Raw genomic sequence first — 68740 nt, forward strand, 5'->3', positions numbered from 1 at the left:
GAACAGTCGGAAGATGAACTAATGAACTAATCTCTACGCTTCAGACGAAATTAGGGCTTAGACGAAACTGGGCTTGAATTGGGCTAGTCTCGAGCAAACAAAAATGACGTGACAGATTGAAGCTATATGATTGGTTGATTTAATTGGGTGACGTGGACAGGCTAACCTTTGAGGATATTTAGCTTTTAGTATTGTATTGATGATACTAGGGGTTAACCCGGGCTACGCCCGGGACAATTTTAATTTTTCAACTATTTCATATACAATTATTTCGTTAGATGTTGTCTTCCGAACTATATATTTTGTGAATTTATGAATATTTTATATTTATAGAATGCATAATAAAGAGTTTTAATATTTTTGAGTTTGAAATTATTTTATTTTACATTGACGTAAACATTTTTGTGATAGTTGAATTTTGTTGTTTGTATTTTTTTGTGATAGTTTAACCTTTGATAGTTTTGTATAATTGAACTCTTATTTCTAATTTTTTATGGGATCTAATATTTATTTTCCTACGGAACTTTATATTATATAATCAGAACATTTGATATTATATATTTTTTTTCTTTTGACTAATTTTTTTTTTCTTCCTATCATTTTGTTTTTGTTTCTGAAAATTGGCTTCCAAATCAAATGTCAATTAAAAATCAAAAACATAAACCGGATCTCAATCTCATATCCACATTAACCTAACCAAATCAAGTGTCAATAACCAAAAAAATAATCCGAATCCTAATCTCATATCCACTTTGACGGAAACAAATCTTGACCGTAAATTAATTTTATATTTTTATCACGTCAAAAGTTTTTCTATTATTTTACAAATTAAACTATAAATCAAAAATATAATTATGTTTTTAAAGCTTTTTCTAATTTAGTTCTAACAATAAGTCATTCGATTATTTTTAACAAAGAAACATCTAACTGATAGTTTTGTATCCTTAATATAAATATAATTTAGTTTTTCAAATTTGTTTTTCACTTTATACACAGTCACATACAAAAAGTAAAATAATACTACCATAAACTAAGCTTGCCATGATTTGCCTTGGTCATGGAAAGTCAACCTCCGTCGATGACTTTGAAAAACCGGTTTTTATAACAAATCATTTTCTCTTCTCTTATGTGTTTACTTCTTGAAATTTTCAAAGAAAAAATCACTAATTTCATACAATCAAATTTTGAATTGTGATCTGTGTCAAAAAGAGTCTCTCTGATTGGATTAGTGACTTAAGGGTAAAGAAATATTGGTGTAGAGAAGCGGTTTCAGCGCATAGTTTGCTCTTCTCCTTCACCCTTCTTCTCGCTCTCAAGCTTGTTCATGTTCTTTCTCAATCATGGTGATCAGTTTCTTTCTTTTTCGTAATTGTTGCCTTGACTTCTCTTTTGTATATCTAAAATTGAGATAATTATATGAATCAGTTGATGGGTTTCTGTGATATTGAGTTTTGACTAAGTTTAGCTTGGGTACAACTATAAAAGTTGGATCCTTGTGTGTTTAACGATGTCTAAAGTAGAAACTTTTATCATCCTTTGGCTTTGTTTTTTGCATATTTATATTTATACCCTTATAGCAGTTTCTTGCCGTGATTTTTCGTAGTAGATTCTATTGTGTGCTCCATCTATGACATATTTTGTTATTATCACCTTTGATCTTTGTTAGCATTATGTTATTTTGTAACTTTTAAAGTTCTGGTTTGTGGCAGTGGGGTCTTTTTTATTAACTTTTGGCAACGCCACTATTTGTTGCTTTCAAATCCTGCTCAGTGTACATTTTGAAGATCAATATGGTATACTCTTTAACTTGTAATATTAATTGCGGCTGTGTTTAGGGATGGTGTGTTTGTTTATGATAGATAGTTGTGTTCCTCACTCTTTGTGTTGCAATTGTTTATGACGAAAGATTTGGTTGTGTCTTACCATTGTTTTGTGTGTTTATGGCTGGTGTGTTTTCTTATGATAGATCTGGACTTAGTTTCTTAGTTATTGTTCAATACTACTTACCATCATTCCAGAAAGTTGTAATTCATTATGTTTTCTTTTCTTTTTTTTCTTAGGAAAGAATAATTCTTACTCATTTGTGTGATGAGCTGAAAGGAGAAGACTGAAAACAGTCATATGCATGGTAAACGAGACTGATGATGCAGCAGACCTGATGAGAAAGAACAAACTGTTGATGGAAGCAATGGCCGCTCAGTTGAAACAAACCATGTTGGAAAGCATGACTGAGATGATGAATGAAAACATGAAAGAGATCAGAAATGAAATCAGACAAGCTACTGGTCAAGGTCACAGTAATGAGTCCAGAAGGAACCGTCGAACTCACACTCCACAAGAGCATGCTGGTTCACAGGAGACTGATAACTACTATGAGCGCCACAGAAGTGAGAGAAGTGGTTCTTCCTCAGCATCACGAGGTAGTAGAAGAAGAACTCGTCGTGATCATAATGATAGAAGACCTTACCGTGATGAACTTGCTGGTTTGAAGCTTAAGATCCCTCCCTTCCATGGCAAAGTTGATCTTGATGCTTATCTTGAGTGGGAGAAGAAGATTGAGATTGTATTCAACTGCCGACACTACACCAATGCTCAGAGGATTCAATTTGCTGCAACTGAGTTCTATGATTATGCTTTGAGCTGGTGGGATCAACTGGTGACTACTAGGAGGATGAATCAAGAGTATCCGGTTGATACTTGGCAAGAGATGAAGTCTCTTATGCGCAAGAGGTTTGTGCCTAACCACTACCACCGGGATCTTCATCAAAGATTGAGGAGACTTACACAAGGATCCAAGACTGTGGAAGAGTACTACCAAGAGATGGAGTTGCTGATATTAAGGGCTGGTATATCTGAGGACAGAGAAGCTACTATGGCAAGGTTTCTTGGAGGGCTTAACCGCGAGATACAAGACAGTGTGGAGATGCAGCACTATATAGAGATAGAAGAGATGTTGCACAAAGCTATTCTGGTGGAGCAACAGATTAAGAGAAAGCATCACTCGCGAGGCAACTATGGGTCCAGCAAGTATCAGTACACTAAAGAAGAGAAACCATCTTATCTGAAGGATTGCAAGCCTCAGCAGAAAGAAGATACTAAACCAAACAGCACATTCAGCAAAGACAAAGGCAAAGCTGAAGCTACAAGCTCTAGAACTAGAGATGTTAAGTGTTTCAAGTGTCAAGGAAGATGACATTATGCCAATAAGTGCACCAACAAGAAGGTTATGATTCTACTTGAGAATGGAGAGTATGAATCAGAAGAAGAGCACTCCGGTTCTGATCTGAAAATTTCTGGTGAAGAGAGTGAAGTAGAACCGGTTAAAGGAAGGTTGTTGGTGACAAGAAGACTCTTGAACTTGCAAACTAAGACTGAAGAAACTGAGCAGCGTGAGAATCTCTTCTACACTAGGTGTTTGGTTCAGGGAAAGGTGTGCAGCCTTATTATTGATGGTGGAAGCTGTGTCAATGTAGCTAGTGAGACTATGGTGAAGAAATTGGGTCTGAAAGTTCAGAAGCATCCTAGACCTTACCGGTTGCAGTGGCTCAATGAGGAAGGTGAGATGAGAGTCTCCAATCAAGTGCTGATACCTATAGCCATTGGTAGATATGAAGATGAGATCTTGTGTGATGTATTACCAATGGAAGCTAGCCATATTCTTCTTGGTAAACCATGGTAGTTTGATAGGCGAGTGGTTCATGATGGTTTCACCAATAAGCACTCTTTTGAGTTTAATGGAAAGAAGACAGTGCTGGTACCTTTGTCACCTAAGGAAGTTCATGGGGATCAGCTCCAACTTCAGAAAAAGAAAGAGATAGACCTCAAGCCTGATCAGAAACATCACAGCCTCTATACCAAACAGGGAGATATCAAAAGAATTCTATACTCTCAACCCTCTATTGTTTTACTTATGTTTAAAGAGACTTTGCTAACAGTCACTGATCTTCCACAGGATCATCCGAGTGAACTAGTCTCTCTTTTACAGGAATATGCAGATGTGTTTCCAGAAGATAGCCCCATTGGATTGCCTCCAGTTCGTGGGATTGAGCACCAGATTGATTTTGTTCCTGGCTCCACTCTTCCTAACCGACCAGCATACAGAACCAATCCTGTTGAGACTAAGGAGTTGCAGAGACAAGTGGAGGAACTGATGGAGAAAGGTCATATCCGAGAGAGTATGAGTCCATGTGCTGTTCCAGTACTCCTTGTGCCTAAGAAAGATGGTAGCTGGCGCATGTGTGTTGATTGCAGAGCCATCAACAACATAACAGTGAAGTATCGCCACCCTATTCCTAGATTAGATGATATGCTTGATGAATTGCATGGCTCTAGCATCTTTTCTAAGATAGATCTGAAAAGTGGGTATCATCAAATTAGGATGAAAGAAGGAGATGAGTGGAAAACTGCTTTCAAGACTAAGCATGGTTTGTATGAGTGGTTGGTGATGCCTTTTGGCTTAACTAATGCTCCTAGTACCTTTATGAGATTGATGAATCATGTGCTTAGATCTTTTATAGGAGTGTTTGTGGTAGTTTACTTTGATGATATCCTAGTTTACTCCAAGAGCTTAGAAGAGCATATAGTTCATGTTAGGACTGTTCTTGATGTTTTGAGAAAAGAAAAGCTCTTTGCTAATCTTAAGAAGTGTACTTTCTGTACGGATAACTTGGTCTTTCTAGGCTTTGTTGTGAGTGCAGATGGAGTAAAGGTGGATCAAGAGAAGGTGAAAGCCATACAAGAGTGGCCGATTCCTAAAACCATAAATGAAGTAAGGAGTTTCCATGGGCTAGCAGGCTTCTATAGGCGATTTGTGAAGAACTTCAGCACTCTAGCAGCTCCACTGACTGAGATTATCAAGAAAGATGTAGGATTCAAGTGGGGAGAAGCACAAGAAACCTCATTTCAAATCCTCAAAGAGAAGCTTACTAACTCTCCTCTCCTTATACTTCCTGATTTCTCTAAAACATTTGAAATTGAATGTGATGCCTCAGGAATTGGTATTGGTGCTGTGTTGATGCAGGATAGAAGGCCCATAGAATACTTCAGTGAGAAACTAAGTGGAGCTACTCTCAACTATGCCACTTATGACAAAGAACTATATGCCTTGGTGAGAGCTCTACAGACTTGGCAGCATTATCTATGGCCAAAGGAGTTTGTCATTCACACAGACCATGAGTCTCTCAAGTACCTCAAGGGACAAAGCAAGCTCAGCAAGAGACACGCCAGATGGGTAGAATTCATTGAAACCTTTCCTTATGTGATCAAATACAAACAAGGTAAGGAAAATGTAGTTGCTGATGCACTATCAAGAAGGTATACTCTCTTGAATACTCTTGATGCTAAGTTGCTAGGATTTGAACAACTTAAGGATATGTATGCAACTGATTCTGACTTTCACGAAGCTTATCAGTCGTGTGAGAAATATGCTGCAGGACATTACTTTAGGCAGGATGGATTCTTATTCTATGATAATAGATTGTGTGTGCCTAACTGTTCTTTAAGAGATTTATTTGTCAGGGAATCCCATGGAGGAAGTTTAATGGGACACTTTGGTATTGCCAAGACTCTTAAGGTTTTGCAGGATCACTTCTTTTGGCCACACATGAAACGAGATGTTGAGAGAATCTGTGGAAGGTGTGAAACTTGCAAAGCAGCTAAGTCAAAGATCCAACCCCACGGTTTGTACACTCCTTTGCCTATTCCTACTCACCCCTGAAATGATATATCTATGGATTTTATTGTGGGTTTGCCAAGGACCAAGACAGGTAAGGATTCTATCTTTGTAGTTGTGGACATATTTTCTAAAATGGCACATTTCATTGCTTGCCATAAGACTGATGATGCATTGCATGTTGCTAACCTGTTCTTTAGAGAGATTGTGCGCATTCATGGCATGCCTAGGACTATAGTTTCTGATAGAGATACTAAGTTTCTTAGTTATTTTTGGAAGACTCTTTGGTCTAAGCTAGGTACTAAGCTGTTATTCTCTACTACATGTCATCCACAAACTGATGGGCAGACTGAGGTAGTTAATAGAACTCTTGGAACTCTCTTGCGTGCATTCATTAAAAAGAATCTGAAATCATGGGAAGAATATTTGCCTCACTGTGAATTTGCTTATAATCATGCTCAGCATTCTGCTTCTAAGTTTTCCCCTTTTGAAATTGTTTATGGGTTCAATCCCATCTCACCTTTGGATCTAATGCCTTTACCTGAGTGTGAAAGGGTCAGTATGGATGGGAAAAAGAAAGCAGAGATGGTACAGCAAATCCATGAGCAGGCAAGAAGAAACATTGTTGAGAAGACCAAGCAGTACACCAAAAGAGCAAACAAAGGCAGGCGTGAGATGATCTTTGATGTAGGTGATAAAGTGTGGGTTCACTTGCGCAAGGAGAGGTTTCCTAAAGAAAGAAAGTCCAAGCTGATGCCGAGAATAGATGGTCCTTTTGAGATCATCCAGAAAATCAATAACAATGCCTACAAGCTTGATCTTCAAGGTAAGTACGATATAAGCAACAGTTTCAGATGAGCCAGTTTTGAGGACAAATCCTTTTCAAGAGGGAGGGGATGATATGATCATGGACAAGTCAAGCAAAGAAGACAAGGAGACCATGGAGGAACCAGCTGATGAAGATGCTCTCACCATGCCTAAGGGTCCCATGACTCGAGCCAGAAGCAAGCAACTCAAAGAAGCCATTGGAGGACTACTTAAGACATCCATGAAGCAAGAAGTAAGTCTTGGAAGAAGCTTGATCAACCAAGACACACTTACCACAATTCAAGCTATTTCTTTTTCTAGATAGTCATCAAATGAGCAAGTAACATATGTGTGTTCTTTTTCCCTATCTTTGGTTTTGTCCCACTGGGTTTTCCAAAGATAGGTTTTTAACGAGGCCATATGTTGCTTTCCTATCACTCATTTGATGTACTTAGGATTTTCAGACTTTCATATTTTATCTTATGTTTTATTTTAGACTATTGTTTATTATGTCACATTTAGAGAACAAGGAGCCTGTTCCTTGCCTTCTCTATAAATATGTACTCGGATGCCCTAGTTTCATTTTATCCAATCTTTTATTTTCAGACTCTTGTCTCTCTCACTGTCGACTGCAAGCTTCCTTGTAGTTCTGAGATTTCTTGAGTCTTTGTTAGTGTGTCATATCTAACAAAACCACAAGAGTAATACTTCCTGGTGTGTCATATCCGAGACTGATTACTTAGGAATATCAAGGAGTCCCTTCCATAACTCTTTGTGTCACCATTCAATCCACAAGCTAGCCTTGAAGAAGATTGAGTCTCTGATTCTCTACTTGCAAGGATCTATCCCCTTATCATCCAGAGAAGCATCCTAGGAGTGTATTAATGGAGTTTTCAAACGAGCGGGACAAGGTGTTGGCTTATGTGTTGGCTCAGCTTTGGATAGCGAATTACAAGGAATTCTTATGGCAATACAGCAATGTTGGAGTAGAGGCTACACAAAAGTAATTATTGAAGGTGATTGCAAACAAGCTATGGACCTCCTCAATCGCAAAACTATTTATTTTGCTGGTTATAATTGGATTCGTGAAACACTCTGGTGGAAAGAGAAGTTTGAAGATCTACAATTCACTTGGGTACGAAGAGAAGATAACAGAGTAGCAGATACTCTAGCAAGGAATAATATACCTTTTCATTGTTCTTATTGGTTTCATAATTATGTACCGAGATCAATAACATCTGATCTTCACTCTGATTATGTTTCATCTATGTAATCAATAAAGTAGACGTTATAAAAAAATGTTATAAAACAATTTTATGAAATATTGATTTGTAAAAGATGTAAAAAATTAACTAAATACTACATAAATACTATTTAAATTTTTATAAAATATTAACAAATAAAAATATGTTTAAAATTAGCTACCAAAAATTCACTTTTGGTTTTAAAATATTAAAATATATTATCGTATGTCGAAAACACAAAACATTATATTATATCAAAATTTGTACCCGCAAATTTGCGGACAACCAATAATCAAATATTTGTCAATAATATTTTTTCGTTTTTAAAAAAAAAATTATTTGACCTTTTTCCGTCTATTTTATGTGGACGGTTGATGATAAAATTTGTATTTATGTAGTGATAATAAAAAGAGAAAAATGTCGTATTAGTGGCTCTTTACTGGTGGCGACTCAAATTACAAATTTTATAAAAAGGAAGTACATTTACTACAGCCACAACTAAGGTTCAATTTCCGGTTTGCCAGATTTGTTTTTATATTATGGAAAAATACATTTATTATTCGTAGCTTATAATTCACGTATAATTAAATTCAAAGAAGAAGAAGAGGGTGGCGAAGCACAACAACAACACATACGCCGATAAAATGGCTAACGACAATTGTTAACAGCTTTTGGAAAACAACCAGAGACAAAGACAACTGGTCGATTAGGAAGGTACACACCCTAATCCCAATCAAATTCATTCTAGGGTTCCGATCTGATTTCATTGTGTGCGCATCGGATTTGCATCTTTGATTTGATTTTTGCAACAGAATTGGGTTTTACTCAGATTCGTGCAATTGGTTAGTTTTCTGAATCAATAGGTATTTCCTTTTTTTTTAAATCTCAGATCGATAGGTATGATGAGTAGTCAGGCGACGGGTGGTTCTTCAACATCAGGGAGCCTCCACCACTGTGCGGCGAGCCTCAAAGAAATCAGAGAACGGAAGCGTGGTCAATGGTGGGAACACCTCAAAACCAAACTCACCTCCTTCTCAACCTCTCTCTAGCGTTGAGAGAACAGTTAAGAAGCTTCGGTTATCCAAAGCTCTCACTATCCCTGAAGGAACCACTGTCTTTGACGCTTGTCGGAGAATGGCTGCTCGGCGTGTTGACGCTGTTCTCTTGACTGATTCAAGTGCGCTTCTCTCCGGGATTTGTACCGACAAAGATGTTGCTACTAGGGTGATTGCTGAAGGGTTGAGACCCGAACAGACTTTGGTCTCCAAAGTCATGACAAGGAACCCTATCTTCGTCACCTCTGATTCGTTGGCTATTGAAGCTCTTCAGAAGATGGTTCAAGGCAAGTTTAGGCACTTGCCTGTTGTGGAGAATGGCGAAGTCATTGCTTTGTTGGATATCACCAAGTGTCTGTACGATGCTATCTCCAGGATGGAGAAAGCTGCTGAGCAAGGGAGTGCTTTAGCTGCTGCTGTTGAAGGTGTTGAGAAGCAATGGGGAGCTGGATACTCTGCGCCTTATGCTTTCATCGAGACGCTGCGGGAGAGAATGTTTAAGCCCGCCTTGTCAACCATTATCACTGACAATTCCAAAGTTGCGCTTGTGGCACCATCAGATCCTGTCTCCGTTGCTGCCAAAAGGATGCGGGACTTGCGTGTTAACTCTGTCATCATCTCCGTGGGGAGCAAGATCCAGGGGATACTGACTTCAAAGGACATTCTTATGCGTGTCGTGGCCCAGAACTTATCTCCTGAGCTTACTCTTGTGGAGAAGGTGATGACACCTAATCCTGAATGTGCCTCGCTGGAGACGACCATTCTTGATGCGTTGCATATAATGCATGATGGGAAGTTCTTACATCTTCCGATCATAGACAAAGACGGTTCCGCTGCTGCTTGTGTAGATGTGTTGCAGATTACTCACGCCGCTATCTCAATGGTTGAGAATAGTTCTGGAGCTGTGAACGATATGGCTAATACCATGATGCAGAAGTTCTGGGACTCAGCTCTTGCGTTAGACCCTCCTGATGATTCAGACACTCAAAGCGAAATGTCGGCGATGATGCATCATTCAGACATTGGGAAGCTCACTTCTTACCCTTCTCTAGGGCTTGGGAACTCGTTTTCTTTCAAGCTCGAAGATCTAAAGGGCCGTGTGCATCGTTTTACTTCTTCTGCTGAGAACCTGGAAGAGCTGATGGGTATTGTGATGCAAAGAATCGGTAGTGACATCAACGATGTGGAACAACGGCCTCAGATTATATATGAGGATGATGAAGGTGATAAGGTTTTGATTACATCGGATAGTGATTTGGTTGGTGCTGTTACTCTTGCTAGGTCTGCAGGACAAAAGGTATTGAGGCTGCATCTGGACTTTACAGAGACAGGAGGAACAAGGAGCTTGAGCTTGGAAACGGGTCAACTCAAGAAAGCGAATACTACTACAGAGAGAGAAAGAGGTGGATGGGTTACATGGCGTGGTGGTGCGGTGGTTACAGGAGCTGTTGTGCTAACGAGCATAGCTGTTGTTGTTTACTTGAAACGCTCAAAGATGTGATCAAAACTCTCTGGAAGGCATAAGTCTTTTCTACTTTCTGTTTTTGGTAAGTTTCATACATGTTGCCTCTTTTGTCATACGAAAAGAGAAACTTTATTTCACTAAAGATATTTATTAAATTATTGGGGGGGGGGGGGCACCCCTATTCAGATGAGAATATTAGATTTGACAGAGTTAATGTAAAACCTCTGAAACCGAGAAAATAAAAGCAGAGGATGTTGTTGCACTGCAATTTCTGGTATTTGTTTTTGCTCTTTTTGGATATACTTTTTTTATTTTTTAGTTCTTTTATTAACCAATTTTGTGTCATACTCTTGTTACATACACAAAGACAATTGTGTGGATATGAGTAAGAAAGCCGAACTTCGATGTATATTGTATATTTGAACCAACAGAAAACACAAACATGCTTTCATCATATCAACAAAGAAGTTTTGTTCTGAGTCTTCTGACATCAAAACACAACTGAAAAGCCTATTTGATCCAATCAAGATGAAACGTTTCTTGTGGTAAACTCTCTAGATGTGAGGCAACGACATGGGTACTCATACGAGATGTCCTAGACGTGGTGGTTCAATAGAGTCGATTAACCTCTAATCATTTTTTTTAGTGTCCCCTCTGTCTTATCTGTCTTTTTCGGTTTGCTTCCTGAATATATATATAGGGACAATGAGTTAAATACCTCAAATAAAAGCTAAAATTAGATGTTTGTCTATGACATAAAAAATTGACCAGCACAATACATTTTGGTATTAAATTGTCGAAAATACCCTTTTCTGACAGGACCTGCTGCAACAGTACTGACACAAAAGTTCAAGCAGGTTTGGTAGGTCTCACGCGCGATTCACTTTTGCTTCTTTTTACAGCTTCTTTTCTTCTTTTTTCTTTTTAAATTTTTTTTTTAATATTTTTAAATGTAGTCATATTTTTCTCTTACCATCTGTTATATAATAATAATTTTAATTAATATGTTTAAATGACATATTATGCCAATTGTTATCTATCGGTAACATGATTTTTTGGCTGAAAATTTTCAATCAGTTAACATTATAAATTAAATTTTGTGTATTAGCATATCTATTCTTTTATTTATGAAGTGATTTTGCTGATTTGTCATATTCTCCATGATTTTAGCTAACTCTACTTATTTGTTATATTCTTATTAGTTTTGAGAGATTATCATTAATTTATTAATTTAGATAATTAATTTAGTTTGAACTTTCTAATTAATTTATTAATTTAAATAATAATATAAATATTTCAAAATTTCTAATTGGAATTATGATTATAATTATTTTAACTTCATAAGATTCTTATTATTTTTTAGCTTAAATCATTAATCTATATTATTATCTATGAAGTGATTTGTTGATTTATCACATTCTTCATGATTCTAGCTAATTTTGCTTATTTATCATATTTTTATTACTTTTAGATTAAATCATCAATTTATTAATTTAGATAATATAAATATTTTTGAACTTCCTAATTAATTTTTAAAATAGTTTAAATATTTCAAATTTTCTAATTGGATATTTATATACTTGTGATATTTGTTTTTTTTTAGCTGGAGTTCTATGTTTTTTTTTTCTTTGAACTTGAAAGACTATGAGCAAATCGGTTTCGTTACAAAAATATTTCAAATTATGAATTAGGTATTCAAGTGTTATTTCACGTGTTTGTTTTTTTATTTTAACAATTTCACGTGTATGTTTTATTACCGTTTAATCTATAACAAAAAAATAATTTGATATTAAGTTAGAGAGTTGTATATATCATGTTATGAACACTAGGGGTTGGCCCGGGCTACGCCCTGGGTTTTTATTTAATTTTAATTATATCTTTCTATGTATATTTTAGCATATAAATATTTTAAGTTATTATTAAAAAATAACTTTCCATAAAATTTTGAAGTTATTTTAAATTATTTTTTTATTTTTGTTCTACAAAATTGATCTTTTAATATTTTTCTTATTAAAAAATTATATAAGGTGATGAGAAAAATGAACAGAAAATTAGTTAAATTGTAGTCGGATTGGTTGAATTAACATTCCTATTATTTTGTGTTCATATTTTATTATTTTCTTTCAACCAACGGTTTAAAAGTTATAATATTTTTCTACAGCTAATAAACATACAACTATATGGATAAAGCAATTAAATTCTTACAAAAATTTTGCATTATAACCCAACTAATCAGACCCACGATCTAAGTATTCTTTTATCTTAGTTCTATAAGTTTTTTGTTGTAAAATATTGTTAAATGTACAAACATTTTCTTTTTACTTTTAGAACCATTGAATTCATAACTTTCACGGGTTATAAAAAATTTGTCTTATGATTTTTTTGTTCGACTTCGTCCTACATCTGTTGATCAAAACAGTTATTTGTGAGACTTTGGCAGAGGGAAATAAGATTATGCATGTTGGCTTTATTGAAATGTTTGGGTGGTGTCAATTGTAACTTGTAGGTCACATCTGTTTAACAGATTTGTCTTCAAATAATGGTGGCAGTTTTTTATTAAAAAGTGGCCTTCAAGGTAGTAAGGTTTCATGTGTGTGCCAAGCTTGGTCTGCTGTGGTTCTTATTTATTAAGCCGTTGGGTCTTTCCATCGAATGTAGTTTCGAATTACTGGTCAGTGACATGTAGTTTGTTAATGTTGTTTAGAGTAAATTGAGTGATATTTCGTTGATTTATTTTTTCTACCATGCCGTTTGCTCAAGCTTCTTTAATCTAAACAGCGTAATTATGTGGATGTAGTTTATTTCTTGTAACGTAAAACTGAAACAAAGCAAAGCAAGGCAAAAAAAACCATGAAAAACGAAAAGTGTTTAGACTACAATGGTATGTGTGTTGGGGGAAATCGGTCAATTTATACCTCAACAGAGGACCGCGGTCCCGATCAGTACATAAATTCATACTCTGTGGTAAAACATACATCAACACGTAAAATTTTCAAATTTCATACATCAACTAACAAAATTTGGCTTTTACATACATTAACCGTTTATCCGTTAGTCAAACGGAGTCTAAACTGTACGTTAACGTGGATTTTTTTATATTTTAAATAATTAATAATTAATAAAAATTTCTAAAAAAAGGGAAGAGAAGGGGATTTGAACCTGGGTCTAGACAATACATTAACTGGTCTTTTAAACACTGTGACAAACAAGATTTTATTGATTGTATTCTCCATAGTTTTTATTTATACCTAATATATATTTCATGCATATATGACAATTCTATCAAATAATTATTTAAATAAACAATGAAAAATAAAATTTATTCTCTCAAATAATTTTTGTCGAAATATATAATTTTTTAATTCAATTTTTTTATTAAAAAAAGATTTCCAGCTTTTTTTCCAATGTTTTGAAAAATTTTAAAGGTAATTCTCCTAAATAGATTATTTTCAAATTTTTGTCACAAAAAATACTAGGGATGAAAATGACCATTTTTTTTCATTTAATAGGTAAGAAGATCGTTATATCCAAAATTATTTTTTATAGTTTCAGATTATATGTTTTCTTTTTTTTTATTTATTTTTAGTTATTTCTATTCATATATCTAGGATATAAGGATCTTTTTACCTATTAAAATATATTTATTTTATAGTTTCAGATTACATGGTTTTTATTTTTTATTTTTTATTTTTATTTTTTTTTTTTTTTATTTTATTTTATTTTTTTTTTTTTATTTTTTTTTTTTTATTTTTTTTTATTTTTTTTTTTATTTTTTTTTATTTTTATTTTTTATTTTTTATTTTTTATTTTTTATTTTTTATTTTTTATTTTTTTTTTTTATTTTTTTATATCAAAATAGTCTATTTAGGAGAATTGCCTTTTAAATTTTTCAAAACATTGAAAAACAAAATGGAAATATTTATTTTTATAAAAGTTTTGAATTTAAAAATATATATATTTCGATAACAATTACTTGAGAGAATAATTTTTTATTTTCATTTTTTATTTAAGTAATTATTCGAGAGAATTGACATATGTGAATGAAATATGTATTCGGTAGAAATAGAATCTATGGAGAAAACAATCAACAAATCTTGTCTTTCAAAGTGGTCAAAAGACCAGTGCATGTGTTGTCTAGACGCAGGTTCGAATCCCCTTCCTTCCCTTTTTTTAGAATTTTTTATTAATTATTAATTATTTAAAATATTAAAAATCCACGTAATCAATATTTAACGGATAGTTTAGACTCTGTTATTTTTTACTAACGGATAAACGGTCAATGTATGTAAAAGCCGAATTTTGTTAGTTAACGTATGAAACTTGAAATTTTTACGTGTTGATGTATGTTTTAGCACATGGTATGAGTTTATGTACTGATCGGGACCACGGTATTTTTACTAACGGATAAACGGTCAATGTATGTAAAAGCCGAATTTTGTTAGTTGATGTATGAAACTTGAAATTTTTACGTGTTGATATATGTTTTAGCACATGGTATGAGTTTATGTACTGATCGGGACCGCGGTCCTCTGTTGAGGTATGAATTGGCCGATTTCCCTGTGTGTTGGTGGTGATTTTGTTTGTTTAAATGATGTGCATGAATTTCTCAAACTTCTTTAATAGACCAGAAAGTAGCTGCTCTATAATTTTTATAAGGTTTTGTGTATTTTTTAAAAAATTAATGAATTTATAATTTATAAATCAGAAGATTACAAATAGATAGGCTGCTTTTTTAAGGTACATATTGTTGTTTATATAAAATATGTTTTTATTAGTTTCTCAGTGGATTAATGTGACTTATCTTAGGTAAAGTAATAGTAATGTTTTATGCCTAATGTTGAGGTGAATAATATTTTTTGTATTGTTTAAAAAATCAGTTAGCAGAAATCAAACATGATAATGGAAATTATTTTCCATTCACCTTTATATATGTTTGGATTAGTGAATGTTATTAAAATAAATTATTTTCACTCTTATATGCTTTGAAATCATCTAAAAATTATTGTTTGGCCATTTCAAATGAAGAAATGTACAAAAGTTATATGTGAGATATTTTAGGAATAAAACATTTTTTGTAATTTTTTTTTTTGTGTACCTCTTGAAAAGCAAGCCTTTAACCAATTTTTGTATTTAGTTCTTTTTGTGGTAAATTTTTTCTATGATGTGTATTTTCCAATAACATTTACATGGACTAAAATAATAAAAAAATATTTTGAAATTTAAATAAGTAAACAAAAATTTATTTATAAAATTATCTAATAGGAATGTGTTTGTAAGTGGGTAGACATAACATTTATCGTAAGTTTGGTCATAACATGTATGAATGTATTTTGTGTATATTTTATTAATCGAATTACCGTGGTTTTCTTGGGTGATTTGGATGATATGTGAATACAATGTTAGAATGTATTCTTTACCATTTGTAGAAAAATACTATAATATGCATGGTATATCAAAGATCCTTAATATATGATTTTAACTATATATATATATATTATTTTTATAATATATCTATAGTATATGATTATTTATTGATGTTTAATTTTTAGTTTTAGATATTTGTAAAATTATAATTAATAATTTATTTGAAAATTTGATAGATTTATTGTTTATTAATTGGTTCAAAATTTGTTGGTAGCAACATAAACAGAGTCAACTTGGTTCAAACTTATTTTTTTATTTTTTTGTCATCGACTTTACAGACTCAAGAGGACTCTGTAAACCAAGCTGGTAACTCTGCGTCCATATGCACGACAAAGGTCGGTTGCTGCCTAGCAGATTTTGCGAGACTATCGGCCTTCTGATTCTTCGTGCGAGGGACGTAAATAATATCTGAGCTGTGAAAACTCCCTTTCAAAGTCTCGATATCTGATAGATAAGTTGCAAAATCAGGCCATTCTTCTGGTTCCGAAACCATCTTCACCAATTGAGAACAATCCGTCGCAAATGTAACCCTGTATTGTCTAAGATTCTTCATACACTCCATAGCCCAAAGTAAAGCCTCAATCTCTGAGTGTAGAGGAGATAAAGAAGCCCTTACATTCCGTGTGCCCATAAGTCCATCAAAACCCTCAAGGGTGCTATACCACCCTTGCCCTGAGAAACTCTCTTTGTCCTTCCAGGATCCATCAACAAAACACCACCGTCCTGGAATTGATGGTAGTTCCAAGAGTTGTTGACCTGTTACCGGTGTAGGGATTATCTGAGCCTCCTTCCAAAGCTTCGATTCTGTTTCCGCTAACTTTAGTGTATCCATAGGATCAATATCCAAATTGCTAAAAACCTTGTTATTCCGTCCTTTCCAGATATACCATAATATCCACGCAAACTGATCATCCTCTAATTTCGGAAGAACCCTCGAGAATAAGTAGTCCATATTTGTGAAAATAGACTTAGTGGGAAAGATGGTGTGATTCGATGGAATCCGGGACAGTGCCCAAACCTGACGCGCTGGAGGACATTCAAAAAATACATGATTAATTGATTCCTCCGAAGCGCCACATCGGTCACAATATAGATCCCCTGATAATCCACGTGAGTGCAAATTCTTCCTTACTGAAATACATCCTGACACTATTTGCCATAAGAAATGTTTTATCTTTGGTGGACAGCGAATTTTCCAGCAATGCGCCTTAATAAAATCAACTGTCGGCCCAAATAATGGTGAAGATTTGGCCGTATCCGGATATACCCTCTCTACCTCATACCCAAATTTTACTGAGTATTTTCCATTCTGAGTAAAATGCCATCCGTCCCTGTCTACGCTGCGAAACCTACTCAATGGTATGCTTTCAATAATGCTGAAATCATTGGGATCCACCAAAGCCCTGATTGCCTGTGAATTCCAGATACGTAAATCTGGATCAATAAGTTGATCTACTGTGAGATTGGGGTGACTGAGAACATGATTTTTATTTGCTGGTCTCGGGCGAGTGGTTGGGAGCCAGGGATCATTCCATACCGAGATGGATGACCCTGTTCCCATCCGTTTAATTAGTCCTTTGCTAACCAGAGATCTAGCTGATGTAATACTCAACCAGCCATATGACGGTGAGTATGAACGTATCGGTTCCAGAGGTGAAGCATTCCTGAAATACCTTCCTTTAAAAACTCGTGAGAATAGAGTATTTGGTTTCTCTATCAGCCTCCATAATTGCTTTCCAAGCATGGCTGTATTAAAATCCATTATATCCTTGAACCCCAGTCCTCCTTCTTCTTTACTGATGCATACCTTATCCCAAGATTGCCAATGCATACCTCTGGTACTTCCTCTTAGACTCCACCAGAACTGAGCAACCACACTTGTTAATTTCCTTGTGGTCACCTTTGGGAGTCGGTAACAGGACATTACATGATTAGGCAATGCCGTAGCCACCGATTTAATGATCACTTCCTTGCCCCCTTTGGTAAAATATTTAAAAGTCCAGCCATTAATCCTGTTGTTATACCGTTCTTGGAGAAAACTAAAAACCTGAATTTTAGACCCTCCAAAATTCTCTGGCAAACCCAAGTATGTCCCCATTCCTCCCAAGTTTTGAATACCCAAGATGTCTCTCAACTCTTGTCTGGTAGACTCCCCAATCTTGTGGCCAAATTGAAGCGAGGATTTGTCAAAGTTGATTAGTTGACCAGAAGTAGTCTCATATTCCTTTAGAATCCGTAGGATGGTTTGGCACTCATCTACTCGTGCTCTACAGAAGAAGAGACTATCATCTGCAAAGAGCAGATGTGAGATCGATGGACAGGCCCTCGCCAACTTCATACCAGTTAACTGTTTGTTTCTCTCTGCCTTTTTGATATTCGCGATCAGTGCTTCCGTACACATAATGAATAGATACGGGGATAAAGGGTCCCCTTGCCGTAATCCTCTCTGGGGTGATATCAGGCCCCTTGGCTGCCCATTAAGTAACACTTGATATTGTACCGACAATACACATTCCAACATGAGTTTTATCCAATGGGAATCAAAACCCATCTTATGGAGAAGAGCTCGAATGAAATTCCATTCAATCCTATCATACGCTTTACTCATGTCAGTTTTTATTGCCATATATTTTCCCTGGCATGCCTTGTTCGTCCGCAGCCCATGGAACATTTCCTGAGCTACTAAGATATTATCCGAGATCAGTCTACCTGCCACAAATCCCAATTGGGTCTCGGAGATAAGAGCAGGTAGACAGCCTTTTAACCGTTGACATAATACCTTGGATATAATCTTAAACCCAACATTGCATAAACTTATCGGCCGTAGTTCTGTCATCCTAGTGGGCCTTTCTGTTTTCGGGATCATACATATATTAGTAATATTCAATCGTGGATCCATTTCCCCAGATACCAAAAAATCATTTACCAAAGTAACCAAATCCTGTTTGATTATATTCCAAGAATGCTGAAAAAAGAGCAGTCATCCCATCAGGTCCGGGAGCCTTCTCAGGGTGCATCATAAACAGAGCCTGTCGCACCTCTTCCTCTGTTGCTACTCTCAACAGACGCTGGTTTATCTGTGGAGTAATACCAGTATGTATTTCTTCCAGGAAGCTATCAAAGTCTGTGGGTAAAGTGGATGTGAATAGGTTCGAAAAATAATCCACAGCCACTTTTCCAATACCCGTATCTTCCGTAACCCAATTTCCATTATTATCATGTAGCCTACAATCCTATTACGTACCCTTCTTTGTTTTGTTAAGCCATGATAAAACTTCGTATTAAGATCCCCAGATATGTACCACATATTACGACTCTTTTGATACCAATATTCCTCTTCATCCTTATATGCGGCATGTAACTTCCGTGATACTTCCAAGATATCCTCTTGCGTCCTAGAGTTGTCAGTCTGAACCTCCTCCAGTGCCTTTTAAAGTTCATTTATTTTATCCTTTCCAAACGGTGGATTATGTTTTCGCCATTTTGCGATTTCATGTCTGCAGTTACTAATCTTGCCCACTAAATCACCAGTACCATTGCTTGAATTTGAATACCAACCCATTTCAATCGAGTTCATAAATCCCTCTTGGCCTAACCACCTCTTGTCAAACCTGAATTGCTCTCGTCTTTTTGAAACCTTATTCTCTAGATAAGTTACAACTGGCCGGTGATCTGATCCTACCATCCCTAGATACTCCGTGTAAGAACAAGGAAATAGAGTATGCCACTCTTCATTGGCCAGTGCACGATCAAGCCGACATCGCACCATAAAAGCCCCTTTTCCTTTTCCCCGACGCCCTTGCCATGACATTTTATTCCCCTTGCCGGAAATTCCAGTAAACCACTATTCCTAATCATATTATTAAACGGTACAAACGAATCCAGGTGCCTCAACGCACCCCCTTCCTTCTCATGATTTCCGGTGATCTCATTCAGATCCCCAACCATAAACCAAGGAGCTGATCTAGATAACCCATATCGAGTTAGCCGTTCCCAAACTTGTTCCCTTAACTTTTGTACCGGATCACCATATACAAAAGTAAGAAAAACTTTTTTCCCGAGTGTCACAGCTTCCACATCTATTACTCTGTTACTAGAGTATAACACCTTTACTTGATGGTCATTATTATAGAAAAGTGCTAGGCCACCACTTGTTCCTATAGGATCCACTGTCACCAAGTTATCAAATCCGAAATGATTTTGAAATCCTTGCACAAACTCATAGTCCTTTTTTGTTTCAGAGAGAAATAAAAAATCCGGTTTATGTTTCTGCCATATTTCTCGCAAATAACTGATAGTCCACTTACTTCCGACCCCTCTGCAATTCCAGCTGAGAACTCTCATTAAAAAGATTCTTGGAGTAGCTCAACAGAGCTTTGTAATACAGGTGTAAAGAGACCCTGGGAACTCCAGCGAGACATTTCATATTGTCTCTCTCTGATACCGTTATCATTATCCCATATTTCCTTAAAATCCAATAAAATTAAGGTAAAAAATTCAGAACCTTGTAAATCCAAATCTCGACAAATAATGTAATAAGATAAAAACGCCCAAATGCCAAAATATTTTGATCCATCAACAGCCCATCTCAATACCAGCCAATAGCCCATTCTTGTGAAATTCGCATATGTTCTTATCATCACATTTCGCCATGTGATGTGAAGGCCAATATCTTGTAACCAAATTTTCCCCGAATAACCAAATAACCAAACTCTCTCTTGTACATACTTTTCCAACCAATCTATTGACCCTGTGTGCCCCAGTGTCATCTCTAGAACCCATTCACATCGTGAAGAAAAACACCTGTGCACTAAACACTCTGTACAAGGTTTTTGGTTTGAAGAGACCAAAAACATCCTGATGTTTGTCCTGATGATCACAAAGCCCCTAATAAATTCCTGTACTGCCATAAAAATCACCAAAAAAGAATCGCAGGAATGCCAAACTTGCCAATCAGACCCAAACCATAAACTCAAAAGACCATTATTATTCCAAGCTTCAGTGAGAAAACATTCATCAACCGAAGGCCGGTGATAAACTATCACCCATATAACAAGAGAAACACTAAAAAGAACCAAAACATAAACGCTCATTGAGCTTATTGAAAAACTGAAAACAACATAACCATCATGCCCTCCTTGCAGACTTCTTTTACAAGCTTCGTAACACATAAACTACTTCTTGCTCTGATCAGGTTTCGGGATTGAAGCCTCCTTACTCTCCTCTTGTTTAACATTGTCCCCATGACGAGCAGGTACCTTGGATGTCCCACGCTTTCTTGGTGATGCCAACGCCGATGCCAGCCTCATTTTGCTGCTCCCCGCTGTACTTATCATCCCCTTAAAAACCTTCTTGCGAGTACCCTGCTTCTTCCCTGCTTCCTTTACCGCCGGCTCTGCATCCACTGCAGTAATCTCCTGTTCCGTATCCACTTCTGTTATATCATTTCCTGGAGAAAAAGCCCGCATCTCTGACTCGACCATATCCATGTTGAAATCCTCTAGTTCTCCTTCTGCCATCTCTTTGCTATCTTCTGGTGCATCCAAGTCAATTCCCTTTTCCATCAAGGAAGCTCGTATCTCATTCCACTCCATAATCTCTGTCTCCGAAAGGCCTGCTTGCTTGTCCACCAAGTTTTGCACCAATTGAGTGTCCTCCAGCACGGTTACAAGATCAGACACCACCTCTGAGCCCTCGGCTTGAGTCTTAAGTATCTCCTTTTGAAACTCCTTGGATGCACCCCGCGTTCCATGCTCCTCAGTAGTCACTATCTCTCCCTCCTCGCGGGAGTGCTGACCATCCCCACCATTGGCCCGAATCTCCTCTGTCCTCTGTATACCCCCCGATGAAGGTCCCTTGTACCCACTCTGATACGTTGCTCCCTTCGATTGTGACCTGTAGCGAGAGGTTTCATCTTCTCCTCTAGCATACCCCCGGTTACCATAACCTCTCTTGTTGCTTTGCTCACCTTTTTGCAACCATTTAGTCTCCGCTCCCCCACCTACTTTCCCCTTTCCCTTGCCATAGTAGTCTCTACCATCTCTCTCCTTCCCCTGGTGATTGCCATTGCCATTGATAAGCACTCCCTTATAGCTTCTCGCTCTATCATCATGTTTGCCCACATCCTGCCAACCACCATTACTGACCTCACGAGTTTGCACTTGAGCCTTTGATGAGGACATCAAGTCATCATCAGAAAAGGAGAAAGGAACCAGGAGAACATCAGTAGCTGAACCAGAAGCGCAGGCTCAGGAAGCCTTTCCAGAAGAAGAAGTCCGTCCTAAACAGGAAAGTCTAAAAGATGCAGAAATCCTTCCTAAACAGGAAGCCTTTCCCAAAGAAGAAGAAGGCTTCCCAAAACGGACCAATCAGGATATGTGTTCAGTCAAGACGATGAATCTCACTAACCCGGAGGAATTTCTGCATGAAACCAATTTTCTTGAATTCTACACTCAAGGAGAGTCCAAGACCAATTTGAATCAGCCCAAAATCTATCCGGACCAGAAAGATATGAATTTCTCAAACTGGAGGTTTTCCAGCCCGTCTACCGGCGAGGGTCCGAGTTTAGAAGCAGTTTCGAGCCCAATGAAGAAGCATTCCGATCCAAACCAATCTATTTTCTTCAAGGTGGATCTCTTAGCTTTCTAACCAGCCAAGAATGAGGAGAAAAGTCCCTGGAATTATGGAGTTATGGCCCATTTCCCTAAACCGGTCAAACCAGTTTTGCACCTGCCTTATTTGGAGTCTCACCGGTTCAATCAATCCCAAACCAAGCTATGGCGACCAGGAGAGACATCTAACCATTCAGGAGACCAATACAAGTATCCAGGAGAGTCAGATACGTTCTTACCATGCACCAGAACCCACATGATCAAGAGGATGTATTTATGGCCACACTTGCCTTATTTGGAGTCTCAAGCATTCAAACTCCAACAGCTATATTCCTTTCAATTTATGGACGAGATCAGCACTTATCAAGCTCCCAGGAAGGTCCCAAAGAAGTTATCTTATCCTCTTAAACCGTCCAGATTCAAAGAAACTCAAGCCAAGACAAAATCCCAAAGATATCACTCCAACGGCTCTATTTCGATCATGACCAGCACCATTGCAGCCTTATCTTTATTTTTGTTTCCTTTCTTTTTTTTTATATCCGTTTGGTCTCTGTCTAAGGTCGTGCCCTATATAAGCAGACTCATTTGTACATTTTAGATTCACCTTTCAATCAATAAAATAGTATGCAAAGCATTTTCTTTTCAAAGAGTGTTCTTTGAGTTGTTCTTTAGAATTCTAAGTGTGAGAAGCATTAGAGATCTACTGACCTCGTGGTTCTAAGGGTTGTTTGAGAGATTCATCAGCCTTGAAGATCACAGATTGAGAGAGTCAATCAAACCCACAGATTGAGAGAGTCAATCATCTTCTATCCAACATCATCTTCCCACCATCCATCTTCAAACAACTATTCATCAACCATCCCATCTCTTCATCTTTTAGTTTATGTTCTTATTTTCCTTATTCATAAACTCACTGTTCTTCCTTTGTTTCAGGTTATCTTGGATGTGAAGGGACAGTAGTTCATTCATCAATCACCTTCATCTTTACCGATTTCTATACCATCTACCATCCTTTATTCTCAAGAGAGTGCGTGAAAGCCAGCTTGAGGATCCATCTCCACCACCTTCCAAAGGCTCCATCCGAGTCTTATATCATTTTGGTATCAGAGATTAAAGCTTTTGAATCTGGTGATATCTATCCACTCATCATCTCTTTTACATTTGTTTCATTTATAAAATCATAAAAATCCATAAAAATTGCATTGCTTGCATTTTCTGTCCATTATTGCATTTGCTTGTTCTAGGTGTTAAAACCAGGGAGAGGCATGAAAAAGATAACTCATTTGCTTGTTTGATTCATTTAGAAAATTCAAAAAAAAAAATCATCCTTGTTTGCATTTACTTGCATAGCTCCACTTTCCTTTTTCGGTTTCATTTGCATTAATCATAGGATCTTTTTTTTTAATTCATGTTTTGTTTCTTTTAAATTGAAAACCAAAAAAAAAAAAAAATTAATTTGCTTGTTTTAGTTTATAAATTTCGAGATTGATAAAAAAAAAGAGTTTATTTTCCATTTGTTTTCAAATCTTCAAAAAAAAAAAACACAAGTTTTCAATTTTTTCTCTTTATTCTTCGTTCCTTATTTTGTTAAGGCACAAATTGATTCTCCTTTCTTTGTTTGTGCAAGGTACCAATAAGAAAAATACAGAAGAGAAGTTATGGGAGATTACTTAGAAGATGAAAGTTCCTATGATTCAAGCCAAGACTCCGAGCTTGATGAAACCGACCAAGCTTGGTCCAATGAAGAGGATGGCTGTGATGAGTCCTGTTCTGATGATAACTACTCTATGTCAGAGTATGGAGACGACCCTGATGAAGCATATCCCGAACCAGAGCCCCCTGATTACTCCTATGAAGATACCAGCCACCAAGGAGAGTATGAAGGAGAAACTGAACCAAATATCAGTTTCAATGAAGAAAATGAATTTCCTGGAGATAATACAGAAGGTGATGATAAAGAAACTGACCAGGAAGACTATGGAAGTGATTCATGGCAGGAAGAAGAAGATACCTTGAATCAAGAGGCTGAACAAGAAAATACCTTTGGTGACAATTCAAGGCGTGAGGAGTCAAACCAGAGTCCTAATAATGATCAAGACATAGAAGAAGGGTCATAGTCTGAAGAGCTATTCTCTGGTTTTGAGGAAAGACAAGCATTGTCTATGCAGTCTTACCGAGATTCTGGTTCATGGTATGAGGAAACTGACTCTCAAGTCCGTGGTGATGAAACCATGCAATCCAGCCATGAGACTGAGATCCATGGAGATGAACTAGGCGTGCCTGAAGAGGAGGAAGCCATAAGTGAGGCTGGAAGCAATATTATGGAACAAGAACTTCATTCCATATACTTCACCGGTTATGGCAAAAGAACTGAAGCATACCTAGAGTGGGAGGACCAAATAGAGACCTTGTTCCAAAGTCACCACGTTCCAGAAGAGGAGAAGCTGTCTTATGCTACTAAGACACTCACTGGTCCTGCTCTTACATGGTGGGAAGAAGAGGAATACAATAGTTGGTATTGTGGTGACCCAGCTCATACTTGGGAGAGTTTCAAATTGGAGATACTTGAGGAATTCGTGGAGAAAGGTCCAGAACTTGAGTTCCCCATGATCCTTACACATGCAGTCTGTCCTCACACCTCAACCATAAGTTCTAAGCCTAATAGCAAGCAAACTAACCAGCATCACAGCCCACAAAGGACAGAACCGGTTATAGAGAAGAAAACTGTCAAAAAGCAAGAGCGCTCACAGCTAAGTTCACTCCAGTTGATAAAGGTACCAGAAACATTTCCATCCGCAAAAGGAACTTTACAACCAGGGAAAAAGAAGGCTGAAGTAGTTCTTGAGAGAAGAGAACCCCAAACTGAAGATGAAGCTATGGCACAAGGTTTGCAAAAACCACCAGCATCATCAAGTCAAAGTAAGTCCTCTAATTCTAAAAATATTAAAATTCAGACATGTTATAGATGTCATAAGAGGGGCCACTTTGCTGTAAATTGTCCATCTAGAAAGCTATTAGGAAATACATCACTTGACTTGAAGACAGAACCAACAAAAAGTGATAGTCTTTCTCCATTAGAGTTTTCAAATTCTGGATTTATGCACTTGTCTTTGCCAAAGAGTTTTGATCCAGGTATAAAGCAAGAGGATGGACAACCTAACAGTTTTGAGAGGTTGAAAGAAAGCCATGGACAGCACCTGACTTGTCCACAAAACGTTGAAGAAGTTGCAAGAACCATCCAAAGCACACATGCTGCCAAAAAGCAAATATTTCTTCAACTATCTGAAACTATTTGGGTAAATCTGAATTTAAACCTTCCTATTTATAATTTTATAAACCCAGATATAATGCACTTGTTTCTTTCCCAGAATGTTGAGATCATTGCAGGTAGTAAAGAGGCTGTTCGGGAAGAGCTCCCACCAAAGAAGAACTTGTTGCAAAGCCAAGTTCAAGACAAGGAGATATCACTGCCCATACTGATCAATACCAGACACACTAAGGGAGAAAGTGTTATACAAGACCAGAAAATAGGAGTGATCCTATCTTACCTTCTCAAAGGAGAACCCCCAAATGCCCCACGCATCATCACACCTCAAGTTTTTCAAGGTAAGACTCTAAACTATCAAAGACGAATAAAAGCTAACTTGCTTTCTCTTGGTGAAACAGGTTATCCAGTTTCGAGGTCGAAACCTTCTCAAGAGGGAGAGTATGATGAGGACATCAAGTCATCATCAGAAAAGGAGAAATGAACCAGAAGAACATCAGTAGCTGAACCAGAAGCTCAGGCTCAGGAAGCCTTTCCAGAAGAAGAAGAAGTCCGTCCTAAACAGGAAGCCTTTCCAAAAGATGCAGAAATCCTTCCTAAACAGGAAGCCTTTCCCAAAGAAGAAGAAGACTTCCCAAAACGGACCAACCAGGATATGTGTTCAGTCAAGACGATGAATCTCACTAACCCGGAGGAATTTCTGCATGAAACCAATTTTCTTGAATTCTACACTCAAGAAGAGTCCAAGATTCAAAGAAACTCAAGCCAAGACAAAATCCCAAAGATATCACTCCAACGGCTCTATTTCGATCATGACCAGCACCATTGCAGCCTTATCTTTATTTTTGTTTCCTTTCTTTTTTTTATATCCGTTTGGTCTCTGTCTAAGGTCGTGCCCTATATAAGCAGACTCATTTGTACATTTTAGATTCACCTTTCAATCAATAAAATAGTATGCAAAGCATTTTCTTTTCAAAGAGTGTTCTTTGAGTTGTTCTTTAGAATTCTAAGTGTGAGAAGCATTAGAGATCTACTGAGCTCGTGGTTCTAAGGGTTGTTTGAGAGATTTATCAGCCTTGAAGATCACAGATTGAGAGAGTCAATCAAACCCACAGATTGAGAGAGTCAATCATCTTCTATCCAACATCATCTTCCCACCATCCATCTTCAAACAACTATTCATCAACCATCCCATCTCTTCATCTTTTAGTTTATGTTCTTATTTTCCTTATTCATAAACTCACTGTTCTTCCTTTGTTTCAGGTTATCTTGGATGTGAAGGGACAGTAGTTCATTCATCAATCACCTTCATCTTTACTGATTTCTATACCATCTACCATCCTTTATTCTCAAGAGAGTGCGTGAAAGCCAGCTTGAGGATCCATCTCCACCACCTTCCAAAGGCTCCATCCGAGTCTTATATCAGCCTTAGCCTGGTTTCTCTTGTCTAAGGGACACTTCTCGTCCGTGTGACAAAGACTTGCACATAGTGTACAATACCCAAACAACTTCTCATACCTCAAAGCCACCGTAACCTCCTCTTCCTCATAAAACTGACCTCCCTTAAAGTTGATTGTTGTTTCAAAGCACAACTCTTTGAACCCATCAACGATCACTAGAACTATTTTGTGATCAAGATCAACCTCCACTAGTCTTCCAAGAGCATCACCAATGCTTCGAAGTGTGGGCTCTGTCCTGAACTGCGATGGGATACCAGAAAACATAACCCAGAACGGGATCTCCGAAGGATACGTCTGTGATGTTTTTTCCTGCCAACGCCCAATCGCCAGCATCCAATAATCAAAATGAAAGGGTTGCAGCTTCAAAATCGTCTCAATGTCCTCTTCCCTCTCGAAGTCGAACTGAAACTTCCCAAAACCAAGATCCGTACCCAAGACCCTATCTTCCACCTTCCATATCTTTGGAAGGTTTCCCAATAGTGCCTTCATATCCTGCTCCTCAGGATTCATACACCTCCCAATTAAAGTTTTGGAAAATGTCTTGATCAGTGCAGAATTGTCAAAGTGAGGCACTGAAATCTTCAAACGTTTACGCATTCCCTCTTCAGTCTTTGTGACTTCCGAGCAACCCAGTAAATGACCCTGTGTCATAGTAACCAATGCAACCAGAACAAATTTAGCCTTTATGATTTTGAATGAGAACCAAAACCGAGTTATGATAATGGTGTAAGAGAGATAGGCACCCAAGCCAACTTTATAGTAAAGAGAGATAGGCACAAAGGCGAATCCGTAATAAATTCTACGATCCTTTGTAATCTGTAAGCTAAGCAACCAAATCAATCTCCACAATCCATTTTCTAAACCAACATCCAACCAGATCACCAGTTTCCTTATTCCCATAATAGTATCACCATTGATACCGCTTCTGCTATTTGTCGAACAATAGAGAAACAGGGAAGAAAAGATAGACTCAATCATACCTTCTTCTTTCTGCGCTCGGGCTTTAATGAGAGCCGCGATCGTGTTTGAAAGATCTTGTTTCCAAAACCCCCGTATCCCGTCAGAACATCTGCTTGTCCCCAAATCGATCTCTTTGAGATATGAAGAATATCTCCATACCCCGATACAGAAATCTTCGCCTTGATTATCATCAGAATCTGTCGATCTCCCCTCTGTAATCCCCGGATCCCAATCCTCCTGAACCATCGTGACCGTCGAGGTTATGAAACCTTAATCGCATTCGCCTTCTCAATCGCCGCCGCTACAAATTTCTTTAAAATTGAATAAATATTCCTTTTGGTTCAAACTTATTCACGTACATATTGAAAATAATAAATTTGTGAGTTTATTTCTTCTTTATTTTGCCATTTTATAACCATTAATGTTTTATTTTCTTCTTACTTTTTTTTATATTGATATTATATTTTAATTTTATTCATTTTATTTATTAATTTATTACTATTTCATTTATATTTAGTAAATTTCTGAATATTTTATGTTCTATTTTATTGCATCATCAAAGATTAATACAATTCCTTATACTACTTTAACACTAATTTGTTGCTTTTATTTTTATCGAAAAAACTATATTAGATTTAATAGATAAGAAATATGTAATGGGGAGTTCTTCAAAATAGATTATTTTCAAGTTTTTGTCAGAAAAAGAGACATTGGAGAAGAAAATTGTCAAACTGTTTTATTTAATAGAAGAAAAGATCCTTATACTCTAGATATACAAACAAAAATAAATAAATAAATAAAATTTATAGTTTCAGATTATATGTATTAAATTCGAACTTTTTTAATTTTTTTCTTTTTAATTCTTGGTTTTCAAATTTTTCCTACACTTTTTCTGAAATTAGAAAATACTTTTGAAACTGTTTTTAAATTTTTCATTTTCAAATTTTTAATATTTAATTTTTATTTTGTAAAATTTAAAAACTCAATCCCAAATCTGCATCCCTTAATTTCTAAATCCTTTGGACCAGATTAGTAAATCCAGTGGTATAAATACTAATAGATATTTACTTATTTATTGAAACATTTTGGTCGTTTTGATCCCTTGTGACAACAAACCTTTTTTGGGTTGTCCTATGGTATTTCTCATTTGTAAATTTAGAACTGTACATGAGTTTGAAAACATTGACATTTTCTTGGACAAATAAATCATTTTTTACCAATTTTCATCTACAATTTTATTTGAATTTTATTTGAACTGATCTCGGTTAATTTGTCTATAAAAATGTTAATTTTAATTCTGAAATTAATTTAATTATTTTTATGTATATGTATTGACTATTCTTCATATATATATTTGGTTGTTCAAATAATATTTTATTGTCAGTGTTTCTCGAATTTCTCTTGTAAAATCCAAATAATCTACTTACTATAAAAAAATTGGTTTTTTTCATATATCTTATTAATCATGTTCAGTAGTAATTTATTTACCAAAGTTCTTTCGAATCTTTCTAAGTTGTGTTAACTGCTTCGTTAAGTTTTGCAAATGTCCTATAATTTTATCTGTGAATTGGATTACAAACTTATGAGAAGTCCCCGTAAACTTTCATTTGTTTTTAGTATCAAATTTAATAATCTTGAATACCGCACCGAGTACTCGACCTTTAAGATTTTCTTCGTAGTTGTCTAATTATAAGTCGTGTTGACTCTGCACAACTTACCTATTTGATTTTAATATATGAATGGTGCAGTTAAGATAAGATTTGGATCTATTGTTCTTTTGATCTAGTGAATATTTATTCTATATTGAGATATGATTTTTTTTGTAAACTTAAAGGATTAAACCCGGGCCACTAATGGAACCAAGTCTAACCCCCGGATGGGAGGTGCAACCCACAGATAGATCCTCTTCCGGGTATTCAAATGAGTCATAAGCAATGAACTCATATCCGTATGGCCACTTAAAGGTGTTTGCAGCTGCAGGGATTTGAACCCGGAAGTATTGGGAATCTCATCCTCAACCCAAAATCCGTTCTACCACTGGTCCACCTATAAGTGGTTTATATTGAGATATGTTAGACTTTGGAAACAATAAGTCCAATCAAAACTTTCTCAAAAAAATAATCCAACCAAATTAATAAATCTGTATGGCCAAGTGTAAACTTAGCTCTTTCCTTTGCTCAAATGGAACCTCGTTTAAGGAGCAACGCTAAAGCAAAAGTTGAATCTGACACCAATCTATATTACCACAGATCTCTGATCTCTTTTTTTTTTTTTTTTTTTTTGTCGACTACTCATCTTTGATAAATCAAGTGGAGAGCAGACGATTCGATTCTCCAAGGAGCCTCTCCATCTGTCCGGGTCTGATCTATATGGGAGAATATATGACCTCTGGTCCTTGCTTCTTTCGCTAGTGCATCTGCACGGCCGTTCCGTTCCCGAGGAATATGAGAATGAAATAGTAGATCAAATAGAGATCTCTGATCTCTTATGAGAATGAAATAGTATTTATTTTGACATATCAATTTCTTTTTATGAATATCAAATGAAATAGTATTTATTTTGACAAAATAGGTAGTATACTATAAGATTCTTAATGAAAGCTAACTAAGAGAAATCAAGGGGAATTGGAACGGAGACACGTTCACAGGAAGGAAAGGAGTTGGCGCATTCGACGATACTGAGAATGTATGTTAGGTTAGTTCTATTTGGGCTGTTTGACATTAACTGAAAGTCCAATCCAAATTGTTTTAGTCGAAATATATGTGTACGGCTTAAGAAACTAACGAAACAAAACCATGAATTATTAAGATCGACAGGTGGTAGCATTTGCCTTTCCCTTCTAATTGACGTAGCTCTCTATATGAAGAGAGTCTTGTTGGAACAAAAGGGGCACCCCAATAGTACTGCAAAGAGTAAACCGAGAGACACAACAAAACAAGCAACCACTATGCTTTATTAGAATCTTCTTTAAACAATCTATTACAAGATCTGCTTAATTCAGCTTTTACACGTCTTGTGTTAACACCCTAACACCGCTTATATATCTCCTCCGTCAAGTACTTCAGCCACTGCTTCAGCACAACTCGGAACACTTCCAAAAGCTTCTTTCTCTCTCTATAAACGCAACCTCTGTGTCTCTGTCTTCATACAGACGACTCCATAGCTATTTTATATCATTCTCCACATTCCAAAACCTAGTTTCCAAGACAACATGAATATGGACATCTTCCATAACAATAAGTGCAACTTTCCTTTTCTTGGAATGCACTTATTCCTCTTCCTTTTAAGTCATAAACTTGCTTCTCAAGTTTATTCCTCTTTCCATATCTCCAAGATACTCTCTTGCTCTCCAAGTCTGTTGACTCCAACTTAGCATCTCGACTCCACATGGTCTTCATCACTCAACAAGACGTCTCCTTCAGCAACTACGTCAGCGACTACTTCAGGGTTGACATTTTACATCAACAATCTCCCCCTTTTAGCTTTGTGTGCCAATCAAGCACAATACCGTTCTGGTTCAACAACCATGTTTCCCACCTGGAAGCTTCCATGCTAATTGTGCTTTTCTCTCCCACGAGATGTGCACCACACCATACTTTTCTCCCCCATGAGATAAGCACAATCTACATCAGGACGTCATCCACCATACTCTTCTCCCCCACGAGATATGCACTCCTTGTATCAGAACGTCACCATTCTCCCCCTGCTTGATTGCATACTAAGCTAAAACAAAGATGCTTAAATGTCAAGCCTTATAGACAAACTCCCCCAGAGTCTATGCTTCAATCTTCCACTTCTCGGAAGTACTTCACCAAGTACATTAGCACCTAACGCACACCAGTGACACCAAGAACACGTTATCTTCAACGCACCACACGCTCACCACGAGCTCCACACGATGGCTAACTCCACCACACAGAACATCAACTCCAATGCCATAAAACTAAGTCCACTTCGGACTCCATTATGAACTACTTCAAACACTGCTTCGACACCAAGCAGTAACACACACTAAGGAAACCTCTCTCTTTATTCTACGAGGTCTATCTTTCTCATAAGGCACATATCTTCTTTCCTTTTCCAAGCTCAGGCAATCAACACACGTACTCCAATATAACTCCAGCTTCATGTAACATGTTACGTACTACCTCCTGTAGTACTCCGCGAACTAATACTTATCTCCCCCTTTTTGACTATGTATGTGAACTCATCACCTCTAGATAGAAAACCACGTCTTCATTCTCCCCCTATGAGTCACATCATGGTCAAAAACTAATATGAAGATTTATATCCTCCAAAGTAAGGAGGAAATCTCATTCCACCATCTCCATAGTGATCAAATCTCCTAGACCACTTATTCCTGAGCCCAAATCCTCCATGATTAGCCCTTTGAACAGACTTGAAACACTCACGTCGAATATGTTCTTGAACTCCACAAGAATAACATATAGGACCATGTCCCCTCATACCATAAGCTTGCACCGTTTGGTTCTTCTCCCTCAATAACTTGTAACACCTTGGCCTAATGTGCCCAATAACACCACAATGATGACAAACAGGCCGAAACTTCCGTTGAGTTGCACTCTTCAATCTAGAAACTCTCTCTGGAGCAGTCACCGTAGCAGTTGCCGTAGCAGTACGTGTAGCAGTCGCGTTCTTCACATCAGTTACAGTCTTCATTGTAGTCTTTCCATTGGATGTCTTCTTTGCAGACACTTTAACCCATGGTCTTGTAGCAGACGTAGCTAAAACCCTAGTTTTTCCTGCTGATACAAAAATACCTTTAGCTGTAGAACTTTCTCCTTGATATCCAAGGCCACATCGATCACTTTTCCCAATACTGAGAAGATGATCTAGCTGCTTCGTCCCACCATTCAGCATCCTCAAACCCTTCTGAGTCTCTGCAAGTTGAGCACTAATCTGTCGTGCTTCTTCTTCTTCTCTCTGAAGCATACTTAAGTGCTTCAGCAACTTGAGCTTCTAGCTTGACCTTCTCCTTTGTCAACTCTGAATTCGCCTCAACCTGTTTGAGCCAATTCTCATACAGTTTTCCAGAATTCTCAGCAAGATCAAAATCTCCATCATCATCATCACTTCCACATGAAGCCCCTGTCACAGATGCTGATGCAGATCCCACCGCAGATATCGTCTTAGAACCAGACTCAAAAGTTGTAAACGCCACCAAGTTCTTCAACTCTTCACTATCATCTGAATCAATACTAGATTCATTCTTGACGTCACTGTTATTCTTTTGCTTCAGTAAATTGTCACATTTGTTCTGAGCATTACTAAATTTATTGCCCTCAAAACTTTTGAATCTTAGTCTCTTGTAAGTTGGACACTCCCTTTTGAAGTGTCCATATCCTCTGCATTTGTAACATTGCACCTCTGTATTGACACATTGTTCGCCAGCTTCATGTCTTCGCTTTCTCAAACCAATTTTCTCATGTCCTTGCCCTTTTATCATTTCCTGTAGTACTTGGTGAAGCACGCGAATCATCTTGATCACCTCATCTTCATTCTCTGATTTTTGACTTGTTGTTTCATCAACTGCCAAATTCACTTCAGTATGATTCTCCACGTCATCAAGCTCCATCTCATGAGCTTTTAACATCCCTACAACTTCATGAAAGCTGAATTTATCTATGTCAAGAGACACAAACATTGCTGCCTTATAAGCTGTGAATCTTTCTGGTAGACACCTTAAAAACTTCTTCACCAGTTTCTTGTCCTTGTATTCCATGCCCAGAACACGAGCCTCTTGTGCTAACCCACTGAGTTGAGAACTAAAATCTGATACAGGTTCATGTTCTTTCATCTTCAAGTTCTCAAATTTTGATTTGAGAAAATCCATCCTTAAGCTCTTAACCTTCTCAGTTCCTTCAAAGTGTAATTGCAGAATATCCCACGCCTTTTTTGCATTCTTGCATCTTTGAATAAGATCTAGCTGCTTCTTTGTGACTGATGTAAAAATACCAAATAAAGCTTTTGCATTGTGCCTTGACATATCCTTCTCACGCTTTGTCCATTTAGCCAATGGTTTGTTGACCACAACACCTTCTTTATCTACTGTTTTGGGAACTTCATAGCCATCTTCTACTGATGCCCAAACATCCATATCAATACTTTGTAAGCTTGCCTTCATCTTTGCTTTCCAATGCCCATATTATTCTCGATCTAGCATAAAAACTCAATCACCATGCTTTCTGCTGTACTCTATCTTCCCTTCTTTCCTCTTGCCTTTGGGATCCTCACCAGTAACTTAGGTGACCCGCTCTGATACCACTTGTTGGAACAAAAGGGGCACCCCAATAATACTGCAGAAAGTAAACCGAGAGACACAACAAAACAAGCAACTACTATGCTTTATTAGAATCTTCTTTAAACAATCTATTACAAGATCTGCTTAATTCAGCTTTTACACGTCTTGTGTTAACACCCTAACACACGCTACTGAAAGATTCCTAAGCTACACCGCTTATATATCTCCTCCGTCAAGTACTTCAGCCACTGCTTCAGCACAACTCGGAACACTTCCAAGAGCTTCTTTCTCTCTCTATAAACTCAACCTCTGTGTCTCTGTCTTCATACAGACGACTCCATAGCTATTTTATATCATTCTCCACGTTCCCAAAACCTAGTTTCCAAGGCAACATGAATATGGACATCTTCCATAACAATAAGTGCAACTTTCCTTTTCTTGGAATGCACTTATTCTTCTTTCTTTTAAGTCATGAACTTGCTTCTCAAGTTTATTCCTCTTTCCATATCTCCAAGATACTCTCTTGCTCTCCAAGTCTGTTGACTCCAACTCAGCATCTCGACTCCACATGGTCTTCATCACTCAACAAGACGTCTCCTTCAGCAACTACATCAGCGACTACTTCAGGGTTGACATTTTACATCAACATCTTCAACTCATCAACTGTAATCAATGTTATTCTGGGATTGTCTTGTCCTTTGGTGTTTGTGTGATTGGTATATTGAGTGCTTCATGTTTGATGTAACAATCTTAAGTATTGCCAGTTATAATGATAGATTAACATATGGCAAGATTAATTAGTGGAATGAACATTTGTAAAAGAAGTAAGGTGAGACACAAAAGGGTTTGGCCGAGGACTATTTTTAAACTCTCAATTAGGTATGGAATGAGTTCAAAGTCGAGAAAAAAAAAGAGTTCAAAGTCACGTAAACATGTGATAAGGTTAGAAAAACTAAACGCTTCCTATGATTTACTTGTGGTTTATATTTGTTTTTTTTTTTTTTTTTTTTTTTGACAACTATTTGTTTTGTTAAGTAACATCAGATTCCCACCACTTCATGTTTCACTTCGGTGAATTTGATTTAATCTACTAAAAACAGACAGCCTTCTGATGGATCTATAGTGGATGATTGGTTGGACTTTATCTCCTTACTTTAACTTTATTTATTTTTAAATCACCAACTTTTACCAATCATGTTGTAGCTTTAGTTTTAGTAGTTAAAGTCTACATCAAGTTTTTATATTTTTTTAACAATCATGCTTTAGCTTTATTTTTAAAGCTACATTAAAAAAATTAAAGCAATTTTTTTTCTTATGTGTTTTAAGTATAAAACCTAAAGCTCTTTTTTATAGACTGTAGAATCTATAAAATAAGAAAAACTATCTATAATATAAAATAAATTAGATAATCATAACTAAACCATCTTTAAATGTTTAATTTAATTTTCAATGTTTTTAAATTGATTAAAATATTTTAAATAACATCGTTATTATTTACATATCACATTTTAAATAATAGTAAATTTTGATAATTTATAAAAAAAAATATAAATTCTTTAACTGATAAAAAATAATTATTTTATATATACATTACATATTACACATCTTTTATTTTAAAATGTCTACAGTCTATAACTTACAGCTACAACAAATTTGACTACAACAAAAGTCTCTGCAAAAAAAATCTACAGTAACAACTATACAACTACAACCAATTTATCTACAGATAAATTTGTACAGCTAAATTTTTAAAACCACAGCCGAACCAATCATCACCATAGTTTAGTCACTTAAACATATAAGCGCTGGTGGAGTGTGTTACTGAATAAATGGTTGGATTAAAGGGTAAATATTTCAAAATATTCTTATATTAGTAGTGCAAAGAACTAAACAAACATACGCAATAGTTTGAAAATGGCAAAACACCAAAGCATTATTTGATTTAAAAAACGCAGCAACATGATAAAATAAGACTTCCATATTCATCTATTCCGTACGGACCTTCTTAACAGCAGGCTCAATTGTCTTGAGCTTTGGTGACGCGACCGCGTCTGGCGAATAATAATAAAATAATTCGAGATAAAATAACGATAAATAAATAATAGTAGCGCAGCGGGAATAATAATAATAATAATACGGATAATAAAATCCACGTCATACCATAAAGTCATATCCGAAAATAAACATCCGAAATATAAATAACAACATAAGCGTGAAGGTCTGAAAATAGGAAGTAGCGGAAACGATATAAGTCCGAAGGCCTAAAGGCCCAATAACGATAAAAGATAAAACGATAAAACGATAAAGCCCACGAGCCCAAATAGTAGCACTAGTCCGATATGATCACTCCTGCTCATCGGTCTCACCTGAAAGGGGAAAGAAAGAGGGGTGAGCAACAAGGGAGTCGCTCAGTGAGGTATGGGATGCTAAACCGCAAACCACTGACTCAGTACATAGCACTACGACTATGTAAGCCTAGCTCTAGCATGAAACAAACACGGTGTCTACACCACAAATAACAATCAACAAGCGACTAGAGAACTATCCAACTACAACCCATGCGCTTATAGTACACAGCTACTCTCTGCACCACGCATCTCCTCATAAGGATATAGATAACCGCTGCGTCGCTAGTACAGTATGTCTCTGTACCCCCGCACAACCACCCACTGCGTCGATAGTACAAACGTCTCTGTACTCCCGCACAAATCCCGCTGCGTCGCTAGCTCAGACGTCTCTGGGCCCCCGCACAAACACCCGCTGCGTCGATAGTACAAACGTCTCTGTACCCCCGCACAAACACCCGCTGCGTCGATAGCTCAGACATCTCTGAACCCCCGCACAATCACATAGTCCCTACTATATAACTATATATATACATATATATATAACCGTGCTCAGCAACATTCAATTCACAAAACCGTTGAATCCTCTATTAACCTAGTTCCGGTTTAACAATCAATAGTAATAATAATCAAACAAGACTCGCAAACAGACTCGATTCACAGATACGGATCATGTTTCGAAACTAAACTTTTCATAATGGTAGTACTAAACTAGTTCGGGATTTAACGGAGAAGCCCTCACCTTAGCAAATGAAGAGAAGTGATATCTATGAACTCCAACTGATCAAATAGACTCCAAATCTGAAACCAGGGTGAAATTCCGAGTCAGAACGCCCTTCGAACGGGTGAAAACGGGTGTCTAAGGAAAAGTCAACCCGCTGGTCAAAGGTCAACCCGGTCAAACCTTGACCAGAAATCAATTTGACATAACCGACCGGTTTACTCTAACCGACCCTATCCGAATTAAAATTAATTTAAACCGGGTCAAACCAGTCAACCGACCGGTTAACCGAGTCAACCGAGTTGACTCGCTGAGTTGACTCGGCCGAGTTGACCGAGTCACCGGCGAGTCACCGGCGACGATCACCGGCGGCGACGGCGGAGGCTTACCGGCGGCGATGGCAGTCCGGCGGCGGAGAAGCGGCGGACCGGCGGCGGAGAAGTGGCGGACCGGCGGCGGATCAGCGGTGGTCCGGCGGCGGAGAACGGTGGTCCGGTAGTGGCAGAGGCGATTTCCGGCAAAACTTTGGAGGGCTCGTACGGCTTCGTCCGAGCTCCGATTGCGACGATTCTGGTGGCTATGGATTCGTCTCGACGAGAGGAACACGATGGTGGGTTTGCATGCACGAGATTCGCAACGGTTAGAAAGTTATGGACGATTTACTAAACGCACGAAACTAAACTCAAATGCATGGCGGTTTCCGGCGCTTACCGACTACAACGAACGGTGGTGATGAGCTTGACGTGGTCTTGGCGTGCGGTGGCTCCGGCGATGACTCCTGGTGGCTCAATTGCAAGATTTCTCATTCCTTCTCTTGAACTCTCTCTCTCTTTTCTAACTTTCTTATTTCTTTTTCTTGTTTCTGAGAAAACAAAGCTGGATGGGGTATTTATAGGCAAACACTTGGGTCTTTGGTATTGCTTGGACCTTAGCCGGCTAACAAAATTCCTGACCAAAAATTCGGGTCGTTACATTTGGATTCTGGGATATGAAGCCATCCAATTCAGGGAGGTTCCCCAGTGCAGAGTCTGTAGCTCTTGGTGTCTCCTTCGCATTGCTGTTGCCTAGCTTTGCAGAAACTGAAACATGGCATAGTAAGAGTTAAGTTCACTGTCCAGGCTGGTGTAGAGTATGGTCATTGTTTGTAACTGTCACCAAAAAGAATAGAAAATTATGAGAAGTGATAAGTACATTGTGAAAATGCATAGTTTGCAAATATTATCTCAGCCAAACAAAACCCAGTATGATTTTTAGATGTAGGATCAAGTAGTATGAAAGAAATACTACACAAGATATAGATGTGGGATCTACCGGGATTCCTATTGTTAGGGATGGATTGTCACCACCCACAAGGTCCAGCGAACAGGAGGCCCATTACTATCACTCAAAGGATGATCGGCTCGAAGCCGGCTCCCGACGAGTCGCGACTCGGCTCGTGACCACTTTGGATAGAGGACGAGCAGCCGAAGACAGCGACCAAGCGACCCGGGCCGAACAGTTGTCCCGACTGGGCCTGCAAGACAAAAGGCCCATAACAAAGAGGACGAATTAGGTCAAAGCTAACCGACCTAAGAGGCTATATAAGGAGTTGAGGACAGGAAGGAAGGGGATGACCACTTAGACACACAGACTTGCGGCTAGATTAGGGTTTCCATTACTCTCTTTGTATCTCGTCGCTTTCTCTTGTACTTCCGGCTAGGAGCTTTCCGTGCATCGACTAGCCGGCTTCCTTACTCTTGTACCCTCGTTATTCCGACTCTAATAAAACATCTATGTTCATCCCACTTTTGAGTTCTTTTACTTTCTGTTGACCAAACTCACCTCAAACAATTGGCGCCCACCGTGGGACCGATCAGAGTAACGTTTCCTAGACCGATATGACGATTGGTGACTCAAACCCCAGCACTTCCAGCGAAGCGCCCGAGCTTACGCCTCCGCCTCCTCCTCCTTTTCTCTCGTCGGACTTCATGAGCTCCGTGATGGCTCGTCTCGCGCATCAAGAAGAAGTCCAGAAGACGACGAACGAGCAGCTCGCAGCCCTTGTAGCTGCTCTCACCGCTCCTGCTGGGCCGACAAGCCGTTCCCAGCCTGTCTGCCGCCATCTTTTCCCTCCAACGCCGGCGGAAGACCATGCCGTCGACGAATCTGACCCTAACGGACCTCCTGCCGTCTACCCTACTCCGGCGACAGCAGACCCAACGACGATTCGCGAGATCGCCGAGTTCAAACTCAGCCTTCAACAGATGAGCTCGCAGATCCATCAAGCGATGAGCGCAGCCCCTCAGATTGACAGCGTCATCGCCTCCACTTCGCGCTCGCCCTTCGCTAGCGAGTTAACCAAAGTCCAGCTCCGCAAAATAGAGAAGCTCCGTCTCCCCGAGTACAAACCCGGTGGCGACACAGTCGAGCATCTAACAGCCTTCAATATAGCGATGGCAAGAGCTCGCCTTTCCGACGAAGAGAAGGACGCAGAATACTGTCAGCTCTTCGTCGAAATGCTTAACGAGCAAGCGCTGACCTGGTTCTCACAACTCAGCGAGAACTCGATACGAAGCTTCCGAGACCTCTCGGCTGTGTTTCTCAAGACTTACATCATGTTCACCAAGCGAGCAGCGACCGCTTCCAGCCTATGGAACATGGCGCAAACAAAGGACCAAAGCCTTAAAGACTACATGGAAAAGTTCAAGACGATCGTTTCCCAAGTCGATGTTCCTGATCACATCGCTATCGACGCCTTGATGAACACTCTCCTCGTCAACTCGAAGTTTCGCAAGGACTTGTATTCCAACCCTACAACTTCGCTTCCTGACGCTATCGCCAGATCTCATAATTTCATCCGAATGGAAGAAGACACCAAGGCGATAATCCGAAAGCAGAACGCAGCTAAGCCTGCAGCAGCCAAGAGTGCGGGTGCTCGGACAGAGCCGCGCCAGCACGCACCAAGTGATACCAGCAGCAAAAAGGGCGGTCTCCTCTACGTCGTAGACGAGAACAACGCTCCCGTTTCGACCATGGTCATGCACGACAAAAAATGGAATGTCTATCAGAGAAAAACCGACTCTCCCGATGCGTCTCCCAGTACCCCGAGTGCTGGAACCGTGGCTAAGGTTAATTCGGCGACGGGACCGACCAGAACGCCCATCGATCTCACGAAGCATTGTAAGTATCACGACGTAAAGGGGCACGATACGACTGAGTGCAAATCTCTCTACGCCCAGTTCCTCTTCTCGATCGAAAGCGGAGATTACAAGATCCAGCCGCCGAAACCCAAACCAAAGGGGGAGAACAGCTGGAGCAGGAACAAAGACAAGAAAGCTCAGCAAAAATCGCAGGGCAAAAACCGTAGAAGTGACAAACAGCCAAAGGACGCAGAAAAAGCTGCCCGAGAGACCGACGATGACGACGACTCGGCAGATGACGATCAGCCGGCCAATCGCCAGCGCATCGAAGTGATCCGCGCCCAACCGCAAGGAGAGAACGAACCGGGATCCTCATCCGACGAGGACGACGACATGAAAACTTTCCAAAGCACCACGGACCTTCGGACCCTCCTCGATCAAAAGCTCCAATCTACTACCGAGGAAATGCCAGTCTCCACCGATCTCCGCCTACGGATCGACTCGAACCGAGTCGCGAAAGCTTCAGCGCAAGAATTCTCTCACCAGCAGTCCGCTGAAAAGCCGAACTGTGATTTGCGAGACAAACTCAACGCGAAGATCGGTGATCTGCGAACAATCCTCAACCGCAAGAAAAGGGATACCGCCGAGGCGAGTAACGACCTTCGCGACGTGTCCGCGCAAAGCGTGCACAAACTCGTCTTCGGATAAACGTCATTATGGGCAGATCACCTCCTTGCGGCGACTCGGTTCGGGCAGTCAAAGACTATCGCAGGTAAGCCACCACTTCCCAACGATGGCCCCAGAAGCAAGTAGACGATCAGCCGATTACCTTTTCGTCTGATGACACACTCGGCGTGCACCTCCCTCACAACGATCCTTTGCTCGTCGTGCTTGGCATCGACAAGTACGACGTCACAAAAGTGCTCATCGACACCGGTAGTTCGGTCGATATCATCTTTCGCGAAACCCTCGTGAAAATGGGAATCGATCTCAACGACGTCAAGTCTTCTACTCGGACCTTGACAGGATTCAACGGGTCGTCAGAGGTAATCGCCGGCACGATCCGCCTTTCGGTTCACGCATGCGGAGTCACGCGAACGGTCAAGTTTTCTGTGGTCGGCTCCAAAGCTCCTTACCACGTTATACTTGGCACCCCATGGTTACATTCAATGCGAGCAATCACATCAACGTACCATCAGTGTGTTGTTAAGTTCCCAGGATCCGACGGATCGATCAAAACTCTGAAAGGGGATCAGCAGGCTGCACAGGATCTCCTGATCGCCACGGTTAAAATTCAGCGCTCCCAGTAACTCGTCAACTCAATCTCTTCCCCCGCGAGCAAAATTTGTCCGCAAAAGGAAGAGGTTCTGGAAGTACCAGTTGACGACTCGGACCCGAGCAAATCAGTCCGAGTAGGCGCATTTCTACCTGACGAAATGCAACAGAAGATCATCGAGTCGTCAAACCCGGCGTCTACCGACTCGAGACTTCCCGCGGAGAGGCAGTCCCACGAGCTTGGAACTCGATGCACCTTCGTCGCTTCTACCAGTAGAAACACCTCTCCCATCTCTTCGAGTGAATGACCAACAGGTCAATGTTCACCCAAAAAAAAAAAAAAAAAAAAAAAAAAAAAAACCCGAGTAGATGCACCTAACAGTCACTTCTACTCGTCCGAGTGAATGCGCTACCACAGCCACTTTCACTCGGTCAAACGAACTACGAAAGGCTTGATCCTCATCCGAGGTATGTAGGCATCCCTTCACAGGGTCCAGCCCCAACCAAAAATCCGAGTAGATGCACCTAACAGTCACTTCTACTCGTCCGAGTGAATGCGCTACCACAGCCACTTTCACTCGGTCAAACGAACTACGAAAGGCTTGATCCTCATCCGAGGTACGTAGGCATCCCTTCACAGGGTCCAGCCCCAACCAAAACAAAGTCCAAACTTTTTTTACACAGGAATGACGAACAGTCACTTTTCTCCGATCAAACGATGCCAGCCCCTTTTTCAAGCGGAGCACGAGCACTCGCCCAAGTTAGTCGGCTGAGTCTTGATCAGACATCAGTCGAAGGGAATAACAGCCTCGCGTCACCTATGCGTCACGCATTGACCGGCTACCCGACGGAAATTTTAGACCAAGTCTAACCGAAGAATGACGGTTTGGCCGACCAATGGTTTCCTCGGTTACTGCGATGCGTCTCGAAACCTTTTCCTCAGTAGTTCAATAGAACGATTAAAGTTTTCTTTGTATTCACTTAAACGACTGCTTGTAAAAGTTTCGTTGAATAAGCAAAATATAAACGATCAACGACCTTTAATCTCCTGTTCTATCTGAAAAGGGGGGGGACTCGCTGGCAAACGCGAGCAGCCACCCGAATGAATCCGTTTCTCGGTTAAAGACGAAGGAACGAAAAATGATTTATATATTTATAAGTTAAAGACTTACTGAAATATATAAAGAAACGTTCAAGTCTAAAATAAAAAGCAAAGGCAATAATTCATACAACAAAAGGCCTTAGCCGAGAAAAGAGATAGTGTCAAACAGACAAGGCCGAAAGGCCGAAAACGGATACAACAAACATAAATAATCATCCCGACACAGAGGGATTCTTCTTCGAGGAGCCCGAGTCCGACGCACCGACAGACGGCTTCGAAGGAGGATCTGCGTTCAAGACTTGACCTTTGTTGGGAGATGAGGCCGGAATCGCTTCTTCGGGGAAAGACTCGGAGCGTTCTCCGCTCGCATTCAGGTCAGAAAGCTCGAAAGACGACGAATCGGTAACAAAGACCACTTTCGCCGGCGTACCGGAAGCAGGCAGCTCGGGATTCGGATCGGTCGTCTTCTCGGGGTTTGCAGGCGGATCTTTTGAAGCAGAGCGAACGGGAGACTGGACGGTTTCAAGAAGACTCTTTGATGGTCCCTCGGATCGATCCCCTTGCTCCCTGAGAGGAGTGCGAAGAGCCTTGGCGGCTTCAGAATCGAGCAAATCTATGTTCGATCCGTACTTGTCGACTCTATCCAAAATATCTTGGATGACGAACCGCGACTCGAGCACAAGAGGAGACAGAGAGAGGTCCTTCTCTGGAAGCTCGCCTACGTCCAAACGCCTCATCTCAGCGTCGTAATGCTTCTCTAGCCCGGCGTAGGTATCGATTTCCTCCTGAGGGATGTTCTTACCTGTTGCCTTCATCCCTTCGAGACAACGCCTCATCCCTCGAGCCTGACCGAGCATGCACCGCGCGTCTTCAAATTTATCGCGACGAGTCTCCCGATCCTGGACCCTCTTGAAACGAACGGCGCACTTCCCATGCATCGCCGCCATTACCCGGATTCGCTCATGAGTAACCTCGTAACGGCGCGCATCCCTTAGACGGTCCATCTCCTTGGAGTGCGCCGAGTCGGCAGCAGCCATCTTCTTCTCAAGGGTCTCCTTTTCGCCTGCTAGTTTGGCCTTCTCCCCCTCCAGTTTCTTGACCAGTTCCCGAGCTCTCTTCAGCTCTTTGTTCATGGCAGCCTCTTTCTGGAAGAGTTCGTCCCTGATGGCCTCCTCCCGAATAACTGCCTCATCCTTTTTGCGCAGCATGTCTTCCAAAGCACGGGTCGCTTCCTTGCCGTTGCGCCTCTGCCTATCGATCGTGGCGTAGGCTTCCTTCAGCGCCTTGTCGTACTTACCGACGACTACGTTCCAGTCTCCTTGGCTCTACAACACGACATCCAAAGAGTTAAAAAAGAAAAAGGTACTCAGAAGGAGACGAGGAACGTGCACGGCAAGAGATTCGCCCTTACCCTGACCGAAGAGCCGGCAGCAACGGTGTAGTCGTCCTGGAAGACAAGGTCCTTCACGAGCGGAAGATGATCGGAACTCCCTCGAACCTGTCGGACGAAGCGAGCGCATTCCTTGTTGCTGCAAACTAGGGGGTATCGCGCTTGTAGATGAAATCAACTTTATCCGGGCAGAATCCCTGGACTTTCTTCGGCGCATCCTTTTTCTCCTGCGGAGCTCTCAGGGGAGGCTTGTTCGCTTCCCCCGCATCTTCGCGCGCTGCTGTCTCTTCAGCAGGAGTAACAGCAGTCGGAACATCTGAAGTTCCTTGCTCAGCATCTGTCGCCGCCTCCTGCTCCGAGGACCCGCCGGCGTCCTTCTTCTTGCTCTTCTTCGACTTCTTCTTTTTCTTTGCCTTCGAAGAAGCCTCTTGGGCGTCTTCTGCTCGATCGCCACCAAGGGAAAGATCCGGGACACCGCCATCGTGGGAACCGCCACTCGGCTCCAAGGCTCGGAGTTCTCCTTCCTCCACAGAGGAAGCTCGAGCCTCGACGGGATCCTTTCGCGCCCGTTTCTTCTCCGGCTCGGTATCTCCGCCTGCAGAAGTCTCCTCAGGCTGCTTCTCCTCGGAAGCTGCGAGCTCCTGTCTCTTCTTCTTGCTGCTCTTCTTCCCCGCGAGCCGAGTCTCGACATCTAACTCGGCCACGTTTGGGTCCCCCAGATCGGGAGAATCCGCGTTTGCAGCTTGATCCGGCTCCACGAACCCTAGCTGCTTCCCGACGATCAAGCTCAAATCCGGCAACTCCCTCATGGCTTTTGCTCGGTTTATCTCCCTTTGTTCGTCCTTGTTGAACAAGTTAATCCTCTTCGACCTCTTAGTGATGATAGGAATCGTGTCCGAACGCCAAACCTCTGCAAGACAAATTGGAAACGAGTTAAGATCTTCTAAAAGGGACCGAGTAAAAGAGAAAGGTCCGAAAGACTTACGTTGTCTAATCCGACCAGCCGACTCACGGATCCTACTGAAGGAAAAGTTGTCCCAATGATCTTGTTTCCGAGACGCAACCACCCGAGCACTCTCCAAAAACTCTTCCTCGTACTGCTCGGAATTCGAATGAGGAACTGCAAAGACACAAAGGAACAAGGTTCAGACGCGCAAAACAATAAAAGACCAATCGATATTCTATACCAATCTCATTGTTCCATAAGACACGGTAGCCAGTCTTCAACGGCTCCTCGAATGCCGCCCGATCGGACTTGACATAAAAATACGATCGCTGCCAGTTGTTCGTCTTGGTGGGGTAACCCGTCACCACGTTGTAATTAGGACGTATTTTCAGCGAGATCAGGCCTTGCTGTATCTTCAGTGAGACCAACTCCTCGAATGCTCGAACGTTGAGAGCAACGCCGGCCTCCGCCCCGATAACCACCAGCAACGACCGCTAGTCGCCTAGCTCCGTTCAGGAACTGACTAAGTTGGGCTCCTCGGCGCATCGTATAGGCGGTAACGAGCCGAGGAATCGGGAACCACAGCTTCGTGTCACCTTCGAAATACGACTCGTACACGCACTGGTATCCCTTCGGAGGAGACCAAGGCCTCTGGTCCTCCCTGGGGATAATGAATGTGAGACCGAATGCCTTACGCTTCCACAGAAGCCTCGATACCGACTTAAAGGTGGACCAGGTTGGCTCGACGTTTGGCCAATCCTGCCCTTCCACTACCGAGGGACGAATTCGTTCTGGGTCGAGTCTGCGCTGATCCTCGAAGATTACGTCCGGATAATAACAGCTGGGGACCATCGACTCGGTAATCGGGTCATGGCCATCGTCATCTCCATGAGATGCGACCATCGCCTCCGAGACGAGCACTCGCTCATTCCTACTCATGTTCTCCGTATCCATCATCGCCTCGCGATGAGCTGCTTCCGCGCTACCGTCGGAGCCGCGGACTGTCTCTAGATCGCTGTCGGACCCAACCGTATCCACAGTCATCTTCCCTTTCTGTTCTCGAGAGAGTCGTTTGCTCGTCGACATACCGAGTAAGGGACCTTAACTAGAGAGCAAAAGTTAGAGAGAGAAATGATAGAGAGAGAAAGTACCTGATAACTGAGAGAAGAATGAGAGATCTCGAGAGAGGTCTCTTATTTATAAAGAGAGGGGAGGCGCTTCCCACGAGGTGCCATCATTAGCTCTAAGCGGGCCTAATTGGGCCTGTCGGCGGGCTCGCGCGTCGCCCTCAAACGCGACCCTTCGGATCCTAGACGAAAACCCTAGCGACGTTTCGGCTTCCTGATCGAAAACCGATGGCGGCTCAATGTCATATCACGAACAAAACACAATCAATTTGTCGGTTTACCAGAACTCGCCTGGGATACCAAGTAGATGACGGATCGGTTGTTCGACCGAAAAGACCGGGAAAATCTCTCCGTCAATGGCTTCTCGACGGAATCAGGGAATCAAAAGATTGAACCTCCTATTCTTCGAGCCCTAACTAACTAATTCGCTGCGATCGATTGCTCGACTCGACAACGAACTAGGGGGGGACTTACTGTTGGGGATGGATTGTCACCACCCACAAGGCCCAGCGAACAGGAGGCCCATTACTATCACTCAAAGGATGATCGGCTCGAAGCCGGCTCCCGACGAGTCGCGACTCGGCTCGTGACCACTTTGGATAGAGGACGAGCAGCCGAAGACAGCGACCAAGCGGCCCGGGCCGAACAGTTGTCCCGACTGGGCCTGCAAGACAAAAGGCCCATAACAAAGAGGACGAATTAGGTCAAAGCTAACCGACCTAAGAGGCTATATAAGGAGTTGAGGACAGGAAGGAAGGGGATGACCACTTAGACACACAGACTTGCGGCTAGATTAGGGTTTCCATTACTCTCTTTGTATCTCGCCGCTTTCTCTTGTACTTCCGGCTAGGAGCTTTCCGAGCATCGACTAGCCGGCTTCCTTACTCTTGTACCCTCGTTATTCCGACTCTAATAAAACGTCTCTGTTCATCCCACTCTTGAGTTCTTTTACTTTCTGTTGACCAAACTCACCTCAAACACCTATCTAGGAGAAAATGTGTTGGACGTCGGAGGATTCAGTGACTGTAAGTCCTCCTTCGCCAACTTCAGTCTCAACTTTGCTCACTTCTTTTCCTTTGACTAAAAAAGCATTCGTCTCTTCCCTAAATTCTATTTTTCTGGTTGTAGTGAGAACCAACCTGTTATAGGAGAACTTAGGGAATTGTAAACATTAATCTTGGGTTTATAGACAGTAAGACAAACCTGAAGGCAATACCTTCTCAAAGTCTGTCTGAGTTGTTTTTCAAGCTCTCTAGCCTCCTCAGAGATCTAACCAAACGAAGCATCCATTCCGAAAACGATTTATCCTTAGTCTTCATAAATATGTATGTTTTATTGAACTTAGATCATTTCATAATCCAATCAGTTACTCCTGCCTACTCAAACAATATAACAGCTCGGGGTTTAAACTTGTAAATATTTAGCAGTAAATATGGCCAAAAACGTACACTCCATAGACATGCTTCTTGAATAGTTGATCCAGAAGCCACAACTTCCTGTTATGCCCCGAAGAGTGTATGTGAGGAAGAACAAGAGAGGAAATGAGGGACTTGGCGTGGAGAAGTAAATACAAAGATAGAAGGAAGTAATGAAAGACTCTGTGGCAGAGAGAGGGTTTCATTAATATGGGAAATAGAATAATAAATACAGAGTTTGTTCTGTGGAGACGGTTATCGAAATTGTATCTTGTAAACTGATTTGAGAGAGCTGGTACTCATCAATGGCGATCTGGAGATCTTGAGCTCTGATTAACTGGAGTTAATCAGTAGCGATTTGTATTTGCTTTTCTCTCTTTCGGTGATCGTTGTGAATAAAGTACTTTGGATTTCCCTTTTATAACTTTGTTCATAACAAATTGGTGCGTTGTGACTTCGGATCGAGATACGCGATGGGGTCGTTGGAAGACGATGATCAGATCGCAAGTGAAGTACGAGGCCAGGTGCAAGATCTTACTCAGGATGTGGAGTTCATCAAGCTTGGGTGTGCAAAGCTTGCGGAAGAGTTTCACAGCTCTCAATCGCGATTTGAGGCGATCGAGAAGAAGTTGGAGTCGGTCGATTTCAACGTGAAGGAGATGACTCGGCTTGTAACACGGATGGAAGGATTTATTCCATGGAGAAGGCGCAAGGGAAGGAGATCGCTGGTTCTTCCAATCCACCGTTACAGGTACCTTCGACGATTCCGGAAGTAGTGAGAAACGATCGATCGTTAGGTTATCGGAGTGTGATGGAAGCTCGTGATGGTTTGCTTAAGAAGATTGAACTGCCTGTTTGTGATGGATCGCGTCCTTTTAATTGGATTGCGCGAGTGGAACGATATTTCAGGTTAGGCAACTATCATGGTGAAGATCGTCTACAGCTGGTTTCAATGAGTTTAGATGGTCCGGCTTTGAATTGGTATAATGGAGAGATGGAGACGGATCCATTTGTTGATTGGCGCCAGTTTAAGAAGCGTTTGGTTGATCGCTTTTGTGGTAATGTAGAGGAGGAACCAGGGAAGCGATTGTTTGGTATCAAGCAAACGGGATCGGTACAAGACTACATTAGTGAGTTTGAAGAACTCGCAGGGATTGTACCCAACGTGACTGAGAAGAGCTTGATTGACATATTTTACAATGGTCTCAAACCTGCAATGCAAGAAGTGATTAAGATCAAAGAGCCACAAGGGTTGAGGCAGCACAAGGAGGCAGTAACAAAGATGGAGTCGAGTGCTTTGTGTCAGGTGTTGAGTGGAGTGGTAACCTCAGGAACACGCAAACCTTATGTTACTTGGCGTTCTACTACTACGACGGTTAAAGCTAAAGGCGAAGTGTCGAAGCCTGCAGCTGTAGCTGATAAGAAAGAGACAATTGGAGACAGACCTCAGTATATGTACACGCGAGAGCAGTTGAAGGAACGCAAACATCTGGGTCTTTGCTTCAAGTGTCCTGCAAAATATTCACCTGATCATGACTGTCCTAATAAGACACTGCAGATTATGACGGTGGTAGAGGGTCTATCCTTGGAAGTTTTGGATGCTGAGTTAGTAGAGTGGGGAAAAGAAGGAGTGGAAGATTTCACACAACAGTTGATGACGTTATCGTTAAATGCGTTTTTGGGGAAGGATTCACCAACTACGACGAAGATGCTAGCGTGTTTTGGCAAGGAGCAAGTGGTAGTAATGTTGGATAGTGGATCCACGCATAATTTTGTGTCTCCATACATTGTCAACAAAACGCATATGAAGCTGATGGAGATGAGTGGGTTGCAAATCATATTGGGAACAGGAGTTTCAGTGGATGGTTTGGGAGTCTGTTCGGGAGTGGAGTTTTCCATTCAGGGATTGTCATTTGTGAATGACTTTATTGCCTTGGAGTTAGGAGGAGCTGATATTATTCTGGGTGTACAATGGCTTCGCACGTTGGGCAAATGTTTGGTGGATTGGGATCTTCATGAATTTGCTTTCAACTATAATGGCAAGCCTGTGTTACTCAAAGGTGATCCATCTTTACACGGCAAGCCATCTACTTTAAAGACAATGCAGAAGAAGGCAGTGGTGTATAATAAAGGCGCCGTGCTGGAGTTTAATAATCACTTGCTTTCCAAGACCGTCATTCCTGCAGAAGTTGAGCGAGTATTACAGGAAATGCAACGTGTCTTTGCTATTCCAGAGGGGTTACCACCGGTGAGAGGTCGTGAGCATGCTATTCATCTATTACCGGGAGTGACTTCTATTTCTGTTCGGCCTTATCGATATCCTCATGCCAGTAAAGAGATTATGGAAGTGATGGTAGCTGACATGTTGAAGCAGGGGATTATTAGGCCAAGTAAGAGCCCGTTTTCAAGTCTGGTGTTGTTGGTGCGCAAAAAGGATAACTCAATGCGATTTTGCGTCGATTACAGAGCTCTGACTCGAGCAACAGTGCCGGATAAATATCCCATTCCGGTCATCGATCAATTGCTGGATGAGCTGAATGGTGCAGCAGTATTTTCTAAGCTGGATCTCCGATCTGGCTATCATCAAATTCGGATGTTAGAGAGGGATGTAGAGAAGACTGCATTTCGCACACATGAAGGACACTATGAATTTTTAGTCATGCCTTTTGGCTTGACTAATGCTCCAGCGACATTTCAGGCCTTGATGAATGAAGTATTCAAGCCATTTCTTCGTAAATTCGTTTTGGTGTTCTTTGACGACGTGTTGATATATAGCAAGTCTCTTGAGGAACATATAATTCACTTGCAAATGGTCTTGAAGCTGTTTGATGAGTTCAAGCTATTTGCCAACATGAAGAAATGTTTGTTTGGTCAGTCTCAAGTAGAGTACCTGGGTCACATCATTACAGCCGATGGAGTGGCAACGGACCCGGCGAAGACAGAGGCGATGCGAGTCTGGCCAACTACGAAAACAGTGAAGCACCTAAGGGGATTCTTGGGCCTCACGGGTTACTATAGGCGCTTTGTACAAGCTTATGGTATTATTGCACGACCGTTGACAGAACTGTTGAAGAAGGAACAATTTTTGTGGACAGAGGTGGCTCAACAGACTTTTGATGAACTCAAGAAGGCTTTGTGCTCTGCGCCTGTGTTGGCACTCCCAGACTTCAATGAGGTTTTTGTAGTTGAGACAGATGCGTCTGGATTCGGGTTAGGAGCCGTTTTGATGCAAAAGAAGAGGCCCATAGCGTATTTCAATAATGCTTTGTCTGCACGGGAACAACTTAAACCGATCTACGAGCGTGAGTTGATGGCAGTAGTCATGGCAATCCAAAAGTGGAAGCATTATCTGATTGGGAGGCATTTTCAAGTTCATACTGATCAGAAAAGTCTGAAATTTTTATTGGAGCAGAAGGAAGTGTCGATGGAATATCATAAGTGGCTGACGAGGTTGTTGGGGTACGATTTTGAAATCGTTTACAAACCTGGAGTTGAAAACAAAGTGGCCGATGGATAATCACGCATGCTGGCTCCTGAAGTTGAAGCGGGTAGTTCTCAGTTACTAGCGTTGACGGTACCTCAGGCTATTCAACTTCAAGAATTGTTTGCTGAAATTGAAGCGGATGCGTATCTGAACTCAGTAAACAGAAGTTACTGAGTAATGTGGAGGTTAAACAAGGCTTCAGTGTGGCTAATGATAAGGTGTTTTACAAAGGTCGCTTGATGATTCCAGCAAACTCTGCGTTTATACTGGTGTTACTCAAGGAGTATCATGACACTAAGCTTCGGGGGCCATTCTGGAGTTCTGCGTACGTTGAAAAGGATTCAGCAGCAATTTCACTGGAGGAAAATGAAGCTCAGGGTTCAGGCTCATGTGGCGGCGTGTGTTGTGTGCCAAACTCATAAGTACTCGACTTTATCTCCAGCTAGATTGTTGCAACCTCTCCCGGTTCGGTCTCAAATTTGGCAGGATATCAGTATGGATTTCGTTGAAGGGTTACCGATGTCAGGAGGTGTTAACGTCATATTTGTTGTGGTGGATCGGTTAAGCAAGTTTAGTCATTTCATTGGGCTTCGCCATCCGTTCACGGCTTCAGATGTGGCAGCAAAGTTTGTTCAGGAGGTGGTTCGACTTCATGGCTATCCTGAGTCTATTGTGTCTGATCGGGACAGGATCTTTCTCAGTTCATTTTGGAAGGAAAGCTTTAAGCTGTCTGGTACAACGTTGAAGTTCAGCTCAGCTTTTCATCCTCAAACCGATGGTCAGACGGAAGTTCTTAACCGCTGCTTGGAGACGTTTCTAAGGTGCTTTGCGTCAGTTCATCCGAAGAAGTGGTTTAAGTATCTGATGTGGGCAGAATATTGGTATAATACATCCTTCCATACCGCTTTGAATACGACACCTTTTAAAGTGGTTTATGGTCGTGATCCTCCGACTTTGTTACGCTTTGAGGATGGATCTACTAGGAACTTTGAATTGGAGCAGTAGATGAGAAAAAGAGATGAGATGCTTGTGGAAATTAAAGAGTCGTTGGCAAGGGCTCAGATGAGGATGACGAAGGCTGCTAACAAGCATCGGCGAGATGTAGAATTTAAAGTGGGCATGCGCGTGTTTTTGAAGTTAAGACCGTACCGTCAACACTCTGTGCGTCGTCGGTTCTGTCAGAAGTTGGCGGCTCGCTTTTATGGTCCATTTGAGGTGTTGGAACGGATTGGAAAGTCAGCGTATCGTCTGCAGTTACCGCCGTCGGCTAAGATACATATTAATGTGTTGCACGTATCTCAGTTGAAGGAAGTGATTGGTTCAGATGTGCAAGTCTCGGAGTTACCAAACATGTTAGCGGATGATGGTCGTTTGGTGTTGACACCGGCTAAGATTTTGGAGACAAGATATGATAATAAGGGAGCATTGGAGGTGTTGTTACAGTGGGAGGGCCTTCCTCTTCATGAGTGTTCGTGGTTGCTTGCAGATGACGTGGAGAGCCTGTATCCAGAATTTGAACTTGAGGACAAGCTTCGTCTTTTTGGGCCGGGTATTGTTATGCCCCGAAGAGTGTATGTGAGGAAGAACAAGAGAGGAAAGGAGGGACTTGGCGTGGAGAAGTAAATACAAAGATAGAAGGAAGTAATGAAAGACTCTGTGGCAGAGAGAGGGTTTCATTAATATGGGAAATAGAATAATAAATACAGAATTTGTTCTGTGGAGACGGTTATCGAAATTATATCTTGTAAACTGATTTGAGAGAGCTGGTACTCATCAATGGCGATCTGGAGATCGTGAGCTCTGATTAACTGGAGTTAATCAGTAGCGATTTGTATTTGCTTTTCTCTCTTTCGGTGATCGTTGTGAATAAAGTACTTTGGATTTCCCTTTTATAACTTTGTTCATAACACTTCCCCTAAAAACCAAAACAGTAATCAAATGATATCTAAGAATTTTTTTAAAAAAGACTAAAGAATACAAATCTTACCCAAACATCAGACTTGCCAAGTTAATTGAAATTATTACATGTGCAAAGGAGCAAATTTACCTTTTCAATTCTAGCAGGAGCTTTTGCAGATTTGGCATAAAATTTTCTCGTGAAGCAAGCTGAGTCTTTAGTTTCATCATTCAATGACTGCAGAATATGAAGAAAATATTCAACTTCTGCACTTCTTGTCAAAAAGCCAGTCACTAAAATGCTTTGTATATACCTCTTAACTATGTCTTTGTCTGGGAAGATATTTCTTCTATTTAGCCTCCAACTCAACACCGATCTCCTGCATACAAATTTAAAGCAAAGTTCTCAACTTTTCTGAAGCCCACAAACCAATATAGTGTTTTGAGAATCGAACCTACGCACAACGTAATCATTAGGATGCAAGAACTTCGTCGTGAGATTGGTACCCTGTGAAGCGACCTCCATCTTGATCATAGCAGCTCTAAGCCAATTTTTTCAATGTTTGTGGCCTCCCAGATATGCATCGCACCACACTGATTCTTCGATTGTCCAAATAACTCAGGAGCCTCTCAAAATAAATTAGACGGTAGCGTAAATGGGTTTCATGGGGACCTAGTGAGATATCTTTGAAGAACACTAGGATTTCATCATTGTTGGAGGAGACAGGGGACTTGCCGTTTGGTTTCATGGCCATGGCTTGAGCTTAGAGCGTTTGTAGGGTTTTGGTTTGTAGAAAGGAAAAGAAAACAGTATATAAAGAAGGAGAAAAAGAGGGAGGTGAAAGGGGTTCATTAAGAGTGTTTTGACTGAGGGGAGTAAAGTTGAGAATTGATTGTTTAGAAGTGGGTTGATTAACTCTGAGTTTCTGTGATCTTCAATCGGAGAAGACGAAGTGTTAGAGGTCACGATGATCGATTTATTGATCGTAGGTTTGGTTTTTTGAAAGGGCCAATAACAAATTAAATAAAGCCCGCATGGAGAAGGAAGTGGACTGCATCGAATTGGGCTTAAGCAGAATCACGAAGCCTAGACGGTTAAATCTATCTGACGTGTATAAAAATTTGCTTCTGATTGGTGGATTTTTTATGCCCACGTGGACAGCCTCATTGTTGATTATATTCTCCTTTTAATATAGGTTAGATTCTAAATTTTCAACAACTTGCAAACAATTATGATAACTGATTATATACTGAAGCTAAAGAAGCTTTTTTTTACTAGACCATTGACCATACTCTTAAAATCCCAAGGATTTACAAATGTTTGGTCATTAATTTTTAGAAGTTTAAGTAGTAACACTATTAAAGACAACATTTACTATAGAAATAGGACTCTGCTTCACGACTTGTCCATATGCTATTGTGGAACATATCTTGCACTTTCTTTGGCGGTAATGAATCCCAGACCCAGTGCTCGTTGTTTGATAAATAAATAAAAAATTATAAAGGCTTCAAAAGGTTACATGAAACTCCATGTGTGTATAGCAGAGAACGTATAAGACATTTGTTTCAGAACCGGGGTAGATTGAGCTCCACAGAACCTGCGGTGGGTGCAAAGTGAACAATAATTAGCAGAAATTCTGCGATGAGTTGTTGGATCCTTTTCTGGTCACCATAGACATCCATGGGAATGTTAAGTATCAGATGTAGATTTTTCTCTCCTACCACCAACATGGCTTGGCTTACCACTGCACTTATGACGCAACCTGTAAAGAACTATGTTGTTTCCAATTCAAATGATACGATGAGCAAAAACAAAGAAGTTTGTTTAGTAGTGTTAAGAATCAAGCTTTATAAGTGCAAGTGGGTGAGTGTGTGATAAGCTTGGAGAAGCTTATTGCTGAGCTGGCAGCTTGAGAGATACTCTACTAGACTGAGAGTCTTTGCGGTTGTAAAAGAAACCGAGTATAAATATCAGACTCGTCTTTCTCATGGAGGTAGCTTGTAGATTTGGATTGAGTCTTGCGACTTGAGGAGTGTATCGTCTGGGTGAGGCCAGCGGTTACTCAGATTCAAATCTAGAAGTGAAATTGCTATCGATTTGTAATTCTCAAGTGTTATACATTGAAGGATTGAGTTTACGATTCACTATCGGTGTACTTTCGATATCGAAACTCTATCAATTGGTGCGGTGAGCCGTTCGATCTCTGCGACGTTGACAGTGAGCTCGGATCGTGTGAATGCCACAGCGAAGGTGGTGCTTTAGCTGATTACGACGATCGTGAATTCTCCGACGGTGAGAGAATTGAAGAATCGCAGTGTGACGTCTAGATCAGAGTCAATGGCAACGGAGTGTGTAGCGATTCCAATCTTCACAGGCGATGACTTGCGATCATGGATTTTTGGGTTGGAGGAGTTCTTTGTGCGGGAGGATTTCACAGAGGACGATGACAAACTTAATTTTGCTCAGAGTTTCATGGATGGTGAAGCTGTATCTTGGTTTCAATGGCGACAATCATTGTGGTTGTTCGACAGTTGGGATTCACTGAAGAAATCCTTGTGGTTACGGTTTGGAAGCGATGAAGATCCGGAGATGATAAAGTACAATGCAGAAATTCAGAAAGGTTTGGAACAGTTGCGCAGCTTTCGTCCTGGAAGTGAAATGAAAGGCAAAGGAGTTTCCAAATCTTCCGATCATAATATTCAGGTAACAAATTCACATGGAATTGATAAACCGGAGACTAAATCGTTAGGCTATCGGAGTAATCATCTTTTGTCTGAGCTGCGTGGTGGTTTGTTAAAGTCAAGTGGTGTGAGCTTAGTTGACAGTGACACATATGAGTTGCCAAAGTTTGATGGTTTTATGCCATATGGCTGGATTTGTCGAGTGGAAAGATTTTCAGAGCTGGCCAGTTTAACGAAGAAGCTAAGCTTGTCTTGGTGTCTGAGAGCCTAGAAGGAGATGGACTAGATTGGTACAATGAAGAAAGGTCTAAAGATTCATTCTTGAGTTGGTCAAATTTTAAGAAGAGATTACTTGCTCACTTTGCTCCAGCCAAGAGTAGTTTCCCGTCAGATGTGATACCGCCAAAGGAAACAGTATCTACGAGTGCTAAGAAGACAGAACTTGGGTGTGTGAAAGCATCATCTCACAGCTCGACAGAGATTCTCAGAGCAGAAGTTGTTCATGAAAAGAATTGTGAAAAGGAAGCTATAGCAACCTTGGAGAAGACTGATTCTATAGAATCACCTGAAACACATACACCTGCTTCTCTGCCACCATTCCAACAAGTGAAGAGCTGTAAACAACTACAAGCAGCATCAGAAACTCGTTCACAATCAGATTTTGGTATTTTGCTTCCGGTGTCACCGTATTAGGTTGGCAGCGGTGCTGTTTATAGCAGAGAAGAATCACATCCTTTACAAAGCACGAAGTCAGATGAATTCATACCAGCTTCTTCATGTGTCACTGACAAATTTAGTGTTAATGTGGATTCTGCAGAGGTGCTACGGTATTCTGATGCTATCTGGTTGCATTCAGGACATGAGCAGATTACCCTGAAGAAGTATTCCAAGACTTGCACTACAAGAAATATGAGTATTGGTAGCAGTTTCCGATAGCACGAATTCACCAATTGCTACCAAAAATACCAAAATCAGATCCCAACTCTATCATAGCATTAAATTTACACTACGATAAAATTTTGTTAAGCGGAGAAACAAAATTTGGGAATTTCATTTACGGTAACACTTTTGTGCGAAAATTTTAGTTTCTTCCGCCAAAACACTTAGAAAAAAAAATCATTTTATCTCTTTTTTTTTTATCAAAATCATTTTATCTCTTATCTTCTCTAAGAATCCCCCTTCGATGATATTTTTTTTTCTTCTCAGATTGAAATCGAAGAATATTAGTGGAGGTGGAGGAGATGAAGCCACCAAGGAGCTGCTGTCGGAGTTGCAGTGATGGTAACACTGTCGCTCGTCAGTCGTCACCACCACCATCGCCATCTCTCCCATCCGCCATCGCTCGTCACCATCTCCACCACCATCGCTCGTCACCACCTCCTCCACCATCGCTTCTCAGATTTTTCGCCGGTCTCTGTCTTCTCCGGAGTCGCGACCGTGACCTCCACCACCACATAAAGAAACCTCAGATCCGTCTTCGTCCTCTATCGTTATCTCTTCCACCTTCTTCTCAACTTCAAATCGAGAATCGACCGCTCTCTATGCTGAAGATACTTTCTCTTCGCCATAACCTAATAAGCGGTGGTTTGTAAGTTCGATTTCAAAGTTGCAAAGCTCGAATCAATAGAGCTTTGTAGAAGTGTCAAGGATAGGTTAGAAAGATTCTTCTTTTTTGGCTACATTCTATCAATGTTCTGATAATTTTCTTCGAATCTTTTATCCTTATCTGTTGTGTGTTCTACCTGAATTGAGCAGATATGCACTTGTTCTTCTTCCTGTCTTCGCCACCGGGAAATTGCGAGATAGACATTCTCCCGTGAGCAAAGAGCGCCAAGAAGACCAGTAAAGCAGTAAGTGTTAGTCATTTTACTTCACAACCATTTCTCATATCAAGTAAAAACATAAAGCTACTTCCTTTACCCAATAAGTTTACTTCTTGATTCAGATTTGCAGGTCAAGTTTGTAGCTTCAGACAGTAAACTCATGACTTGGCTCTGAAAGATCGTTTCTTTACTAAAGGGTATTAAGATTTGAGATTGTTCTTATGGCGTCTGAAGAAGGAAAAAGGCGTACTCATCAACATTATGAGAATCTTGTGCCTCTTGCTACTCTGTCTTTGCGGTAACCAGACATCTAAATCTCAGACTTTTATTACATTATCTTATTATATCCAGAGAGATATGATATGTTATGTTATTAAGTATGCTTATTAACCTGTGCTAGGCGTTGTGTTGATTGCTGTCGTCTGCATTTTGTTAGCTTGCCGGAAACTCAAAAAGCGTCCAGGTTAGAGTTTTCTACTCATTGAATGTTGTTTGTTTCTGATTTTTCCTTTAAACATAGTTTGTTTGCTTCTTCAATCACTGCCTTAGCAGAACCACAGAAATACAGAAGCGTAGAGCAACTGTGAAAGAGAATGGAAGAACTTAATAGTGGTGATGAGCCTGCTTCTAACCAATTTAAGCTAGAGGAGCTTCCGCTCTTTGAGTTTCAAGTGTTAGCTACAGCAATTGATGACTTCTCTCTCAGAAGCAAGCTCGGACAAGGCGGGTTTGGTCCTGTTTCCAAAGATCCACTTAACTTCCTGCATTGTATGTAGTACTTGATGAAAGTGTAACTCCTTCTGAGGTGCTCTTGTGCGATGAGCGATCAGCTGGACTTGATTCCACTGCATCAACGGTAGTTGAAGATTTTACACGACCTGTTTGTTTGACGGGCAAGGAGGATGCACTTGGAAAATTGGGAAGATTGCCTCTTATTTGGTTGTTAACAATATATGCTCCTGGTTGATTTGTTTTTGAGTGGTTGTCTGTATTCTTGAATAAGTTATGCTATAAAAAATCCTGTATTTTTAGATAATTTATGGAATATAAAAATATTAATACATACCCTAAAACCTAAATTTTGAGTATTTCATCATAAAATCTAAAGATAAAAAACAAATAATATGATAAAAAGAAAATCTAAATACTGATAATAAATTAGAAAAAAAAACAAAATATTTTTTTACCTCAAGATCTAAACCCTAAACATGCCCTAAACTTCAACATCCAACACTTATAACAAAATTTCAAAATGAACATTTGTAATTTTCAAACTTTTTAATTTTGTAACTTTATAATTATATAGTATATTTTAAAAATCTTAATTATAAAATTTAACTCCAAAACACTAAGTATGTTTTAGCCCTAAACTCAAAACACAATTAAAACTCTAATCTTTTTACAACATATCCTATAATCTTAAAATTAAACTCAAATTTTCATTGTTTTAATCTTAAGTTATAACTTACAAAATATAAACCTTAAATCTTCAATTATATTATATATCCTAAACCCTAACTCTAAACATAAACCATATCTCCACTTAATAAAAAATAAAACCTAAATTTAATTTAAAAAAAACTTTATACAAGAAAACCTAAAATCAAACTTTAATCATTTAAGAAATCAAATCTGTAATTTAAATTCTAAACCTCAAACACCAAAGCTCAAATCTACACCCTACACCCTAAACCCTAAACCACATACCTCATATTAACATATAACATACATCATAAACATCAAATCTTAAAATTTTAAACAAATTATAATCCATATAAGATAAATATACTACTCAAACCTATATATAAAATTTCAAATTATACATTTACAAAATAAAATTAAACCACTAAATAACAAACAACAATATACAAAATAAAGAAATATTCTCATTCTCATTTTATTATTTCAATATTTTAGTCAATCATACAACTAAAAAAAAAAAAATACCAGATTTATATTTCTAATTTTAAATTATGATATCAGATTATTTAAAGTTTATATATTTTTTATAATAGCCATAAGTAAATAGAAAGATAATTTGTATTGTTTTTTTAGAGCCATTGATTGATTTAGATCAAAGGTCCAGAATCACTCATCTACCAATCCTCGCACTTTTCTTTTATTGGTCTATTTTGTTTATGGCGTGGATCAGCCTATATTCGATCCTACACCGTTAGATCAACTTAATCGAACGGACTATATGTTGTTTTCCTTTCCTTTTTCATTTTCCTTTTTTTTCTTACCCTGTTCCCTAATCTTTGTAATTCCCTTCTCCATTATCGGAAAGGTTTCTCCCATCTACACCACCATTCCTCCCTTCGATTCGTCGCACTCTTCACCACCACTACGGTTACCGACGTGCTCGTCACCACCACCACCACTGAGGCGCTCGTCACCACCACCACTCCGTTAGGAAACAAAGAGAAGACTCGAGATCTGGAGTCTGTCGACGAATCTCTCAAGGTCTTTGAGATTGCCCGCCAACGAGTCCATCAACGAATCTCTCAACAGTTCTCCGTCCCTCCCTTACCGGTTTAGTCTCTCATTGGAACACCATCATTTCGTTTTTTTTTCTTCACACATATTTTACATTTAACTGCTTGATTGATTCTTCCTCCACACTCATACTTTGACATGGATTCTTTTGTAGATTTAAAAAATTATTAATCTTGGATGGGTTTGGATCACAAAGAAGCTGAATCACCACCTGGAACTCTGTGTTTACATGCATTTTCAGATTTAACCCATGTTTCTCCGCTTGTGTTCTTATACCTTCTCAAAGAATGCTATATTCATGGTAAAAGTCCCAACCTTTACTGCTTTCTCTTTCAAAGTTCCACACTTGTGTTTATGATTTGATTGTAATTTCAGGAAGCCTCAAGGCAACAAAGAAGTTCCAAGAGTTGCAGCACCGAGTCCATCAAGTTCTCGCCAACGTATGTGTGTATGTTGGTGATGCAGTGGTTCGCGCGAAGATGCTACCAGGATTGGATTAGCTGGTGTGGTTAGGAGGCAGGCTGTGGCTAGGAGGACAGCAGATGGTGGTAGAGATATATAGAGAAGGAGACGGAGTAGAGGAAGACGTCGAGTCGTCGAGAAGAAAGAGGCAAAGCAGGAAGGAGGCGGCAGTAGAGAGATTAGGTTTAGGGGTAATTATGTTTAGATTTGGTTTAAGGTTAATTAGATTTTGGTTAATGGTTTCTGGTTTAGTTTACTTAATTTTTTTAAATGCTGGTTTAGTTTTGTAAAACTAATTTCATTTGTAAATTATTTTAATTAATAAATAAAATTCAATTTTAGTTTTAATTTTGGATTAATGTCAATATATATTGTAATTAAATTTTAATTTTAATGAATTAAAATTAATAATTAAATTAATAATTATAAAATAGAAATGAGATATAATAGCATTATATCAATGTTGTTATAAAATATTTTGCAGCACTAAAAAATCGCCTTAAAAAAATAAACCATAGCACGAATAAAATGCTGTAAAATATTAATTTATAGCACACGAATAAATGCTATTATATCTCTATTTTTTATAGCACACGAAAAACGCTATAATATGGGGGGGTCTACCATAGCTGCGGCTGTCAGAGCGTTTACAAAAACGCTACGAAAGCTCTATAGTAGCGTTTTTCGGGTGCTACTAATACGAATATTTCTTGTAGTGTTGGCATTTTAAATATAAGGCTGAGAGAATGAATATTTTACACAGGGAGAAGAACAAAGGACTGAGTTATGTTGATAATACGTCTTCTGGTGCTAGACTGTTTGAGATACCAAACGTGGACCAGCAGCATGAGAAGGAAAACATTTATATGCATGTATTACATGGACTACAACAGTTCCTCCAAAGAGATTCATGGAAACAAACGTTTGCAAAAGATTGGGGATTTAAGTACAAAGCTACAACAGGGCAGTGTGATGGAAGTTGTTTTTGGGGGAAGAATAAATCTGAGAAACTACAGAAAATTGCTTGTGGGCTGTTTTTTCTGGTCTGTCTGCAGTCTCAGACCATGTCTGGTAATTCTAATAGGGAGCAGTCAAGAAACAAGGTGATGTTGATGCAGTTTTCATATGGGAACAAGCCTATGCAAACATGTGTTGCAAGTTTGTTACAATTGCAAGAGCAACGAAGACATAAGCAGAATAGTGCAGCAGATAAATTGGAGTTGTTCTCGCTGCATCTCGTCGGTCCAGTGGTCCATGTTCACGTGAGATCCTATCCACAACTTTCAGGGATACAAAGGCTAAAGCTGTCTCAGTATATACAGATTGGAGTTGTTGTGTTGCTGCATAACTGTGTCTGTATGTGCTTCAGTGTTGAGGTTGTGTTACGAGATGACAGCGTTTCTGCAGTAAATGCAGAACAACTACGGCAATGGAGTGAGGAGGACTCATTTGTCAAATTTGAGATTGCAGCAAGAAGTGAACACTATAGTCCTTCTGGAGTATTGACAAACTTGAAAAAGCAGAAGACACACATATTACGAGTGTGGTGCAAGATGAATATGATGCTAACACATGGGTGCAACACAAAGTATAAGCAAAGGAAGTGTTTAAAGAATTGGATGTTCAAATACAAAACAGTGAGAAGATAGAGTTGAGGTTGCTACCAAGCCTGCAATGGCGAATAAAGAAGCTGTTGGCTTGTGGGTATCTGTCCACATTTCTTCCAACCCAAGCTTGAGGGCAAGCTTGTCAAAGGGAGGGGAGTATTGATAAGCTTGGAGAAGCTTATTGCTGAGCTGGCAGCTTGAGAGATACTCTACTAGACTGAGAGTCTTTGCGGTTGTAAAAGAAACCGAGTATAAATATCAGACTCGTCTTTCTCATGGAGGTAGCTTGTAGATTTGGATTGAGTCTTGCGACTTGAGGAGTGTATCGTCTGGGTGAGGCCAGCGGTTACTCAGATTCAAATCTAGAAGTGAAATTGCTATCGAGTTGTAATTCTCAAGTGTTATACATTGAAGGATTGAGTTTACGATTCACTATCGGTGTACTTTCGATATCGAAACTCTATCAGTGTGAAGAAGAATCTAATTTCTCACCCGTTTTCAATGTTGTTGACGTCTTTGTTTTCTGGAACCTTGACTCACACAATTCCTGGAAAATTAAAAAACACACATATCTACATCTCATCATCTATCTATCCACTGTATCAGGTAGTGTGACATATGTATTAACATGTACCAGGATTTGGGACTGCGATCAAGTTTTTGCTCTCTAGACTTAATAAGACGCCTTTACTTGTGCAATCCTGAGAGAAACTCTTTCTAGACTTAAAAACAGAGCACGTGGATAATGTCACACAAATGCAGCAATGATTAGAGAAGTTTAGCAGACTGATGATTAAATTATTACCTCAAGGGAAGAAGATTCTCAGTTGTGCAGTTTAGTGACCTTCCATAATTCGTCACTGCCTCATAATCTCGTCCGTTAAAGTTCTAATGAGTACTTCAGGCGTGCGTTTTTAGTCTCAAGGTACATGATTTATGTGATTCATATAAGCAAGATTTAAATGAAGTTAGAGATAGTTACAGTTGATGTACCTCTGGAGCTTGGAAGCCTTTGATTCCTAAGCAATGACACGAATCTACGTGATTCAGGCTAACCATTAAAGCACAAGGCGTTAGGATCAGTATCAGATAAACAAACCCCTTGTAACGCCCCGACCGCCCACGGCTAATGGGCCACCCACGCCCGCTCTCTCGGCCCGTGGGCCCCATCCCATCCAACGGTCGGTCGTTAATTTTCCAAGGCTCGAAATCATTGTTTACTGACCCTGCAATCACCACCCGACTTTTCCCCGTGCTTTGGCCTCACTTACACGGTATCGCGAATCACTTCCCGAGAGGTCACCCATCCTTTCACTATTCCAGCCCAAGCACGCTTAACTCTGGAGTTCTAAACAGATGTGTGACGGAAAAGGTAAGTCAACTTTGGTGACATAGGTAGCCAAATCAATTCTCTTAAGCCTTTCCATATATCACAACTCGGGATGTTACACCCCTCATCTTTCAATGGAAGAGCAGGAACACGTTCTTGGACATATAACAGGTGAAACGGAGGTTTGTCTGGATGAGAATGATCTTTAATAGTGTTCCAGTAAATGTATTTAAATAGTGATTATTTGTATTGCACATCGCTAACTTAATCAAAACCACTAACAATTTCCCCGATAACATTTGAAATCACATACGTCAGAGGAAAAGCAAGAACGGGGGTATTGTTAATTTCAGGATTGAAAAATGAAAATACAGTTTAATTATTTTTTTCCATAATCAAAGCAAACTATGATAGGAACTATCTTGTAGCTAGCTGACTATGAGACTCAAAGTATTCTGCATCAAATATTTTCCATCATTATATAGAAACTGTCATGTCCCCGATTCTGAATATGATCATTAGGATCGACCATGGTGCAAAGAGATGCACTAGTCAGGTCATGTGACCTAAATACAAGGGTATCATGGTCTGGAAGTAAGGATAAGGGCATCAGAAAGCTAAGATATAGCTAAACCAAGAAGGAGACAAGTATAAAGGAGCTGTACAAAGTGTATGGCAGCTGGGCGATGCAGTGAGCAAGCTTGACCAGCTAGATGAAGTGTAGTGCAGCTCAGTGTAGCTCACTGAAGTGTGTGTCAGCTCCCTGAGCTGGATGAACTAGCTCACTCAGCTAGGTCAGCTGGGGATCAGCTCAACTCAGCTGGACTGAGTGATCAAGTCTTGGGCAGTTGGGCCAGGTCCGGACAGTGGTCGGACCATGTGGACCACCCGGGTGTGCCGGTGAGCCGGTGGGGCACTTGTGGTTGAACCAGAGGCTTGGGAAACCAGCCAAGGCTTGTGTGTGACATATCTAGGAGCAGTTAGGCATGTCAAGGACGTCTGGTAACTGCCATAGACGAATGGGTGCAATCTGTACCATTGATTAAATCAATGGACAGAATTAATAGCGAAAAGGTGCAATGGTTGGAAAGTAACCACCACTTCTTCTATAAAAGGAGGGCAGGTCCGTGCCTTTGCAGGCACGCCAGGACTTCATTATTCTTCCTGAAACACAAAGAAAAACCAGAGAAAACAGAGAGAAAGTCGGATGGCAACATCCAACCCCAAGAGTGGGATGAAGGCAGCAAAGAGGCAGTTTTGTGGGCAATCAAGTGGGAAGTTATGAACGACCCTGTGATGGGTTTTCACCATTGATGAACACGTCCCAGGCTTCCTCTACATCCTTACTACACATCCAAATAGCCAGGGAAGAAGGGAGATGACCGGATTCACTCTCAAAGTCCAAGAGCAGCCTTAAGGGCAGTGGTGTGTAGAAAAGCAGTTTCATGGGTACTGAAGTGAGAAGTGATGGACGACCCTTGGGTGGTGTTTGATCATGGATGAACACACCCTAGGCTTCCTATGTGTCTTAGGGACACACGCAAATGGCCAGAAGAGAATGGAGAAGGCCGGACTCCCCTCCTAAAGGCTTGTACAGCCTTGAAGGTGGATGCATTGCAGAAACTGGTTTCATGGAAGTTCCATGAAAGGGATGATGGGTGCGACCCATGGTTGGATATTATCAATACTGGAAGTATATGATAAGGCATGATAGAGGCGTGCAATGGAGGAGCATGGCCAGACATGATACAGGAAGCACAAGATCTAGTAAGATCAAGTCTAAGGTAACATGTACATATGATTACTTTGTGGTTTATGTTGGTGTCTCTTGAGGTGCATATGAGGCCAAGTATGGCACGCCCTTGGAGACCATATATTGTGATGTATTGTAGGGATACAGGACCCTGGAGAAAGGGGCAGATCATAGTTGAATTAATTCATCCATATGGGATGGTAATTAGATGCTATACAGCAACTAGTGATTCATGGTGGTTCAGAGTGAACCTGATCTATGGTTTTGCATTACCAATGGCTTCAGGCCGTGGCAATGAGGTAATGGAATCATATGGTATGATAGGTATCAACCTTGGTTTGGTACAGGATTGGCTGAGAGCCATGAAGAAGAGCAAGACTGACCAGGTTCATTGGGACATGGTTCCATGGCCGGTTAGGTATGTGTGAAGACTCATCAGTCCTGAGTCATGTGGGGTGGTTGGTTGATTGACTCAGGAACTGGTGGGCATTGTTAATCTTATTCTATGTTGTTCAGACATGGAGGTACTGAATCATGGAGTGGCCGGTTCAGAGAAATCTCTCCATGGCCTTGGTTGGGCAGGTAAGTGGAGATCTGATAGTTCCTGAAGGAATTGTTAGGATCCGACTTCAAATATCTCTTAATGGGTATTTATCATGAATTATCATGGTGAAAGATTAGTTTTATCTCATTGATTTAGAGGTGGTCAGTTATGGCCATATGGGCTGTTCATGGGCGAGATCAGTATGATCGAGGCCAGTTCTGAGAAATCTGGCTTGACCATTCTCTTAGTTATGAATTATCATGAATTATCATGAATTTTTATTAGTTTTTGGAGCATGTTTGCTTGTGGTTGGTTTTGCAGCTGAAGACTTCCCAAAGGTACTTGGTCTGTGGCGATGGTTGGTTGAATGACTAAGTACCTAAGGGGAGAGTTTATACAGGTATAATGGGGAGTTGGACGAGTGGATGGGGAGCTAGGCAAAGCTACCTCACAGCTCGATCAGCTGGAAGAGAGTTGGGAACCTCAAGTGAAGTGGTTCAGCTCAGCTAGCTGGATGAGCTAGTTAAACAACTAAGTCAGCTGATACAATGAGCTATCAAGCTCCGTGGATGTGGCAAAGGTATGATCTAGCAATATTGCATAGATCTAGATAGAATGGTTAGGGGAATGGAACCTCGGTTATTGTATGACCTGGATTAGGTTCAGGATCAACCTTGGAGCTGGTAGTAGTTGTGTATACTGACCATGGCTAAGGTGATTCGATCCGACCAGTGTTAGATTGGTTTTAGACCAATGGTTAAGTAGAAAATATTCCGCTGTGTATAAGTTGAAAGGATCTAAGCTAGTGAATGACTAAGGTAGTCCTAAGCTAAGGTCTAAGATAGACTTCGCCCTTAGGCGAAAGTATAGATAAAGATCGAAAAATTGAGTGGTTCGGTCAGGGTATGGACCGAGCGACGTGAGGCATCGACCGCGGCCTAGCCGGCCGGGTTCGGGTCTTACAAGTTGGTATCAGAGCATGCTTGATTCTAGGATGGATGGGTTGTGGTTGTTCACCCACACATCCGGACAAGTAGATGATGATATGGTTAATCTGCCAGTTTTTTTGTTGACTTAGCTGAAGGAAGTTAACAATGAAGCTGGATTGACTGTAAATCAACTCAACCCTACTGAGGTTCTAGTGGGGGAGAGCTGAGCTGCAGCTGGAAGGGGAAGTTGAATCCTCTTGTGATGTGAACCGGGATGATCCAAACAATTGTTGCAAACAATGAGAGGACTAACCGGTTGATTGGGCAGCTGTTTTGGCAGCTAATGATCAAGCTGGGCCAGTAGCTGAGGTGGTCTAGATTGATCCACCAGCTAGGGCAGCTTGGTTAGTGGACTACCTGAGGGTGCTGGAGCACATAGCTCAGATGAGAACAAAGTATTTCTCAGGTAGTGTGGATCCTTTTGAGGCAGATGAGTGGAGGTTCTGATTGGGTTGTAACTTCAGCTCAACTCACAGCTCAAAGGTATTGTGTTCCATACCGAAATTATTTATGGAAACTGAGATGACCATGGAACCTTACTAGGTGAGCCAAGAGGGAGCTGAGGCAAGATAGGGGATCATGCTTGTGAACGGGAAAGTTCCAAGGTGAACCAGCTTGGCCAAGATGCATTCTCCAAGGGCAAGATCCTGGAACATAAGGTTGGCTGATCTAGTTATCTGGAAATAATAGACGGGTTGGACGGATCGATGCAATGCAAGATCTTTGATGGACGACTTGACCAGGGAAGTAACATGAACCTGAGAGTGGCTTAGGTTGAAAGAAACATGCAGCACTCTTTAGGGGTAAGTGTTATCCTTGGTGGCCGTTCCAAAACAAGTGAGCATTTGCGAGGTTCAAGTTGGTTTAAGGTAGACGCCGCTACATGGCTAGTATACGAGTGGCTTGGGATCAGATGGATCAGCTTGGACTCGGTATAAGTCAATGTAGGATTCCTTAGATCAAGTTGAATGGATTGAGAACACGATGTTAAGTGGCTTAGTATGATGGGGATTGAGGTATATTATAAACACTCTTGTGAATGGTATGGGACATTCACAGAAGTGTGACACTTTGGAGAATGGTATGGGACGTTTTCCAGATGTGTGATCAAACTGATATCTTACTCATCTAGGTACTTAATGATCGGTGGTGTGGAAGCACATGTACTTTCTGATACTGGAGCTACACATAGGTTTGTGAGTCCAGGATTGATCGGAAAGGGTTTGTTCCAGATGGGAACATGGGATTGTCTGGTTAGAAACATCCTGGTATTGATCACAGACAGGGTAATGCCTGCGGATCTGATTGTTGATCACAGACAGGGTAATGCCTGCGGATCTGATTGTAGTCAACCTAAAGAATCACGAGGTGATATTAGGTAAGGACTGGCTGGACAGAATCGGGCCACCATAGACTGTCACCGAGGGTGTGTGCGGTCTAAGAGTGGGTGTGGACCCCCGATCAGGTTCCAAAGTATTAATCCGGCCTCTGGATGCTTAGTGTTATCAGCAGTCCGTGCAGAAAGGATGCTGGAGCTAGGTTGTGAAGCTTGTATAGCCACAACCACCACTAAGGAGGTCGTAGGGGTTGGTGGCCCGGACGGGATACCGCTGGTCAGTGAGTTCGAGGATGTGTTTCGGGCGCTACAGGGCATTCCCCCTGTTAGGGCTGACCCGTTCATAATAGAACTAGAACCAGGGACGGCCCCAATGTCAAAGAACCCATACTGCATGGCTCCTGCCGAGATGGCCGAGCTGAAGTCGACTAAGTCCATTAAAGGACGAGGGTCGCAGCACAACCAAGTCGGAGATTGAACTAGGGTTGGAATGAAGTCGACCAAGTCCAGTGAGGGACGAGAGTAGCAGGACAACCAAGTCGGAGATTGACCTATGGTTGGAATGAAACGGTGGAGTCCCGGAGTGGACAGGACCGGAATGTGATTGAGTTCTTGAAAGACTTGACTGATACATCGAGTGTCTTGGAGATTGGGAAAATCTACTAAGACTCGAG

General features: G+C 40.4%; 3 protein-coding genes and 3 long non-coding RNA genes across 6 annotated transcripts; 5 read left to right on the forward strand and 1 right to left on the reverse strand.

Annotated features, from left to right (window-relative positions):
• The first annotated feature begins 8266 nt into the window (after nucleotides 1–8266).
• Nucleotides 8267–10587, forward strand: LOC130497844 (CBS domain-containing protein CBSCBSPB3). Its single transcript, XM_056991086.1, has 2 exons — nucleotides 8267–8436; nucleotides 8612–10587. Exon 2 carries the CDS (start codon nucleotides 8857–8859, stop codon nucleotides 10276–10278), a length of 1422 nt encoding a protein of 473 aa, XP_056847066.1. The 5' UTR covers nucleotides 8267–8436; nucleotides 8612–8856; the 3' UTR covers nucleotides 10279–10587.
• Nucleotides 10588–21965: 11378 nt separating this feature from the next.
• Nucleotides 21966–26506, forward strand: LOC108814308 (uncharacterized). The gene is made up of 2 exons (XM_018586848.2): nucleotides 21966–25883; nucleotides 25944–26506. Exons 1-2 carry the CDS (start codon nucleotides 24440–24442, stop codon nucleotides 26024–26026), a joined length of 1527 nt encoding a protein of 508 aa, XP_018442350.2. The 5' UTR covers nucleotides 21966–24439; the 3' UTR covers nucleotides 26027–26506.
• On the forward strand, nucleotides 23936–24394 carry LOC130498134 (acidic leucine-rich nuclear phosphoprotein 32-related protein 2-like). The gene has a single exon (XM_056991502.1). The coding sequence runs from the start codon at nucleotides 23936–23938 to the stop codon at nucleotides 24392–24394; it is 459 nt and encodes a 152-aa protein (XP_056847482.1).
• Nucleotides 26507–36369: 9863 nt separating the features above from the next.
• LOC108816188 (uncharacterized) lies at nucleotides 36370–38236 on the reverse strand. Its single transcript, XR_008936659.1, has 4 exons — nucleotides 38002–38236; nucleotides 37680–37867; nucleotides 37312–37370; nucleotides 36370–36590 (listed from the first exon to the last, which is right to left on the reverse strand). It is a non-coding gene; the product is annotated as an uncharacterized LOC108816188 (long non-coding RNA).
• Nucleotides 38237–57237: 19001 nt separating this feature from the next.
• LOC130497504 (uncharacterized) lies at nucleotides 57238–58502 on the forward strand. The gene is made up of 5 exons (XR_008936482.1): nucleotides 57238–57378; nucleotides 57482–57576; nucleotides 57672–57847; nucleotides 57950–58012; nucleotides 58102–58502. It is a non-coding gene; the product is annotated as an uncharacterized LOC130497504 (long non-coding RNA).
• Nucleotides 58503–59792: 1290 nt separating this feature from the next.
• On the forward strand, nucleotides 59793–60855 carry LOC108838302 (uncharacterized). Its single transcript, XR_001947504.2, has 3 exons — nucleotides 59793–60081; nucleotides 60200–60346; nucleotides 60421–60855. It is a non-coding gene; the product is annotated as an uncharacterized LOC108838302 (long non-coding RNA).
• The last annotated feature ends 7885 nt before the right edge of the window (nucleotides 60856–68740 follow it).

This window comes from Raphanus sativus, chromosome 7 (assembly GCF_000801105.2).
Source record: "Raphanus sativus cultivar WK10039 chromosome 7, ASM80110v3, whole genome shotgun sequence".
NCBI lineage: Eukaryota > Viridiplantae > Streptophyta > Magnoliopsida > Brassicales > Brassicaceae > Raphanus > Raphanus sativus.

What these genes read in the sequence shown, in the direction of transcription:
- LOC130497844 (XM_056991086.1), top strand. Translation starts at nt 8,857, where the DNA reads ATGGCTGCTCGGCGTGTTGACGCTGTTCTCTTGACTGATTCAAGTGCG.
- LOC130498134 (XM_056991502.1), top strand. Translation starts at nt 23,936, where the DNA reads ATGGGAGATTACTTAGAAGATGAAAGTTCCTATGATTCAAGCCAAGAC.
- LOC108814308 (XM_018586848.2), top strand. Translation starts at nt 24,440, where the DNA reads ATGCAGTCTTACCGAGATTCTGGTTCATGGTATGAGGAAACTGACTCT. An exon ending in CACACCTCAAGTTTTTCAAG is followed by an intron (nt 25,884 to 25,943) that starts GTAAGACTCTAA and finishes TTGGTGAAACAG; the next exon opens with GTTATCCAGTTTCGAGGTCG.